Raw genomic sequence first — 72,089 nt, forward strand, 5'->3', positions numbered from 1 at the left:
GAGCATCTCTGTCTGATCCTCCATAACTTTTATCATCCGCTCTGTTGCTTGCCTAACAAAAGCAGCACTCTCTTTTCTGTCCTGCCTTTCAGCTTCCCAGCACTCTTTCCATTCCCTGGTCTGTCTCTCATTGTGCTATATAATCCCACGGAACATGTCTTCTTCGCTGCGCCAAGGGTTTTTTTCAATCGTTTGCTGGAATGTAACAATCCCTCTTCTGTTCAGCACAGACCTTGAAAAACACACGACGCACCCACCGCGGACCGGCAGCGGCAGATAAGAAACAAACCCTTGGTGCAGCGAAGAAGACCTGTTCCGCGAGGTTATACAGCACAATGGGAGACACAGCTCCACGAGCACCCCAATCATGGTGAGTTTTGGGAGTGCGGGGAAGGCGGTTGTGCATACGGACAAAAAGGTCACGGCTTGCAGGGGACTCATTCTAAAATTATCCTACAATTTTTCACAGGCGGCCAACCTGCTGGCTAACATCTCGCTGCTGAGGGTGACCAGGGAAACCAGGGCTCAGCTGCTGAATGCTTGCGGCTTTCACCCTGGTCTATATGCAGCTCAGTTATGTGCCGCTTTGGTCCCAGCTCCAGTGATTGCTAATGGCATGGTACAGTTTCCTACAATGGGGGAACTAACAAGGCTGCAATCCTTTGGAATCTGTGGCAGAGGATTAACAAGTACCTCTTGGAAACTTTCCAAAGCCTCTCTCTGGAGGATTCCCTGCAGGTCTTGATGTCCATCAACACCCTGCTTGGCCTGCAGATTAGCTACACAGGGCAATGTCCAGCTCACAGAAAACACTACCTGCCTTCCACTTTTCGATTCCCTACACAAGCCACAGCAACTTACCCAGAGTCACATGTGCTTCCTGCTCCCCGTTGAGCACTTCTGGAATGGAGAAAAGTCCCTGGCTGCCTGCTTCCACCGGGTGACCCGGCTGGGAGCACCACCTCCTCTTCTAGCTCGACTTCTTCATCCACAATTTCTGCCTCTGGGTTAACCCCTCTTTCAGTTGCATGTGAAGTATCCATGGGGCAATTGGCAATGGAGGTGGGGTCACCACCGAGGATAGCATCCAGCTCCTTATAGAAGCAGCAGGTCTTAGGTGCACCACCAGAGTGATGGTTCGCCTCCCGTGCCTTATGGTACGCCTGTCTCAGCTCCTTTATCTTCGCTCTGCACTGCTGCATGTCCCAAGCAGAGCCCCTTTCACACAAGCCCAGAGAAATTTGCCTATATGTGTCCCGATTCCTATGGGTCACTCGCAGCTGTGACTGAACAGACTCCTTTCCACATATACCGAGCAGATTCAACAACTCAGCGGTGGTCCAAGCAGGACTGCGTTTGGTGCGATAGCCAGCCGGGCGCACCTGGGAAACTCCTCTGGGAAGCCAAACAAACAGGAAATGAGATTTAAAATTCCTGGGGCTTGCAAGGGGGAGGGGTGGGTTGGCTGCAGGGCAGCAGAGTTCAAACCGCTGACCAGAGCGGTAGCATGGGAATTGTGGGATACTTTCTGGAGGCCAATAAAATCAGGGAAAAAACTGTGGTGTCTACACTGGCTGTTTGTCAACAATAAAGGGAGGGGAAAAGACACAAGTTTCTTGCAGGGGTGGAAGTTTCTTGTCGCCAAATCTAGGCGTTTTTTTTAAATTTTTAAAAGAAACCTTGCAGTGTGTACGCTTGGGGCCGGCGCAACCCATTAGGTGACCTAGGTGGTCGCCTAGGACGCTAACATTTTGGGGGCGGCGACCAGATCTTCGGCTGCCCCAGTCGTCGTCGGTATTTCGGGGGCGGGACCTTCCACCGCCTCTGTGGGGGGTGGCATTTCAGGGGCGGGACCTTCTGCTGACTCGGGTGGCAAAAAAGCTGGCAGCGCTCCGCTGTTTTGTCGCCAAAAGGCAGTTTTTGGCAACAAAACTTGCCAGTGTAGACAAGCCCTTAGATTATGTCACAGACCACAACAGATTTAAGCCTTGGAATTTTTAATAGTGATTGCATTGTCTTTGAAGTGCTGCTCCCATTTAAATAGAGGGTAAATTCCCATTTACTTTAATGAGATTAGATCAGCCTCCTTGTCGCTATATTTCTTTTTTGTCATAGATACTTTCTTTAATTAAAGTTTCTGCTCAGGGCAGAAAAAACTGCTGTGTAGCTGAATAAATTGTGAAATATTTGCATTTGTGACGCCAACTCCTCAATCATTGCTCCTCCTCTGACATTAAGATGACACTTTTTATAGTGCAGCAGCTGCTGTAGCTGGTATTACTCTTCTCAGCCACCCAAGAGATAACAATGCAGCAGCCTGCAGTGTGTCACCTGCCAGTAAGTTTTTAGAAGTTTTACAAATTTTCTCTCAGTGCAGTGAGAAGCAGTGATATTAAATGTTAAGCTATATTTTTGTGTTCACCTATTTATTTTAAAGCTGTCAAATCAGTTTAGCAACACAGTTCATTGGCAATTAAACTTGACCTATTTAGCATCTAAAATTGAGTGGAAAAGAATGTGTTAGGAGGATAAGATGAAATAAGGTAAAACTTTTAAACAGAAGTGTTTATAACCTGACTCTGATTTGTATCTGTAAGCTAAAAAGCCACCTGTTGTAAACAAAGGCATTTACTAACAACACCCAAATGAAAGAATGCAAAGAATCCAGTTTGCTTATCATTATTTGTGCTCTTTATTTAATGTGTGCATTTCTCTCAGCCGGGGCAGTAAAATGAATGAAGTTACTTTCATTTTCAGATTCTCTGCTGTAACGTTTGAGTTGCAAAACACTGCAGGGGAGTGCTTTATTTCTTTAAAACCAACTGCTGTCACTGGAATGTTTATAAAACTGCTCCGTTGGGTTTACGTTCATGCTAATTAAATGGTTTGTGTCACTATTTAAGTCATGGACTTTTCCCTCTTATTTTTAGCAAATTCAGTTATCTTTTAATTTCACTTTTCACTGGTGCTTGCAGATATAAAAAGAAGGATTTGGGGTTCTAGACAATTTTATCTATACCTCAATTGATTTTTTTCCTGTTTCTTGATGTCATTTCCCCCCCTAAATTTAGCTTTTTCTGATCTTATATTCTTTTCAGATGTTTATTTCTGTATTTATTTCTCCATGTGAAACCTTTTCTCTCTTTCTCCAAGATGTGTATGTGGAGAAGTCTGAGTTCTACCCCTGAATCTGTCACTGAGCAGCACAGGTTACTTTAGTTTATGTCTTTCATTGTAATCTCTTCTCTGCCTGAGCTTCTCCATCATTAAAATGGGGTGAATGATGCTTAACCATTTTTGTTAAGTGCAGTGAGTTAGATGGAAGGAAAGTGCGATAAACAGCAAGTGCTCCTTGTTTGTCCTTCTCCTGGTTCTTTGCTATCCTGCCCCCTAGCCTCTAACCTCTCCCATTCCCCTCCACCTTGGGGATTCTCTGTCCATCTCCTTCATTTTTCTTTTCTTCAGGTCTTCTGCTCTCCTTCTGAGTCTACTCTCCCTGGCCCCTAGAGCACTTTCTCTCCCCAGGTCCAGTTCCTTTCACTCCTTCCTTGGATTCTCTGTTCCTTTTTCCCCACCCTCCAGGGAGGCATCCCCTTTCCATCTTGTTCTCTTCCCCCCATCTTGGGTTTTCTATTCCCACATTGTCATTCTACCCTCTTTATCTGTCTCACCCTCATTCTCCACCTCCACTGCTATTGGCCCTTCACCTCTCCTGCCTCCTGCAACCTCACTCCCTTTCTCTTGTGTCTCTCTCTCTCCATCAGTTGTCTTCTCCTCTCTTGCTTTTGTTTCCCTGACTTGCTCTCTCCTCCTTCAGTTCTCATCTCCTGAGTTCTCCTCTTCATTCTACTCTCCTCTTCACTCTTAGTTCCCCAATCCCTTGCCTTCTTGTGTAACCCACACACCTCCTGGGTGTGGTTCTGTCCCATCTACTGCACTGAGACCACTTAAAGAGAGAGATAAATGAGTCTGCGCTACAGTTAGCTTTTAGCTCATGCAGTAGAGGCTCATGCACTAAGCTCCAGAGGTCCAGTTCAATCCTGCCTGCCGTTGACCGAGGTCTGTCAGTGTTATACTTGCACAGGTGACTGCAGAGCAGAAGGGGAGGCAGGGCCCTTGGGGAGCTGGGAACAATTGTAGTAACTGCTCTCCCCTGCACAGAGTGACCTCAGCAGAAGTTAGTGGTTTCCTGATCCCGATTCTGCCGTGCTACCCTTAAAAGCCAGAGAGGAAAGCAGGGAGAAGAAAATCCTTCCTGATTCAGGGCTGCTAAGTCAGTATCAAGAATGAGAATGACCTGCCTCCTTCAGAGATGGGGAGCAGATAATATTGCAGCACCAATGGAAGGGATATAATTCATTAAGTCTATATGTTTTATAGAACCCTATTACTTTTCTATAGAACCGTGCTGGTTTCATCTCTATTATATTCTATAGGACTGTTTTATAAGGGGGATGTTCTTAAGCTGATGCCCTTTGAGTTTTAGAGCACATCACAGGCAGTTCAGAGTATTCAACACCTCTCAGTCTCCAGAGCCCAGATCTGGGACACATTGCAGGACAATGACCCAAAACAAGGGATGTGAGAATCAAAAGAACACAAGAATCTTTAAACATTGAAGGACTTTTAAAAAAATATAAATAACATTGTCTATCACTCCAGTGTCATGAGTCAACTTTTCTGATGCCACCAAATTACAGAAAGCAAGTTTTCACAGTATCAGCTGGGATGGAGGCCAATCTGGGTTTTAAGAGAGGGGTGTCCTGTCTAATGAGTTGCATCACACTCCAGTGAAGTTTCAGTACTGTAAAATGTCTCCTACACGACTTAAAACACACCCCCCTTCACATCTCTGTTCACTTCTCCAATGCACAGCGGGTAGGAATCTGAATTACAGTTGCCTCCTTTCACACACAGCTTTGAATGGTCCTGGGTAGCAGTGAAGACAATATTCTACACTGTTTTAACTTTGTTCCACTGCAAACTGGCCAGTTGGATGGGAGCACATTCCTTACTTTTACTTATCTTCAAGAAACTCATAATTGGCCCCAAACATCTCATGTGCAAATCTAAGATCAGCAAAATTATAAAAACAATGAAGTAATACTAAAATCAACAGGCATCACTGACATCACTTACACTGTACATTAACCTTTTGTCAACAGCAAGCTGGATAATTTTTTCCCTGTGCTCATTTTTATTATTTTACAATTTCATTTAAAAAAAATAATTAACATCAAATATACCTTTTAAAACATATCTCGTATATATAATATAAATATAGAAGGTGCTTTACACTTAAGTAATTGGATTAAAAACCCTATGGAAAAATATATACTCAACAATTTAACCTACTTAAAATAGAAATATCAAATTTAGCTCATATTTAGATCCCAAGTCTTAAATGTCTTTGGTGGATCCCTGAGCTGATAAGTAGTAATCGCTTCCCGGCTCTTTGAGCTGTGGTCAAGTGAAAAATTCTCTAAGTTGTTCTATAGGATACAAGTATACATGCCCTCAGGCAAAGGCCAGAAAGGTTCTGAGGATTTCCTGCTCAGAGCCTGGAAGGACTGATCTTTTAATCCATTCTGACCTTGAAGATACAGGTTTCTTTGTCCAATAACTCAGTATAAAACGATCTAATCTAAACTGATATTTATAAAGTACCTAATCACTTCATACCTAATCAAGGTATGAAGTTCCAGTTTGGGATCATTGTATATTGAATGGTCTCTACTCTCTACTGCTAGATTTTTTCCCATACTTTTCCTTGTGTTTTTAATTTCTTTTTCCCTTCTCTCTGTCATTTTCTATCTGTATCTATGGAGTCTGGTCTTTCTTTAGCCTTGTCATTGCAGGAAGGATGTTGTGAAAAAGCAAGTGTTGCATCATGTGCTGTACACAGTTAGGTTTGGGCTGTTCTTGATCTCCTGTGGTGAGAAATCACAGAGACTAGGCATACTGCTGACAATGCTGTAGCACCAGCTCCTGGGCACTGATAGCTTCATGCCATTTAATAAAATTAGGGGCTGAGTAATCCAGTGAGGTATTTTTCTCAGAACCTAAAAAGGAAAGGTATAATCAGAGCCACACAACAGTTAATATAAATTCACATATGGGTGGAGTTGTTTCTGGGGATAATTATGGAGCATGGTAATATCTCTGGGAATGTGCTGCTAACATTCAAACAAGGGGCTCTTATTAAGTCGTTCTTCCTTCTCCCTGGCTAAATGGGAGCCATGGGTGTGTATGCTTGGAGAGAATAGACGGGCCAAGAATCCATTCATTGATCACTTCAGGAATAACCCTCTGTCATTATAACCACAGCCAGAGCAGAATCACTGCTTAGCAAACAAGCTTACATCACATGCTGTTCACTGGAAATGTTTCTGCTTTGGTCCTGAGAATTGCTCTAAGTGAACTGATAGTGAAGTGGAGTGTTCAGCTTGTGTAGTTTGAAATGGGGGAGGGAGCCTATAGGGGGATCCACACTGTCCTTCCCTGGATTTGTTGCTTTTTTAAATGCCTGAAAGTTGGTACAATCATCAGCGGAGCATGGTTGACCCCATCTAAAGCAGGGGAAATTTCCTCATAACTCCTTTCCATTTGGTGACAGAATTTTAGCAAGGAGCCCCTCTGAGCCCTCCAATTCTTTGCTGAACGCTTCCATTGTTAAAGCTGCAGTATAGTTTCTGTTATTCTGGAGGCACCTGGTAGCAACTCAGGAGTTAGGATTATGTTTTAAAATGGTCTTAAAAGGGGAAATAAATTCCTGCTTCTCTTTAAAAGTAGGTGGCCAATGGGTGTGAAATTTCACGCACTTTTAGTTTTTCTGTGCTTTGAATTTTCTTAACTCTCCCTTCCCCAGCAAAGGATGGCAACCGTCCATCACCCCTTTAACAGCCCTTTGCCAAACTACCCTCTCCCAACACAATTAACTACTACGCCAAACATCCACAACCATAGGGTTACCATACGTCTGGTTTTTCCCGGACATGTCCGGCTTTTTGGCAATCAAACCCCCATCCGGGGGGAATTGCCAAAAAGCCGAACATGTCCGGGAAAATGCCGGCCGGGCACTTCCCCTCCCGCGGCAGCTCTGTTCCTCCCCAGACTCTTCGGCTCTGTTTAAGAGCCGAGCTGCCCGAGCGCTATGGGCTTCAGGCAGCCCCCTTGCCTCCGGACCCCAGCCGGGCACTTCCGCTCCCGGGCTCCGGCAGCGCAGGGTCTGGAGGCATGGGGGCTGCCCAAAGCCGGTAGCGCTCGGGCAGCTCGGCTCTTAAACAGAGCCAAAGAGTCAGGGGAGGAGCAGAGCCTCCGGCCGCGGCGGCTCTGCTCCTCCCCTGACTTTTCAGCTCTGTTTAAGAGCCGAGTGCTACGGGCTTTGAACAAAAACACTTCAGAAACAGACTTCAAAGAGAAACAGCAGAACTAAAATTCATTTGCAAATTCAACACCATTAATCTGAGCTTGAATAGGGAATGGGAGTGGCTGGCTCATTACAGAAGCAGCTTTTCCTCTCCTGGAATTGACACCTCCTCATCTATTATTGGGAGTGGACTACATCCACCCTGATTGAATTGGCCCTGTCAACACTGGTTCTCCACTTGCGAAGTAACTCCCTGCTCTCCATGTGTCAGTATATAATGCCTGCATCTGTAACTTTCACTCTATGCATCCGAAGAAGTGAGGTTTTTACTCACGAAAGCTTATGCCCAAATAAATCTGTTAGTCTTTAAGGTGCCACCAGACTCCTCGTTGTTTTTGTAGACTAACACGGCTACCCCCTGATACTTGACAGCCTTCTTGAAGCAGCAGCCTCATCTCAACCGGCTCCTCTCAGAAGCAGCCGAAAGAGGATGCTACTGGGTTTCTCCTCCAGCAGCAGAACCTCATCCAGGGCAGAGGATGAGGTGGGCAGCAGCAGGGAGAACAAAAGTTGGGATATTTTTTAAATCACCAGAACAGAAGATATTGGTGTGTTCAGTGTTTAACTGCTTGACAACAGAGTGGCAGATTTAAAAAGAAAAATGTACACACATGTATTTTTAATAGTGTAGATATTTCAGTTCTAGATGACTGAATATAACATGTACTGGCTTTCTGAATCAATGAAGTACAATCTGAGCTTCACTCAGGTTGTCTGAGATCCTATCCCTTTAAAAGATCCATACAGTTTATCTCATTGATCCTAGAATTCTTCACAGAGTTCTGTTCTTTCTTAATATTTGTCTATGTTGATACTAGATACCTTTCATTTATCATGCAAATATACACAATGAAAGCAAAAATAGTCAAAGCTGTTTAAAATAAAAAAGAACCAGCATTGCAGCTACACCTGTTTCTAACCCCCCAAATGTGTGATTCATAAACCAAGCATCCACTTCTTCAGTGAAGCACTTTGAACACTTTTAAGTGCTGTGTAATAGTTTGGTTCTTATTTCTGAGGAGGAAAAGGGAATGAAATCTATACCTAGTTACAGTTGGTGGGCATTGGCTTTTGCAATATCAGCTTCCTTTGCAGACATTTTCATGGGGGAATCAGTGGTTCAGACCGAGTGGACCCATACGAAGGCACAGAAACATTAACAGTGGTGACAGCCCCTATGCCAGTAACTAACAGTGACAACTCAAATAGTGTATAGCCCTGCTACTGAGATATCAGCCTGCACCTATACCTAAGGTCTAAAGACTGCTGGATTTCTGAAATTGGAATCCAAATTTGTATCCAAATTTTGCAAATGATCCCAAAACTTCAGATCCAAATAACCTCTAAGTTTGAAGTGCTGAAAACCCAGATCCAAACTGTGTGGGCTAAGACAATCTCTACTGAAATTGCAAATGAACTGATACTTGCCTTTAAATAGATATCTATTTTTGCATTTCCCCATTTTTTTCTCTAGTATACAGAACATTTCTGCCTGCTGCTTGGCTACAGTGTGAGACTGTAAACAGCATCTTCCAGTTATAGAGCACAAGGATAATGCAAATAGAAGAGATGAGCAGATTGCCAGTATTTGATTGGTTTCTTGAAATCTCTCTTACACACATGTTCAAATACAGTAAACACATATGAAAAAAGTTACAGTTCTAACCTGAACCCACAGGAAAAATGCCAAGTCACAGCGTAAATTAACAGTCTCTAACTCACTTCTTTATGGTCAGAGATGGGGGGAGGGAAGGAAGTGACAGTACAGTCTGTAGATTATGGACAGTTTTGAAATTGCTTAGAAATGTAGGGGCTAAGAACAATTATGCTCAGAAGAATAAGGAGGAAGCCTTACATACTCGAATATATGGATGGCAAAAAACAGCTGTACACATAAGGCTCAATTGTGCCACTCATACTCAGGTTGGGTGTAGTGGGGGGGACTGTGCTGCTTGCCGGTAGCACTGTATCCTGTATTTATGTGTATTATTTAAAACACACACTAGAAGATGATACAGTGACGGTAATAAAATTTCTTAATAAAATAAAAGCCTTTACTTGTATTACAAAAACACTATCACAGCATTGCCAGGTAAACCAGCTTCCCTAGAGCACCAAAACAACAACAATAAACTACTACCACAACCAGTGATAAAGCAAACTGTATAAACCAAACATTGAACAGTGCAAACAGTGCCATAAAAAAAAGCCCCTAATTCTGTGTGTCCCCTAGTATGTTCTCCTTTACCTTTCTTGTATGTTTAGCATGCGCTTGCCACAACTGCACAGTTGTGGAGACCTGCAGGAGTGTGTGCATAGAGGGGGATGCATGCAGTGAGGAGGGGATCAGCACAAGGTTGGAAGTATGCTGGGCATAGATTTGCCCTGTCCAGCTGCTGCTAAGTACTGGTTGCATGGGCCACCCAACCACCGAATTGTCCATACTGTTCCTGGCATTCAGCGCATGGTAACATGGAGGGGACTCAGGCCCTGGGGAAGGTACAGCAGGAGCCTGCACTCTGCAGCCTGCCTGTGCCTTTCCACTTGCTCTGAATCCTTCTCTCTGTGGTATTGCACCTGCTTGTTGGCCCTGTCCAGAATGTCAACTGTAAGTTCTTCACAGAAACGATTCTTCTTGTATCAGTCCATGACAGTACAGAGACCCAGGCTTCTGCTGGAGAGCATGGGAACTGCCGAGGTACAATGGCCAGAAGAGGTAGAGGTAGGAGTGCTTGCAAGCAAACATGAAACAGAACTAAGCATGGTCTGAATGATTCACAAAAGGTTCAGTGCATGAGTAAAAAGAAAAAAAATCTTTGCTGAATCTCAAGGACAAAAAAAAAAAAAAAAAAAAAAAAAAAAAGGATACTTTGTAAAACTGAGCCTTCAGAGGAACTTTTCAGGTCCTAGAAGCTCTGTGGACATACAAAATTAATACTTTGTAAACCAATGATAATTTTGCAGTTAGTCATAATGCAATGATGGGTTATTTACAATGAAATTCAATCAGATTTCAGTAATCTACATTTCACTCTCCAGACATATAGCTCAAAGGTTACCTACAAAGTAGAAAAGATGAAAACACTGATTGATGTGCAGTACAGTTCTGTAATCCATCTATTTAATAATTTCACATTCCCAAACTTCTCTGCATATGTTCTTTACTTACCATCATCCTGGTCACCATCTTCACTTTTGCAGGAAATTTCAGCTGCCCCCGGGGACAATGGAGGAACTAAGTAACAGCAAAGCAAAGTGACTCTCTAAAGAGTCTCTCTGTCAGCTGCACAGAATGAGCAAATACCAGATTTTAAAGGAGTTGTTTTCTGAAGTGCATTTCTCTTATTTGATTCAGTTTCATCCCCCTGGAAGTTTGAACTTCATCTTCAAGTTCACATTAATCTTAGTAATTAATCTCAATAATAAAACAATTTGATTGATAGGTTTTAAAATATAAAATTAGTAGCAGCTGTGTTCTCAGCATTGCACTTAATGTAATGCATCTGTTGCAAAATCTATGGAAATAACCTATTTTCTCATTATCATATTGTATTCTATATTGAAGGAATAGGATTAATATACCATGTAAAGTATATCATATGAACAGCGTGTAGTACAGAAGAACAGTAGTACAGAAAAAATTGCAACCTTATATTGGAGCTCGCAAACTTTTTTGTCCGCATTGATGTACAGATAAAGCATTTACAGTCAAAACTGTTTTAAAGCAACCAACAAAAATTGGCTCATTATTAGAGGTTTTCCTTTTTATTAAAGGTGGGGCAGAATTGTACTACAAACAGTTGGTAGTATTTTAAGGGAATTTATTGAGGCATGACGTTGCCTGTTTGAGGTAGTCTCTTGTAGTGGTATCATTGTCCTATACCGTGCTACCTCAAGGACATTGAATATGTATCCTTAGCATTTCTTCATCATCTTCTACTTCTTATCGAATACATGACAATATAGCACTTGCATCTTATGCTATAGTACAAAGAAAGCAATGTAATACAGAGTGAACCTGCTGTAGACTTTTATAAATGGAGTATTTTCCTCCCACACTATTTCCACTACCTCTTCTCTCCATCATGACTGATACCACCACTAGCCTCCCTATCACTCAGTTGAAACCTCCTTCTCCTTCACTCCCCATATCCAGCGCCTCTGATCAACTACTGTTGCTTCTTTCTGGAGATTGAAAAAAACCATTTTTTGCTGTAACCACTCTCCCACATCCTTATCAACTCCCACCTGTTGACTACTGCAATCACCTCCTCCTAACCTCATCCCTTACAGATCCCCATTGTGCTGCTGACCATCAAGCTCAAACTTTTTGTCCTTACTTTCAAGATCGTACATCATATAGCCCCTTGTGACACCCCCAGGGTACAATCTGGACTGTTGAACCTCTGTGTCCCTTTAACCATCCAGCCCAGGGTGCCTTTCACAAGCAGCCTCTCCAAGCTCTACTCTCACACAGCCATTAGCATTTAAAGTCATTCCTAGCAAAGTTACATGAATGCTCTCCCAGCCATTCATGAACTACATACAGGGCAAAACTTGCAAATTCCCCAACCCCAGCTTTGCGTCCCAGGAATGTGCGACTTATACTTCTCAGTAGACCCTGTACAGCATAAGCTCATATTGGTCCGACATTGCAACAAAGGGTAATGTTTATATGCTCAAGCCTTGCTGGCTGACGTGGAGTTCCAAAGCACTTCAATCCAAATATACACTGGATTAGGTAAAAGAATAAAAAGTTTATGAACTAGAGAAAAATGTATTTGAAATTATTATAAGTGATAAAGGCATAAAAGTCAGAACTGGTTACACATGGGATAAAACTGCAAACTAATTCCTGAACTTTACCAAGCTAAATAAGATTTGAAATCAAAAAGGTTTCTCTCCCCCAGAAACTTTCAGCAGTCCATACTAACTGGAAAGATTACCAATTAGGACCACTCCCCCCAATCCAATGATGCTCCTATTGTCTTTCAAGTGGTCTCGCTGCCGTGAGTAGAGATGGGGGAGGAGAGGTAGTGAGGTGGTCACTGTCTCTTTTTTTTATACTCTGACCCTTTGTACTGGAAAAGTCTTTGTTGGGTCATGGGATCAGCAGTTCCATTGTGTATGTCCTTCAGATGAGTTGTAAATACTTGTTTACAATGTCGCTGCTGGGGAATCTCCAATTAAACAGGTAGTGACTAAGGCCCTACTTAATTTCCAATATTGCGGAAATTGCAGATCCTGCAATATTAGGCTTCCACCACAATTTTGATTGTAATTAGCTTACTTTTCACAGTCCACAATTTTGCATACATTTTGGCATTTGTAACACACACTTTTCCCCCCATTAGTGCAGAAGAACCTAATTTATCTGAGCTGCCAGCTGCTGGGGCTCAGGCTGCCAGCCCTGTGCATGCGGTGCTCAGGCTGTCAGCCCTGCACATTAATAACTACAATATAGTTGCAGCAAAATGTCTGGTTATCAAAAAAATTTGCAGGCATAACTTGAGTGTTTATATTGTTCCACAAAACTTTTTTTAAACAAGTAAGTCTTCTCTGGCTTTTCCAAATTATCGCAATTAATAAAGGTCCTTTATTACTTTTCTGCAATTTTCCATATCTTGTCCGCAACTCAGCTGCAATTATTTGACAATCATCCTGTGATTCAAGTAGGACCTTAGTAATGACTCTTTAGCATTCTGCTGACCTGCAAGTGTGTCTTTGTCTCCAAAAAACTAGTTTGAGCCTGCTTTTCTAACATTGTAACATGTTACCGTAAAATCATTGCAATACAGTAGTCTCATAACTTTACATACAAAGTTGCCACACACATTTTACCAAGATAATAATGGTCAGCAGATTATGAGTTTTCACATGATACCACACAAGGCATACTTTGTACAGGACATATCAAAACCATATAAAAGTGGTGAACATGCAGCACAGAGTGTCACATGGGGCACAGTGTCTCACAAACCTGCCTAAATATCTCACCTGATCTTCCTCTGCATTCTTGCCATACCCTCCGCTTTGCCAATCTGATACCCCTTTTGTCTCTTTTTTTCACAAGTGTTTCCACCCCTTCCTCCATCCTGCCCCATAGCTTGGCATACCTTTTTGAAATCCATTTGTCAAACCTCCATCCTTGATCCATTCAAATCACTACTTAGGACCCTACGATCTCCCAAAATCCCACCCACGCATTCCACCGTTTTTGGACCAGTACATATTTGTGTGCCTAATTGGAGTAACAATATCCTCATATATTGGTAACATGAGTCTTTTCTGACCACCTCTTTTCCTGGTGTATGTTATAGTCTCATTTGTGTAACAGATCCACCACTTACACAGCAAGGACTTTGGAGTAAAGACTTGTCATTTACACGTTTTCTGTGAAGTACTCAGCTCGCTGTGAATGCTTTGACATAATAACTAATAATAATTATAATATGTTCTTTTAAATACTTAGTTGGATTGTTACTAGAAACCTCAGCAGTAACTGAAAACCATAAATATATTTTTAAAGGTAATAGGGAAAAAATGCCAACCAGAAAAATAAACCAAGTTAATATGTAGAAAGAAAACCTTAGTCTGAGAAATAAGTGTGTTCCAGGGAGTTAGTAGCTTTGAAATAATGCAAGACCCTACTGCTTCTGCTTATATTTTGTTGCTGTTTAGGGTGACCAGATGTCCCAATTTTATAGGGACAGTCCCGATTTTTGTGTCTTTTTCTTATATAGGCTCCTATTACCCCCCATCCCCTGTCCCGATTTTTCACACTTGCTGTCTGGTCACCCTATTGCTGTTACAAATTTGGGGAGAGGTTTAAAAGGAGTTTGACACCTTTTGGCTGGTTGCATATATTATTTCCAGAAGCGAGACAGAAAATGAGTGTGTACATCTGAGGCAATGGCATGGCTTGATGCTCCAGAGTGAGGGATGATCTCAGCTACAGGAAGATAAATCCAGAGTCACTCCATCAAACACTTTATAGTCACTTAGATTTACAGCCTGGGGTGTTTGTTACTCAAATATCTGAGCAATGTGCTGAGAGAGACATAATATCTTGTCTCATTGTTTCCTTTTCCTCTCCTATTTGTTGTATTCATTGATTGTCTCTTTTCTTATATTCAGATTGTACGCTCCTTGGGGCAGAGACTGTCTGTTTTTATGTGTTTGCATAGTGTGTAGCACAATGGGGTCCTGTTTCATGATTAGGGTCCCTGGGTACTACCAGAATACAAACAACAAACAATAATAATAATGGGCCTCATTCAGCAGTGTATAATTTCTGTTTTAAGCTGGTGTAACTCCATTGATTTCAGTCTAACATGTGACACTCCATTGATAACAATGAATATAAACCAAAAGTAACCCAGTGGTGAATCAAGTCTAATAGCCATAGTGGCATATTATAACTCTCCTTGTTCCAGACAATAGACAGATTACATGGGGTATTTGTACAGTGCCCAGTGCAACAGGGCCTATAACAGTTGAGGCTTCTACAATAAAAACATTAAATACCACTACTACTATTAATAATAGTAACTCCTTAAAATGGTTTCTTTCTTCTTGCCAGAACGACACACCTTCCCCTGGGTGTGACCTTACTTATTGTAGTATTCCAGGATAAACACAAAAATAAAATGATCGCCATTGATAAAGAAACAAGTATTTAAACCAGCTGAGCCTGGCTCTGGCTTCCTTTATAACTGTGATCTCCATTGAGTAAGAAATGCCTGTGTTTTCACTGCAGAATGAAGATGTGGAAGTCCTGAATTCCGAGTATGGAAAGAACGTGATTAAACTCCTTCGCATTAGAAGAGATGACAAGAAACACTTCATTAAAGAAGTGGAAGCTTGTGTACATATTAGACTGGATTCTGTCAATGAGTACTTGCATGGAGAAAATTCTGCTGTTATCCCTACTGACACCATGAAGAACATCGTCTTATCTTTGGCAAAATGCAAAGGGGTATTTTTAAACTATTCTATTTAGTACTGTGCTGACTGGTATTTATGATCCTGCCCCAGATTTGTTTAGAAGTGATCATTGTACTTACTTTTCTATTGTCAACATATTTCAAAAGAGCCTCTCTGCTCTTTCATTGCCCTGTTCTATCCCCTTCCAAAGCTCACCCAGGTCGAGAAGCTCTTCTCCAGGCAAAAGCTGAAAAGAGTTTGGCTAATGCAAAATTCCTACTCTCTTTCATAGGTTTTTCTTGCTTCCTGCTTTCCAGTTTGGCACTGAAGCTCCCTTCGAGATTTTGAACTGGATCTTTCCTTTTTCCAGTACTAGTTCTTCATACACAACATTGACTTTCTCATCTGGTATTTGGTGCACAAGTGTGGATAAGCCTTATTTTATATGTGGAAGACATTTTTAGGTTTGGTTGACAACCCTGCCTCCCCATCATGAATCTTTTTTTGCATTTGGACCCCTTGGATCTGATACCCCTGAACTTTGAAAAAGTATGAATCCAATTCTGAATCTTAAACTTGGAATTTGGGCCTCCCTTCAGTTTTCTGGTGTAGTCTTTTGTCTGACAAAGCCAGCACTGTTCTCACACCTGTCTTCAGGTACCTTTTGTAGTAGGACAGCTGTGCACTCTTTCATAATAAATAATAATAATAATACCTACCTCTTATATAGTGTTTTCCATCAGCAGATCTCAAAAAGCTTTTTAAAGAAAATAAGTATCATTACCCCCAGTTCAGTGGCTTCAGCTGTTCTTTTAATCTGCTAATTCCATATATCTTAATTATACCACATTATGGACCAAATTCTCAGTCTCATTATGAAATCCCATCTTTACCCTTTAGCGTTCTGCAGGAGACCACCTACCTGGAATGTTCTGATATTACATTTTCTAAGGATCAGGTACCAGTGGTGGCTTCTCTCAATCCTGTTATTCTACCTGCCCTCTCCTTTCCTTTGTGTGGATAATACTATACCTAAGGAAAAAGGGATCGCTGATGAATGTGAATCTTTAGCTCCTATTGTAGTTTACAGTGCATGCTGACTAGGTGGGTAGAAAGACAGGTCTTTATAAACCCAGAATTGAATGGCATCCATATCATCCACAAAATCCATTTTCAATCAAAATATTTACAGTGATCCAGACAAACTGTGCATGTTGTATTCTGTATGCCAATATACGTTAGATCATTGGTGCTCTTTAATGTGTTATTTGTTTTCTTAGATCCAAACTATAGAACAATTTGCCCTGGATATCTGCAATCACTTCATTTCCTCATATTGTCATGTGGTGTACGTCAAGGCCTATGTTCAAGAGGTACCATGGCGGCGTCTAGAAAAGGTATATAAAAATACTAGGGCTGTCAAGCAATTAAAAAAATTAATCACAATTAATGGAGCGACTAAAAAAATAATCGTGATTAATTGCACTGTTAAACAATAATAGAATACCATTTATTTAAATATTTTTGGATGTTTTCTACATTTTCAAATATATTAACTTCAATTACAACACAGAATACAGAGTGTACAGTGCTCACTTTATATTTATTTTGATTACAAGTATTTGCACTGTAAAAAACCAAAATAGTATTTTTCAATTCACCTAATACAAGTACTGTAGTGCAATCTCTTTATAAAGAAAGTTGAACTTACAAACGTAGAATTATGTACAAAAAACAGCATTAAAAATAAAACAATGTAAAATTTTACAGCCTGCAAGTCCACTCAGTCTACTTCTTGTTCAGCCAGTCGCTCAGACAAACAAGTTTGTTTACATTTGGAGGAGATAATGCTGCCCGCTTCTTCTTTACAATGTCACCTGAAAGTGAGAACAGGCATTCTCATGGCACTGTTGTACTTCGTGTCACAAGATATTTACGTGTCAGATGCGCTAAAGATTCATATGTCCCTTCATGCTTCAACCACCATTCCAGGGGATATGCGTCCATGCTGATGACAGGTTCTGCTCAATAACAATCCAAAGCAGCGCAGACCGACATATGTTCATTTTCATAATCTGAGTCAGACGCCACCAGCAGAACGTTGATTTTCTTTTTTGGTTGTTCAGGTTCTGTAGTTTTCGCATCAGAGTGTTGCTCTTTTAAGACTTCTAAAACCATGCTCCCCACCTCGTCCCTCTCAGATTTTGGAAGGCACTTCAGATGCTTAAACCTTGGGTCAAGTGCTGTAGCTATCTTTAGAAATCTCATATTGGTACCTTCTTTGCGTTTTTGTCAAATCTGCAGTGAAAGTGTTCCTAAAATGAACAATATGTGCTGGGTCATTATCCAAGACTGCTATAACATGAAATATAGGACAGAATGCGGGTAAAACAGAACCGAGGACATGCAATTCTCCCCCAAGGAGTTCAGTCACAAATTTAATTAACACATTTTTTTTAATGAGCGTCATTAGCATGGAAGCATGTCCTCTGGAATGGTGACATGAAGGGGCAAACAAATGTTTAGCGCATCTGGCAAGTAAATACCTTGCAATGCCGGCTACAAAAGTGCCATGCAAATTCTCACTTTCAGGTGACATTGTAAAAAAGAAGCAGGCAGCATTATCTCCTGCAAATGTAAACAAACTTGTTTGGCTGAGCGATTGGCTGAACAAGAAGTATGACTGAGTGGACTTGCAGGTCTAAAATTTTACATTGTTTTGTTTTTGAGTGCAGTTATGTAACAAAAAAAAATCTACTTCGTAAGTTGCACTTTCATGACAAAGAGATTGCACTACAGTACTTGTATGAGATGCATTGAAAAATACTATTTCTTTTATCATTTTTACAGTGCAAATATTTGTAATAAAAAATATACACACTTTGATTTCAATTGCAACACAGAATACAATATATATAAAAATGTAGAAAAACATCCAAAATATTTAATAAATTTCAATTGGTATTCTATTGTTTAAAAGTGTGATTAAAACTGCGATTAATTGCAATTCATGTTTTTAATCGTGATTCATTTTTTGAGTTAATCATGTGATTTAACTGCAATTACGCGACAGTTCTAAAAAATACTAATGTGTTTTTCTGGATGTTTCTTTCAGTTCATTTTTTAAAAGTTATATTACAATGCATTACAGTTTTACTTACAAATATGTTTTACATCTGTAGAATGGAATTCCCCATGTCCATTCCTTTATCTGTGTTCCTGAAGGAATTCGCTTTTGTGAAGCCGAACAGTGTCAGAATGGTGAGAAAATAATTGCTAATTTTCCTTCAGAATCATTACTCCTTCCTTAATGTCTCTATTGATTAAAGACAAACACAGGTTTAGAGATGATTGCAGGAGTTAAAGGCTTAGAACATAATCAAAGATTCTCCACAGCGCTAAAACAAAGAAAGGGGCACCTCAAAGTTTTTAAGATAGGTTTGATCCTTTGTCCTTGCTCACTGAATCATGGGTGAGCAGAATCCAGCCTTATATTTATAGAGTTCTCCTAAACTCATAATAATTACAAATTGTTCACAAAGCTTTACTATTACATAAACTCACAGGCCTGAACTGGCTTCTGAAAATGACCAGCTTCCACTAATACATCATAGTATAGCCTATAGTCTGAATTTTAGTGTTCCTCTAACAGTCAGTACACTCCCAAACATGTAATATTTTAGTCCAACTGACTAATTTACAGTAACACTGTAAAACCCCATGAATATACGTTGGCTTTGCTTCTAAAAAGATTCAATTTCTGCATTACAAATTAGGTCCGGCTGCTAGAGGACCTCAGTATAACCTCTAACGTTGCACCCATATCTCTGTGCAAGCAATTTTTCATGTGTAAACACTAAAATGTGTGTGCACAAATTCTGAATTCCTTGCATCACCAAAACTCCCACTGAGTTCAATGAGAGTTTTGGAGTGCTCAAGTAATGTAGGATTTAAAGCTGCACCTACATATGTAAACTAACGTGTTAGATATCTAGCTACTATTTGAATCTAAAAATTCAATCTCATTGCTGTGACTGCCCTCAAGAATGCCAGTTAGATCCAAATTTTGTTTTATGTAACATGAGGCTGTAATGCCAGGAACTGGACTGAGATCACTACAGTGTTAAGCACAATGGGACTGGAGTTTCTAGGCACTGCTGAGATAGAAATAGTAACAATAGGCTCCTTAGTACTGAACAATCATCAGATAGTAACAACTTTTAATTGCTACTGACTGAGGCTGTATTCAAATTCATAATCTAGAGATGAAAGGCTCTGTAGCTCATTACCAGTCTTATGACCCATCAAGTCCCCTTCCTGGTTCACAGGGTTGTTAGAATTGGAAGGCCCCTCTATGAGTTATCTAGCATGTCTCCTTGTATCTTGGCACAACTCATTTCCTCTGTGAACAGCAAAGAGCTCTGAAAGGCTCATTCTGAGTGTTTTTTCTAGTATTTCTACCAGTAGAACAGGCAGCATCAGAGACAAATTTCCAGTGAATTTTGGCCTGAGTTTTCTATAGGAAGAGATGTTTTATGATCCGGAGGACATTTAACCAATGCCACATTTTTGGCAGCATGAGCAACTCTGACTTGGGTTTCCACATCCTTTCTTAACTTCTACAAGGAAATGAAAAAAGAAACCTGAATGAAATTAAAGAGTTTATATCATTTTCTGGAAAAGCTCCTGCTTTTAATACAGTGATAGTATTGCATATTTTTCAGTGTCTAAAGACTCATCATCAAACCTTGTACACCACATGCATAAAAGCTGTGAATGTTTGTGTGAGGGAGCAATCTGTCCCTTAAGGATCGAGGTGCCTACGGGGTCAGTCCATCCCTGTTACGTGGCATTGCCTTTTAAGATTTTGAACGGTCCAATGTATATACAAGGACCTAGGAGACATTGATAGAGCAGAAGCAGTGCCAGGAATAAATGGTGCTTGGGAGGAAATGCCATCACGCTGTTTTAAGGGCACAGGAGCCTGGCAGAGTGGGTGGGGCAAAGTTATAATTTCACAGAACCAATTGCGGATGAACTGGGAGAAGAGGACCAGCATAAATTCTGCCTCCTCCCTCATAGTAGGGCAGATAGCAGATGGAGAGGGCTGACCTGCTGAACACACTGAGCCCGAGGACTAATTGGGGGGAAAGAGGCCAGCTGATGGAGAACCTGGCTTAAGTACAACCCAGCTCCAAGGATGAGAGTGGGAACTCCTGTTTAAGGAGAGACGGAGAGACTGGCTACCTAATGTGAGCCAGGGCCTGAGTGAGCTCTCTCCACTGCCATCTATTGATGAACTGGGGGGAAAGTACTTCAGAAGCAGATGGCATTTGCATAGACACACCTATTGTGCCTAGGCAATCAGCAGACATACTGGCTTTGCCAAAGTGATCAATTCCAGCTGTTCTGGGTTAAAATGCACTGTAGTCTTGAGTGAAGGGGTAATGAAATGTAATCCTTATTGTACGACTAAAGGGCAGCAGAACTGAACCCAACATGCCTCAGCTGAGGGGACCACCCTTACTTGCACTTCACTCACAAGCAGGAGGTAGTGATGCCAAATCCACGTGAACGTGAGCGGGTGATGGGATAACCGGTGGTGGCGCAGACTTTGTTTAAAGAGTCCTAGATACCATTTGATCCTTTCCCTCTGGTGTTTAAAGACAGAGCTGATCAGATCAAATTAGAGACTGTGTTTCTGTTCAATGATCACAGGAGTTGAAATCATTGATGAGCAGTTTTGGGGGCTGAGCCTTAGACCTGGTGTGGGGATAGTGTTGTAATGAAAGATAACACAGAGGATGCAGCAGAACTGAGGTTTCCCACTATCCACTGATTTACCACTAAGAACTGGGCGAAGCAGTGTAACCTCAGAACACTACATCACAGCTAGAGGACGAGGGGACAGTGAGCAGCAGTAAATGTGGTGGCCATCATCATCAGCAATGGTGAGCAGTGGCAGCAGGAGAGGCATTGCTTGACACCCACACCCTTTCTGGGGTGGGAGGTGAATCTTTGTGAATGCACCCCTGAATTTGGGGATGTCACTGATTTTGGGTGACCAACCATGAGCAGGGTGCAGCAGAAGGAAAGGGGAGTAGTGTGTTAAAGGGACATTTGTCAGAATTTCACAAAGCAAGGTCAGAAACTGAGGCAAAGGATACTGCCCACAATACTGTGGGTTGGGTATTTAGATACGGCGTGCATACTTCTGAATCTTTGTTGCAGTTTTTTCCCAAATTAATACTAAGTTCCCTGTTCCTTTTAATAAAAGTTTCTTTTTGCTATAGACAGACTTAGTGCTTGCGAGTGGGGAAGTATTATCTCTTAGCAGAACCAGGTATGGCGTTTAGTTTTCCCAGATTTCTGGGTGAGGGCTCAAGACAGTTCTGTTTTGTAATGTTAACAGGAACCCCCAGATATTGAACCTGGCCCTTGTTGCTGTTGCCTGGCAGAAGGGTTACATTTACAACCCAGCTCCAAGGAAGAGAGCTGAGGATTCCTGTTTTGAGAAAGTGACCATCTGAAGCACAACCCCAGGTCCTTAAAGGGGGGATACGGGTGGAGGTTGGGTGGGAACTCTTGAACAAGAACAAGAGCTGACTAGGACTCTTGTATGAACCCAGAGTGGGGTGACTTATGGTCACCAGTGAAGTAAGTTACCGTCCATAAACAGACTTAATAAATTAGATCCCATGAAGGGGGTACATGTTTTGAACCAACCCAAGTCTGGATAATTGATTGAAAGAACCTGAGGGGGTGCTGAGTGTACTGCACCTACAGGGCCACAAAAGGTCATGCTGGAGGGAGCACCCTATGAGAGTTTGCAAACAAAAAGCACGTACCATAACTCACCAAAATGACTTACCTTCAATTTTCAGTCTCGCTATCATGCAGCCCTTTAATAGTTTTCTCTGGATTTCCTGCATAGATGAGGAGTAACACCAGAGATGGTTTTCAACTATTTCCTTTTTAATTTCTTGCAAGATAATTGTCTCTATCTTTAATGTTCCTCCTACACACCTATTAACTAGACTTTGAAATTTACTTCAGGCAACGCTTGCATTTCACCCTTTCACTCTGCTAGTAAAAAGAGCTCTGAGAATTAATATAATCATAAGCATATTTCATTATCAACATATTGAACGTTAACAAGCACAGAGCTATTGTGAGTCAATAAAGGTCTTGGTTAATTTAATTGATTCAATATCTGGCAACTGAAAAGAAAACATAAAACCTATATATACTGATAGCATAAAATAAGGTATTTTATCTTTCAATAAACATTGCACAGTGGGTGACTGAGCACCTATAATGAGCTTAAGACAGTGGTCCCCAAATTTTGAGGGTCGCACCCCTCTTACCCCATCAGTGCCCACCAGCCTGACCCCTCTGGAGTCAGGGCCGGGGGTGGGGGTGGGGTCATAGACAGGGATACGGGGTCCGAGGCTGGGGCCGTGGCGGGGGCAGGAGCGGAGCCGCAGCTGGGCTGTGGTGGGGTCCGGCATCTGGGCCCGTGGCCAGGTGCAGCTCCACTCCTGGTCTTGGTCCCAGGCCTGGAACAGAGCTGCGGCCAGCAGCTGAGGCTGGGAGCTGGCACAGGGCCGGGAGCGGAGCTGCACTGAGGCTGGGGCCAGGGCCAGGTGCAGGGCCAGGAGCTGGGGATGCAGCTGGGGCAGGACCAGAGCAGAGGTGGGGGTGGGGAGGGACTGGGTGGTGCTCCCTCCCCGCCCCTTGTGGGAGCTGGTCTGGGACCTGCCGGGTCCCCCACAATGTTCCTCCATGCCCCCTAGGGGGGCACGCGCCACAGTTTTGGGACCTCTGGCTTAAAACAATAGATATATAAAACATCTATATCCCAGGTTATAGGGGAGCTCCTTAAACTGAGGCAGTGATACTTGACAGTAAAATACATAAATTAGGAGTTTCGTTGCTCATGCACCTCCAGTGCATGATTACTTAACAGCACTGACTAAACTCCTCAAGTCCTGTCCCAGCATGCATAAGGCTCTGTATGAAACCTGGGAAGTATTACTGAGGGCAGTCTTTTCTTTAATTGCTCCAATGTTCTGGTATGAAATAGAGGGGAATCCCCTGGAAATTAGAGATACAACTCCTTAGACAAGTTTAAGACAACAACAAAAAGAATGCCAAGAATAAAAATGAGAGGAGATCTGTATCTGCAAAATAAAATGTGATTATTATTTCAGATGTGGCAATCCATTTTAAATATCTCCTGTATCAAGTGACCATTTTTTTTAAATTAAGAAATTCTATTACAGGCTATTCTTTAAATATTGTCTTATAAAGGAAAGAGCTAATACAAGTAAGGGAGAGTGAATTGGAGTCTATTCTGGCTTGCACATTATCATCAGAATTATTAACTAAAACCCAGCCGCAGAATCTATGTTATTAAAGAACTCACAGTCAGAAAGAACCCAGCTTGCCTTTCAGATTCTACACAAAGCTGGCAGCTAGGAAACGCTATCTTTTTCAACTGGCCAAACGTAGTGTGAAAATCACTGACACAGAATAAGTATGAAAATTCGTTATCAGAACTGGTCAGAAGATTTTTATTTTCCTAATAAAAATGTCAAATGTTAGTAAAAAAATATATATATTTTTTGGTTTTCAGCGAAAAGTTTTCAACAAAAGCAACATTTTGTATGGAAAGCAGATACTTTTCATGAAAAATTTTGTTTTGACAAAACCTCAATTTTCTGTCAAAAAAACAGTTTTGATGGAAAACTTTCAACCATCCCTACTCATGATGCCATTTTTATACAATCACTTTTCAGAGCATAAGCATCTTGAAAGACTACATCTCCCGGCCAATCTCCTGAGCCAGCAGAAGGAAATTTATCCTTACCAGGTGTAGAAAAGTAGACTCCCTTTTGGACCTGTAGCGTCTCAGTTTTGGAGACATCTGGGTGTAGTCACAAGGCTGGTTTCACATGCCATACAGACGTGATATTGCTATGTATGCGGGGCATGTGCTTTTCCAATGCTTAAAAAAATGAAATACCTCTCAACTGTCACTAGTGATAACTCTCAAGTATCTTAATAGAAAGATTTGTGACACAGCAACCATTCACACACACGAAACAGATTTGATTGTTACCTGGGGCCAAACAAAAAACTAGCTTCTCTTGCTCAGAAAATTTTTCTAGTGCCTAGGGAAACAAAAGTTAAATGTTCAGTTATCAGTGTAATCCAAAGGATTAGACACATGAAATTTTCCAGTGTGATCATCCAAAAGAGCTTCTCAAATAAAAAGTCAAGAAATCTTCTGGTTGGTATTCAGAAGAAAGCTGTAATCCTCACATCTGCGGTAATAAGTTTTAGATGTAGCGGTCAAAACTGAAAGTACCTACTGTCAACTTGAAGCTTTGGGTACAAAAACCAATGTCTGCAAGTTATCCAAACTGCAAGAGTTCACATTGGCTGCTTGTCTCCAAATATAACACATGCAGAACTCACACTGAGATAGATGTGAAAGAGGGACTTTCAGAAGGGTTCCAGTCTATATATAGTAGATTTCCTACAATACTCCCTGTTGTTACTTAGGAAAAAACTGACCTCATCATTCTCTTAGGCCACATCACTTATGGCTCAATTCAGTTCCCACTGAAGTCAATGGGAGTCCTTCCATTGCCTTCAATGAGAGCTGAAACAAGTCCTAGCTCTAAGACTTTGTTTACACTACAAAGTTAGCTCGACATAAGCCCCCTTGCATCAACCTATTTGTGCATGTGTCTCCCATTAACATAAGCACTCCATTACAGCGACGCAGTAAAACCATCTCCCTGAGCAGCATGAACCATGGTCATGCAGTGGGAGTGTAGACACTATGTGACTGGCTTGACCCTAAAATTCTCCAGCAGCTGTCCCACAACGCCTTATTCCCTACGACACAGATCACTTTGGTCACAATTGTGAACTCCGCTGCCTGTGGATCACAGAGACTGGAAGCTGTCCCCGCTTCACGAATTTTTGAAATGCCTTTTCCTTATTGCCCAGCTGACCATATTGGGTCTACACATTAGATATGCTCCTGCCTGGAGTAGACAGGAGATACTGGATCTCCTGGGTGTGGGGAGAAGAGGTTGTGCAAGCACAGCTACAGACCAGCCATAGAAACATGGACCCCTACCAGCAGGCTAAGAGGTATGATTGGCACCAGGAGCAGTGCTGCGTGAAAGCAAAGTAACAGCACCTGGTATACCACAAGGACAGGGAAGCGCAACAATTGATCTGGTGCTGAGCTGCTCCTTTTACAATGAGATGTATGGCATACTTGGCCAAGACTCTACCCGCACGCTGCAAACCACCATGGCTACTTTGGAGGAGCCTGAGACAGAGACCCCAGCCCTGAACAGTGAGCAGGTGGAGAAGAAGTGGGGAGGTGCAGAGGGGGCTCCAGCCATGCCCCAAGCCACGACCTGTTTGAGATTCTGCTGCAGTCTAGTCAGTCCCATCAGCTAAGCGCGGATGAACTGAAGAAGGGGAAGGGATCTTGGGTAAGTCTGTTCATGCATTTTCTTTACAATGTTTAAGTTTAAAGCTGATACCCAGCCCATCCCCAAGCTAATAAGACACAGGTATCATCTTTTCATTGGTTAACTTGTAGAAGAAAAGGCAAAAGGTAGAACTAACAACGGTAGGAGTTGTATATGCTTTCATTGGCAAGGAGGCAGGCAAAGCAATATTTTTTTTATGTACCCTCCTGAGAGACCTCTATGAAACTTTCATGGAGGTGCTCTACACTTCTCCCCTAAAGGTTTCTAGGGATGGCTGCCTTATCTTTTCCTCCTTTCCCCCACCACTCCATGACGAGTTTGGCTGGCACCATTGCAGTATATAGGCTAGCAGCATATGGGCTCGGGTGGCTTTGGGACACCAGTAGCAGCTGTGCTCTCTGTGCCTTTGTTAGCCCCAGGAGTGAGATATCAGCTAAAATTACGACCACTTGAGAAAAATAGTGCCAATAATCAGTGCCCTTGCCCTATGCTCATACCCATGGAATAGGGACAGAAAGTCTGTTGTTTCATGAAACCAAAATACCTTCCCACCCATCCCTCCTCGCCTCTGGCAGGCCATACTCACCATTACTGGGGCTGGAGAATGGTGCTGTGCAGAGGTGCTCCAAAGCTGAAGGGCCAGTAAGAATGTCTTATTAAAAATTTTTATTGGAATAAGGGAGGCAGTTTTGAAACTTATCTTTCCCTTTCCATTGTGACTGTAAATCCATGGTACATTTGTCTGTTTGTATCAGCAGTTGCTGCTGTTGCTACCTTGAGGGGCACACCTTTCTCACTCACAGAATGCCAGCTCCTGAGGAGGAGGAGAAAGAAGAGGAGTAGGAAGGACATGTTCAGCAAGTTCCTGCAAGCCAGTGCTGCATCAGACCATGAACAAAGGGTCTGGAGGACCATCATGGCAGACGGCATGAAGCAAGAGAGAGTGGACAGGAGAAAGGCCCAGGAAAAGGAGAGGGAGATGCACCAGGACATAATGGGTCTTCTTAGGCAGCAAATACAAATGCTTTTGCAGACCTGTCGATGTACAGATCCAAAAATCCTGGACTCCGCACCCTTTGCAGTCCTGAGAGAACTCCATTCTAGCAGCTCCATGCACCATCCTACATTCCATGTGGCATAACAGCCACATCTGTATTCCTACCACTCCATGCCAGGTGCCAGCAAGGAAAACCACAGCTTCACGTACACTGACCTCTGAGAGCCACAGCTGGCATATCTGTAGGCACAACGGATTATATTTGTACACTGAAATGGACAGAAATGTTAGCCGCCTTTCCAATTTCAAAGTCCCATTCTGTTAATATATGTTTAAAGTTTGTATTGCATAGCCTGCAGTTTTTTGCTCATGGTTTTTCTGTGCTGCTTTTGCCACTCAATTTTCTATTTTTGGAGAATAAAATTATCGTTAATAGTACACAACAAACATTGCAGAATGCATTACAGTACTCAAAGCCGCATAACTCAGAGGCTGAGGAAAACAGTCATAGCTGTAACTAGACAGCAAACACCAAACATGTCCTAACAGCAACCAAAGCTCAAGGCACAGAGAACAGTTCAGCACAGAACACACGTATGGCTGACTGCTAAAGTGTGGTACTTCTGTGCCTCTGCAAATACAGGAGAATCATGTGTCCTGTATTTGTGATGTTTATGAGAATAGTGCAGAGCTCTGTGGGCTCCATGCTTCTGTCAGAGATGGTGGAAACCGAAAAGTGCCATGCAGGATTGTGAGGTTTTAAAAATAAGGAGCAAAAATTATGGGATATGGCTGGCATTATGGGGTGGAGACACTTGCATGCTGGGAACTTGGCCCCTAGCTCTCAGTGATCCGTGGACAAGTCATTTCTGTCCCGCAACACACTGCAAAAATGTCCCAACAGGCATTGTGCCAGACAACGGTGTATGGCACACTGCACTTTGCATTGACACAAGCAGTCCTGGTGAGTATGTGCAGTGCTGCTGCAAGCAGCCAAGTATGCACGCACATGAGTGATATACTAAGTTTGACGTCTGTATACTGATGTACATTGTGTGAGAGAAAGCCTGTGGCACAGACATGGCCAAGGGGCTGATCAAAAAGGTAAGGTGTGGAATGCCTTTAATTCCCATTGATTTTAATGGGAATTGGATTGGGAGTGTGCCACTCCTTAGGAAAGGACCTACAGCACCTTTCAAGATCACACTAACTTCTAATGTATAGAAGTTGGCTCTCAGCTCCATATGTCTGTGTGCAGACAATAATGTTGAGCAATACCGAAGTATCACACAAATGCAAAAAATTACACCTCTGAGTGAATGCTGCATGGCAGGACATCACCCCAGCACAGAGTTCCCATCTCCCTGCATGAATAGGAGCTGATCTTTTCCCTCTAATATTTTTGGATCACAGGTTGTCCCCTTGTTATCTCTGGAATTAAAGAGCTGAAACTTAAGAAAACAACACAGTCTGGATTTCAAGGCTTTCACAGGGACAAATACACCACGATTCCTGACCGGACCGACAGGGTTTTAAGTGCAGAACTATTCTGCAAGTGGTCCTATGGCGAGTGTCAAGATATTGACTTTGACTGCGTATGGTATGTACTGAATTGAATCACGTCTGCTGGCAAATGTATTATGCTAGACTCCCTCAAAAACAAACCAACCAACCCTCCACATGCAGTAGGCACTGCACAGACTGTGCTCTAAAACCAACCCCAGCTTGCTTTTTGTTACCATTAAAACTGCCATATTTAAATTCCCTAGGCCTGATTTTCAGTTGCTGAGCACCCACAGCTCCCATTGACTTCAGCTGAAGTTACGAGTGTTCAGTACTTCTGAAAATAAGGCTCTGAGTGCTGGATTGTCAGCTGGTGTAAACTGGGGTAGCTCCAATTTAGAACTCTGCTGGTTTACACCAACTGATGATCTGGACTGGGTAGTTCATATTTGAACACAGTGCACCTCAGCAAAATAATCTAAATAGCTTAAATAAAATGCTGATTTGCAATATTACAGGGTATGGGGGATTGGAGTGGGAGGGGGAATTGGTTAGTTGAGGGCTTAGTACAAACCCTGTGTTATATTGTTGTTAGAAAGAGACAAAGGAAATGAAAATAAAATATTACAGATAAACAAGCATAACAGCAAGTAATAAAATGTTTCATCAGTAATTTTAGAGCTTTACTTTCACACAATATTTTGAAGGGACACTGTTCATGAGAGTGTCCTTGAGGCATTTTCTGGGCCACCTGACTGTGGGAAATACTCACCCTCTCACCAGAAGACTGTCAACAATATTCAGATGCTCACCCTGGCGAGAATTCCACAGGTATCTTTTTCACCATTTAATATTTAGCTCATAAAGCAAATACAGTCGTGGGACCCACTGAGAAGTTCAGGCTGAGCCCATTTGTCTAGATAACCTAAGTAAAATATGAACCTGCCTGAAGGGGCAGCTAGCTGTTTTGGGAAAATGAGAATGCAGAGAAAATGCAGAGCACTTCCTATGAGGATAATGGATGTGACGGGCACTCAGCACTTCACAGGAACAGACTCAGAAACAAAAGGGAAGAATGCTATAGATACGGTGACCAGATAAAAGGAAAAATATATCAGGACACATGGGGGTGGGAAGGGGGTCGCAGGCAGAGGAAGAAAAAAAAAAAGGGGAGTGCCACAAAATATCGGGACAAATTGCCTAAATATCAGGACAGTCCCAATTTTATCGGGACGTCTGGTCACCCTAGCTACAGAATAATGTTCAAGTGTTTCTAAAATGGGCCCCTTTTATCCTCTTTGCTCCCCTTCCTTTTGTGACCTTTCAATTGTTAAAATACTTTATCAGATTGTCACACAGGAAAGTCTGGTGACAAACTGACAGTTTCAGATTTTTATCATTTCAGATACAGGAGATTGAAGTCACCTTGAACAACATTTATTATGATGACATAGACCTGAAGAAATTTGGATTGACCAATGAGAAGGAGGTGAGGGAACTGTTAAAATATTAAATGCATGGGGTCCTTTAGAAAAGCCCAGCCCACTAGAAATATGTTTCCTTTGCACTGCTCTGGTGGTGCAAATTGGCCACAAAAGCTAGTTAACCGGGTTCCTATGGATTCCCTCTTGTGATGCAGGGCCAGTGTGTTGCGGGCGTGGTGAAGGAAAAGGGATGTGGTCAGAGCCTGGCTGTGCTCCAGAAATCCCCAGCTGCTAGAACAGCCTCTTGCTGTTTTGTTGCAGCTGGGTATCATTTAAACTTGGGCACAACTCTGGGATGGGAGCGGGACAAGGGTGGAAGCTGTGCAGCATTTGTCTCTCTCCCCCTCAGCTGCTCAGAGTGGTGCCCAGGTGTGGCTGAGGAGCTGGCCTGAGGAAGTTACACTAGTATAAACCTGGTATAAATGAGAGGAAAATCAGGGTATTTGATTTTACGATTGCCACTTTTGACAGATGAATTAGTCTTCCCTTATTCTCTGTTTTCCTTCCCCTGGATCTGGGTTCCCTTCCCTCACTACTCTTATCCTGGCCCCCTTTAAATAGCCAGTATAGGTCTGCTCCTGCTCCCATTTAAGTTCATAGCAAAAATCCCATTGACTTCAATAAGGGCAGGAATGGTACCTGGTGGCTTGATCTTTTGACGTGTTGAGTGCCCTCAGGTTCTACTGAATATTGATTTTAGTTCAATGATACCGCTGAGGTTGATGGGTACTCCAATTGGAGGTGAGCTACTCATGTATATGTCCTTTATATTCAGGTTCTGATCCCAGTGGAGATTCCCTATGCTTCTTATACATGCACTCTCGGTAGGAAGAAGTGCTTAAGAGAGCAAGCCTAAGATGCAAGAGATGAGCAGCAAGTCAATTGGATGGATGTTTTGACAAGGGACCAACTGAACATATGGGCTCTATTCACACATATAGGACACACTTACCATGTGGCTTTCTTTTCAGAATGTATCCATTCCATTCATTGACCTGACTTTTCCCTCTACAAATTACAGAGATTGGGATTTTGAAAAGAGCCTAAGGAATTCAGCTAACCAAAGCCCAATGAATCTCAATAGGATTTGTGCACCTAATTCCCTTGGGTTCTTTGGAAATCCCAGCCAGAAACATTAAAATCAGTTCATTAGAAGTCAATTATTTTTAGGCTTATTATGAAAGTTCCAGTTAATTAGTTAATGTCTGTAATGTATTTTGCACATTTAAAATCCTAATTAGGTTCTATACATTATTTATTAATGTTCATGCATTAATTCATTCTTCCTATTAACACTAAAGTTAATTTACTGGCATGAGACCAAATTTTTAGGTATGACTTCAATGGACTACACTGATTTACACAGCTTAGGATCTGGCCCAATATATTTAAATTAGAGAATTATTACTTATATTACCAATGTAAATTCAATTACATCCTGATTTCTTCATGAAGCAAACGAGGAAATAAAACCACATTCTACCTACTTATATATTACATCTTCTTTACAATATTAATAGTACAGATGTTGACTAATTTCCATTTAAGGGGTTCTAGTTAGATCGCTGCTGCATTATTGCTTATCAAACAACCAGCTATGAGGATTATGCAGCTATATAATTGCTTCTATGTTAATCATTGAAATGCTTAAGGGGTTAATGCTCTGTGGGGTTATTTAGGTCTTGTTCTTTAATTTAACAATACTATCATGACTTTCGAGCAGGCAGGAGTCAACCCAAGAAGTAAGCTATGGCTTTTTGGGGAGAAAAATGGGTAGGCAAATTCCACTTTATTTACAACTTGTTTAAAATGTTTAAGTACTCCAGGACACACCTTTGAGCACAGATATTAAATAGCAAAATCAGCACATCTTACACCTATGTGTTCACAACCTGTAGCTAACACATCCACAATATAAAACCTGCTTAAATCCCATCAGCTTGAAACTGCTGCCTTTAGTTTCCAAGGGCAGGATTTTGAAAACTACTAAATGACATAGGACCTTAAAGCCAATGTGACTTGTGCCCAGATCACTTAGGCACTTTTGAAAATCTCACCCCAAAAGTCTTTGAGCATTAAACTCCTTACTCAATACATTTAGACCAGGGGTTGGCAACGTTTGACACGTGGCTCGCCAGGGTAAGCACGCTGGCGGGCCGGGTCAGTTTATTTACCTGCTGATGTGGCAGGTTCGGCCGATCGCAGCCCCCACTGGCCGCGGTTTGCCGTCCCGGGCCAATGGGGGCGGCAGGAAGCTGCGGCCAGCACATCGCCCGTGCTGCTTCCCGCCGCCCTCATTGGCCCGGGACGGTGAACCGCGGCCAATGGGGGCCGCGATCGGCCGAACCTGCCGTGTCAGCAGGTAAATAAATTGGCCCGGCCTGCCAGGGTGCTTACCCTGGCGAGCCGCGTGCCAAACGTTGCCAACCCCCGATTTAGACTAATTTTGCCCTACTGGATCTGATCACGTGCTTTGGGTAGCACTAAAAATTAGGGCACACATCCTGAATGGGCATTTAGGAAACTGAGGTTGCTTGCAACATAGGAGTATCTCTCTCACTCTCTTTTGCACAAAAGGATTCATCTGCTTGTCTTAAACGCCACATAAAATTGGAAGGCAGCTATTGCTCATCAAAATGTGACATCTTCTTAAAGACAACAGGACAACTTATATCATGAGATGGATTTGTTCCAGATGTGCTTTTATTTGCCTGACCTGCTGACTAGTTGACCCAACTAATTGGTCTGTAGTTCTTTTAACTCTGTGTTGGACATTACTTCCTTTGTTGTGTGAAGTTTATTGAATTACATTTGAGGGTCTCACCTCTTTTCTATTTCTGCTACATTATTATTTAATGACTGCATGGTCTTGTAGATTACCTATGCATCTTTTAATGGAAAAATAAAAAGCGAAGTTTAAAAGAAAACTGCTTTTTGACTATTATATTGAATTAGGGACGAGCCCATATGGATTTCATTAAAATGAATACATACCAGATAACATTAGTAATATTAAATTCAGGTCAGTGCCCCCCAAAATGATCCATCCCTTCCATTTAAACTAAACAAAGGATTCCCCTGACCACTGCATTACCCACTTCTTCTTGGTTAAGCAGGTAGTTCATTGTGTGTGGACAGCCTGCTCATTGTGGTTTGACAAACTTAACAGAAGCAATAAGACAGAAAGAAGACAACAAAATCCCTGTTCAGACCTCCCATTGGTTCTGAGCACACATCATTGCTCATGCCATGCAGTCTCTCTAGAGCTCTGTAGTCGTGCAGGCATTTCAGCCCAGCTTTGAAAAGGTATTTGAACAGTGCTCTGCTTGCAATTGCAATGCCTAAGAGCTGGATTTTTAAAGGCATTTAGGTGCCTAACTTTCATGGATTTCAATGAAAGTTAGGCCCTTAAATATCTTTAAAAATCTGTGCCTAGGTGACTTAGATGGCGAAGTCCCGTTTTCAAAAGTGACTTGGGAGCATAAGTCTCATTAAAAGTCAAACTGGGATTTAGCCATCTAAATCACTTAGACTTTGCAACGCTGAGCAGACCAACACCTGAAAACTGTTACAAATCTGGCCTTTGTGTGTGACTCTTAGGCAGGCAATAGTCTGATGAGTAGAAAAGTGCCAAACGTCCAACAAGAACTCATGCGACAAGAGGTGTTATACCTGAGGTCCTGACCAAACTCCAATCTGGATCATTACTTTCTACCTACACAGACTCCCATTAAGTTTTATCTCGCAAAATAATTCTTCCTTCCTGGTCCTAAAGGGTTGCGGAGGTTGACTGCACAGGTTTCACTCAGAGTTGGCTGTATTTCTGGGGTGGGTGAAATGACCTCGATAAATATGTGGCCTGATGTCAACCCTGGCTTGAAGTGGTTTCCATCATATACAGTGGTTAGAGTTTGGTTCAATGGCTCTCAGTATCCCTACTGTACAAATTGTTCCAGCACCCCTGCAAGTTGGCTGGGGTTTTGACCTTGCATCTTTGGTCCATCCTCCCACATAGTTCACTAGTGGCCTATGGATAGGGCTCTACCAAAGTCACAGTCCATTTTGGTCAATTTCATAGTCACCGGATTTTAAAAATCATAAATGTCATGATTTCAGCTATTTAAATCTGAAATTTCATGGTGTTGTTATTTTAGGGGTCTTGACCCAAAAAAGTTACGGGGGAGTCACAAGGTTATTGTAGTGGGAGTTGCGGTACTGCTCCCCTTCCTTCTGCGCAGCTGTTGGCAGTAGTGTTGCCTTCAGAGCTGGGCAGCTGGAGAGAGGCAGCTGCTGGCCAGGAGCCCAGTTCTGAAGGCAGATCCGCTGCCGGCAGCAGCGCAGAAGGAAGGATGGCACGGTATGATATTGCCACCCTTACTTCTGCACTGCTGCCTGCAGAGTTGGGCCCTCAGTCAGCAACTGCCACTCTCTGGCCGCCCAGCTCTGAAGGCAGCAATGCAGAAGTAAGGGTGGCATGGTATGGTATGTTCACCCTTAATTCTGCGCTGCTGCTGGCAGGGCACAGCCTTCAGAGCTGGGCACCCAGCCAACAGCCATTGCTCTCTGGCCACCCAGCTCTGAAGGCAGCACAGAAGTAAGGGTGGCAATACTGTGACCCCCTCCCCCGCAGCTCCCTTTTGGATCAGGAACCCAATTTGAGAAATGTGGGTCTCCCCTATGAAATCTGTATAGTATAGGGTAAAAGCACACAAAAGACCAGATTTCACGGTCTGTGACACATTTTTCATGGCCGTGAATTTGGTAGGGACTTACCTATGGAGGCTTGCAGACTAGACTCCATAACTTACAAATAAAACTTAACTGGTAGTCTCAGGCCTGGTCCACACTAACCCCCCATTTTGGACTAAGGTACGCAAATTCAGCTACGTTAATAACGTAGCTGAATTCGAAGTACCTTAGTTTGAACTTACCACGGGTCCAGACGTGGCAGGCAGGCTCCCCCATCGATGCCGCGTACTCCTCTCACCGAGCTGGAGTATCGGCGTCGACGGCAAGCACTTCCGGGATCGATCCCAGAAGATCGATTGCTTACCACCGGACCCAGAGGTAAGTGTAGACCTACCCTCAGATATGCACATAAGTTCCTATCATTTTGATTTCCATTCCTACACCATCCAACATGTGGCCAAACCAGGAAGGTTTCACTACAATCCCCATCAACCATTGATTAAGCTCCAAATGCAATCAATTTTATATAAGATGTGTGTGCACAGACATTTTTTGTTAAATGGACTAAGAACATAGAGCTGAAATTCCATTTTCAAAGCCAGTACAATTACTCTCTATCAATTGACCATCTCACAGTGCAGAATTCTACATTGTGCATAGCTAAGTATGATATGAAGAAAATTTCTCCTTTCTAAAATAAAATATAATCTCTTAACTTTCTAATATCATTGAGCAAGTCTATTGCAGCTGCTTCAACCTTTAAAGAAAAAACCCAGTTCTCTTCCATCCTCCTTTTTATTTTTGGACATTAGAATATCACTTCCACATGAAGCCAAAAAAAAAAAAAAAGTAAAATCAAAGCAATATCGTGCCCTCATATTTTTTTCTAAATGCTAGAAGCACAATCCTAAAATGAAGTGAACTGCTCTGAGATTTCCAATAACCAATAAAACTGTTGCTGCAAATATCAATAGGAAAGCTTTGTTAAAATAAAACTATCTATCTGCTGTTTGGGGCACATCAAATAACCAGCCAGCTCTCTCATGGGAAGTAGATAGCTGTATAAAAGAGGAAAAACTGTTAGTTGTATCTAGCTATAGGAGTAAAAATATTACACAGAACTCAGTAATAATTAGAATGTGAACTGTACCTGTGCATCTCAGAATGAATACCTTGCAGTTCAAAACACACCTAGAAAGGAAGGAAGTTCATTCTCTCTCTCTCAGCTGGGCACTGACTTATGCGAAACAGGCAAGGTACAAATAGCAGCAGTGTTAGGAAGGACTTTTATGTGTAGGGTTCCCACAGCTTTGCAAAATTCCCTTTGCCTGCTCACACGGGGTGAGGTTTGCTGTTGTGTGTTTTTGTTTGTTTGGACAGGTGAGCAAAATCTCATTATTTTTACCTTTATTATCAATCATCATAGCAAAGGGTGAGTAAGTAGATTTTGAGACAGGGCTGGTAAATTTTTAAGACAATTTTGGGAGGCTGAGTTTATATTGGACAAGATTGTGGTTTGCCTTATGCACCTGTGTAAGGGAGGAGAAGAAAGGCCCTTTTATTCCCCTTTACAGGCTGCCTCCATCATGGGTCACAGCACAGAGAAGGGAGTAGACTCCATGAGGCCACTTCTTCCCATCCCCTGTAGGTGGGTGGTGAGTGGGCAGGCAGGGGTGGGCAAGGGGTGACATGTTAACTCCAACCACCCCCAAAGCATAGGCTGGAATGGAGGAGGTCATAATCTGGTACTAGTCTAGAGGCAAAGCCAGGGAAGGAACTGTGATGTCACAAACCCCATCTACTCCAGACCAGGGGCAGTGCAACTACATTGCAAGCGAAGATGAGCCTGCAGCTGGCCTGGAGGTTAACTAATCCAGGCTGTGGTGGACCATGGACAAGTTCCTAAGTCAAGGACCTCTCATGGAGAACACGCGGTCAGCAGCTTCCATTCTTTAATATTGAGAGTGCTCCAACTCAAATGCTTTTGTTGATCTCAAATGCAGGAGGATAGCACGGGGAGGGAGGTGATCTCTCACCAATTAACCAGCTCTCAAACCATTTAGGGCCTTATAGGTTAAAGTCAACAAGGATTCCATTTGGAAGCTCATTGGCAGCCAGAGCACTGGTATAATTCAATGGCAAAAAAATAGGTTAACAAGGTTAAGGTTGTTTGGTGTTATGTCATCCCATAAGTTGAGCAAAACTCAAATTTCTGAAAACCAGGAAATGCACAGTTCAGGTTGCTCATGTATCCTTAACTCTGCCCTATTTCAGCAATGCCTGAGTACACCCCATTCACACACACACACCTTTACTCTGCCAACCCAACAGCTGCTGATATGTACAAGCTCCTTTTACAACCCATTCACTCTCATCCACAGGAATCTATCTTACATTTTTAAGAGACAAAAAGCACGGGGGAAAGGTTTCCAACTTCCTTCTGCCACAATATGTTCTTAATGTAAAACACCACTTACTAAGATCATCATTGACAACCTCCAGAGATCAAAAATCATGAGTTGGACTCCCAAAATAACCAGATATTTTAAAAAAAAAGATATTCTGTGTTTTTTTGGTCTGTCCTTTGATTTTTGAAATCCGTGTCCATCCCCTGTGTGTGTGTGACAATGACTGTTGCCCACTGTCCCCAATTTATTGGGTAAGATGACCCCTGCTTCAGGAGCGCTCACCGCCACATCTCTTCATCCGCTGCCCCCACCCTCATAAATTCAGCTCCCCTCTGTTCTCCCTGGGGGTTCTTCCCCTCCCTCTCCCAGGCTGGAAGGAGCTGAGTGGGGTTCCCTCTCCCTTTTCCCAGCTGGGGGGGGTCAGCCCCAGGGGCTCTTCACCCTCTCTGGCCCATCCCAGGGCGGGCACTGCAGGAAGGAGGTGCAGGAGGAGCAGAGGCACCATCCCATTACCATTGCTCACAGGAGGAGAGGGGGTGGATGGAGTGGAGCCAAGCTGAGCCACCTGCTCTTTAGCTCCCTCCTCCCTTCCTGTGAGCGTCGCCTGGGGTTGCTGCAGGAGGGTTGCTGGGGGAGAGAGAGCTCTTCCTGTAGCTGCTCACCCCCCAGGGGCAGGCAGGCAATCAGAGGGTTCAAATTTACTAGAGGGCTGGAGCATCTGTCATCACCTGACTGGTTCCAGCCCCACCCGAAATCATGTCACAGGTGAAAAATCATGAGAGCTGGCAGTACTGTAAGCACGCAGCTGCTCTTGCTTCTGTTGCTGAGTCACTCCCCATGCAGCCCCTTGTAGAGCGCACTGCAGCAACATAATCACGTGAGGAAAGCATGGGAAACGATGGCAAGGTCAGTGAGAGAAGTTCACGTTTGCCCCACCAAGCACTGATGGAAAAAGGTGCTCTTGACTTCCTCTTCTACTTGGATGACCAGCCCCAGAGCTAATAAAACACCTTAGCAGCAAGAACCTTTGTCACATCCGGCAGTTCTACACCCTCCAATACGGGCATGGATACAAGTTCAGCCAACTCTTCCCCCAGTCCAAAGGGAAAAGTGAACGACTATGGAAGAAAGAGGCAGAGCGAGGGAAAGGAAAAAAGTGAAGAGAATTAGGAAAGGAAAGAGCAGGACAGAGAACCCAAGAGACACAGTGAGGGGAGAAAAGTTTTTGGTATGTAGAAGATCTGTTACCAAAGTAAATGCTGACATTTGATTTATATTTCAGGGACTCAAAAGGGCTTCAGAAAGCTGAGCGTGGGTGGCAGATGAGCCCAGTATTCTTACATATAGGGGAGGAGTTTTTCACATCAAAATACTGGCACTTAGCGTGGTTTTTAATGTTTTAATGTGCATGTCTCGTGGGAAATGTTAGAGAGTTTGGGCCTTAATTGCTTTGGTGCTTCTGCAATGTCTTAAAATCTTCTAAACGACAGGAAATTGTTTCAGATATTTCCAGAATGTCCAGATGAGGGAATCCCAGAGCCCCATTTCTATTGATTGTACATCAGTAGCAACTTTCAACCTTGGTCATGTTTAAATGGTAGCATATTTATGGAAATGGGGACCAGGAATAGCAGAGATGTGTCCCTGCGCAGCTCAGGCACTATGCACACATTCACCCCTGCACCCTTTGTTTTTGCCAAGTATGGCTCTGCTGGGAGATATTAACTCAGACACATTTCTCTCATCTCCATTCTCTTCCTCCTGCAGCAATCCATCACCATGAGAGGACACATCCCTGCATCAGCAGATGATTCTGAGACCTATCATGACAGTCACCAAATTGGTCAGCTCTCCCTTCTACTCTGATCCACTTTAGCCATTGCACAGATTCGGGCATCCTCCGCTTAGGGAATAGCACATAGGGTTAATATAGAAGAAAACCACATATAAATACTAGATGCAAGCCATTTGAAATGAGGGATGCAATTAAATGAATATAGGAATGCCCATGTCAGCATGTTTGCTGTTGCCTTGCTAGCAGGTAAAATTTTATAATATACCTGGACTTCAGCAAGGCTTTTGATACAGTCCCTACATGACATTTTGATAAATAAGCTGGAGAAATGTGGGCTCAACAGAACTATCATTAAGTGGATATGTAATTGGTTAAACAACCCCAAACAAAGAGTAACTATTAATGGAATGATGTCAGATTGGAAGGAGGTCTCAAGTGGGGTTACCTGGGGATCTGTTCTGGATCTGGTGTTGTTTAACATTGTTATGAATGACCTCGAGGGAGGAATAGAGAGTATACTGATCAAATCTGCAGATGACACAAAGCTGGGGGCTAGAAGGGGGTTGCCAACACTTTGGAGAATAGAGCTAAAATTCAGAGGGACCTTGAGTAGTGGGCTGTAGACAACAAAATAAATTCAACAAAGAGAAGAGTAAGATGGTACACTTCGGGAAGAAAAACCAAATGCACAAATACAGAATGGGGGATAACTGGCTTGGCAGCAGCACTGCTGAGAAGGATCTGGGAGTTGTGGTGGATCACAGTCTCAGCATGAGTCAGCAATGTGATGCTGTTGGGGGGGGGGCGGGAAGCAAATGCAAGTTTAGGTGGCATTAACAGAGGCATAGTATGCAAGTCACGGGAGGTGATAGCACCGCTCTACGCGGCGCTGGTTAGGCCTCAGCTGGAGTACTGTGTCCAATTTTGGTCACCAATGTATAGAAAGGATATAGAAAAACTGGAAAGGATCCAGAGGTGAGGGACAAAGATGATCAGAAGGATGGAATGCAGCCATATGAGCACAGACTGAAGGAACTGGGTATGTTTAGTTTGGAAAAGAGGAGATAAAGGGTACGTCTACACTTACCGGAGGGTCCGGCGGCAGGCAATCGATGTTCTGGGATCGATTTATCGCGTCTGGTTTAGACGCGATAAATCGATCCCGGAAGTGCTCGCCGTCGACACTGGTATTCCAGCTCGGCGAGAGAAGTACGCAGCATCGACGGGGGAGCCTCCCTGCCGCGTCTGGACCCGCGGTAAGTTTGGACTAAGGTACTTCGAATTCAGCTACGTTAATAACGTAGCTGAATTTGCGTACCTTAGTCTGAAGTGGGGGCTTAGTGGGGACCAGGCCTAAGGGAGGATATAATAGTGGTCTTCAAATACTTGAAAGGCTGCCATGAAAAGGATGGAGAAAAGTTGTTCTCTATTGCCACAGCAGGCAGGACAAGAGGCAATGGCTTCAAACAACAGCATAGCAGATTTAGATTAAATCTCAGGAAAAACTTCCTAACTGTAAGAACAGTAGGACAATGGAACAGATGCCTCGGGAGGGTGTGGAAGCTCCTTCACTGGAGCTTTTTTAAAGGAGGCCACATAGCCATCTGTCTTGGACTGTTTAGACACAACAAATCCTGCATCTTGGCTGGAGCTTAGACTAGATGACCCTTGCAGTCCCTTCTAACCCTATGATTCTATGATCTAACAGATGGTTCGTTCATATAACAACTATCCATATCAGCGCTACAATTCCGCTAAGCATTCCTACTGGTGCTCACAGGCAAACTCACTAGAGGTCATAGCCCCATTCTCCAGTAGCAATGAAAGTCACACACACAGATCACGGGCTGCTTAAGGCCTTAGTGGTGTTACCCTTGGGTTTTCCCGGTGCTTGGAGTTTACAGTCATGTCCATGTCCACAAGGTTTACTCTTTCTAGGAGGTACCATTATTTTGGGGATAAGTGGGAACATGCAGCTGGGAGCCTAAAGAACAGCACAAGGTTTCTCTCACATAATCTTCCTAATTATAAGGGTTTAAGCAAAACATTTTAAAATGACATTTTCCATTAGCATACTCAATAAAATGCAGCCATTCCCAACAGGAAAGAAAAGCAACTTACCAAATCAATCTGTCCCCATTATTCAGATGGATGACTCTTAACTTGTGCACTGCCCGAGGGCTCTCACAACTACATGGAATGACCCCAGGGTGGAGCTATTGTTTCATCAGAACGACTTGCTCGCAAACTTTCTTTTTAAAGTTACCAGCCTTTCATTAGGCTAGAGTGTTGGTGAAAGGTGCTGGACTGACCCTTGGCACCTGAACTTCTCAAGTCATCCACAGAACTGGGCAGTGGACAGCGAGAGGGCACAGTAGCTCACTCTCTATGCCCAGTCAGTCCTCGTGTCTCTGCTGAGGCAGCAACGTACAACACCATCAATGCTGTTGCATACACGAGTCTCCTCCTTACTCACATGGTGCTTTTGAACTAAAATCAGTTCATGGGAGCAGGAGCTGCTCTTCTGACGCGCACACCAATGAGCAGACTGGAATACTGACTAGAACAAAGTTTCTCTGTTTCAGCTCAGCCTCATACTTCAACATTTCAATTTAGATTTGAAACCGAAGGCAAAAGCTGGTTGACGCAATAAATATAAGGAATATGCACCTGTCAACAATTATTTTGAGCCATTTTAAATATTTCCCTAAAAATGAGAAATTGGTCTGAATCATGGTTTTCAACTAATACAATAACTGATATTTTACGTAACACCTGAGAGTGCCAGGGCCAACGGGCAGGGACAGAGTGAAAGCGGGAGATGTTGGGGTGGAATGTGAAGGGAGTGGGGGAAAAGACCAAGTTAAAGAAGCTGATAACAAAAAAAAACAAACAAAAAAAAAGAAAAATAAAGGGGATGGGACTGAATGGGGAACTGAAAATAGTCAAGGACGCAATGGAATGTGAGTTGTTCATTAAAAACTGATGATTCACTGCGAGGCCCCAGTTTTACATTTTGACCTGAGCCTTGAAATCCCTGTGTGACATGTAACTTACATTCCCCCCTTCCACATCACCTCTGAGGCTAGATCTACACTACCTGCCTGAATTGGCGGGTAGAAATCGATCTCTCGGGGATCGAATTATCGTGTCTCGTCGGGACGCGACAATCGATCCCCGAATTGATGCTCTTATTCCACCAGCAGAGGTGGGAGTAAGTGCCGTCGACGGGGAGCCGCGGAGGTCGATTTTGCTGCCATCCTCACAGCGGGGTAAGTCGGCTCCGATAGGTCGAATTCAGCTACACGAATTTGCGTATCTTAAATCAACCCCCCCTATAGTGAAGACCTGCCCTGAATGTCACCCTGTGAGTAAAAGGAGAGAACCATCTTCAAGATGGTAAGTCAAACTGCAGCTCATTAGGGCAATGAGCCTTTTAAAAAGGGAATAAAAAAATATGTGGGCTGGAGAATGTAATGTATAGAGAAAACATATGGGTTAATAGAGTGACCCCAAATGGGTTATTAGCTGGCAGCTTTTCACATAATATCCCACTGCTTGTTGCCTTTTTAAATCGTGGGGCCATAGTTTTCTACTGTGAATCTAAATTTCAGCCAATATTTGTGTGGTATGCAGTATTTATCTACATATACACACACAGAGTATGTATTGTACATGCACTCCCCTCCCCCCCCCCCAAGATTAAATGGTCTATGCCAGTCTATATGTGTCCATAACTACAGAGAGCTGAATAGTCCATTTGACAGAATCTTCCTCTACATTACCTCAGTTACATTTTTGGTGAGGGGAAAAGGAGGGGTGGTTAGCTGAAAAACATCTGGCCTTGGCTTCCTCTTTCAAAACACTCCCGATCTGTTGTTAAATAGATTTTTTTCTGAGGCACCAATAAGAATTTAACAAAACAAACACAGAATGAACTGTTGTGTAAAAACTGTGATAGCACAAAAAACTCCAATGCTAACAGGAAGAGACAGAAACATAGTTAAAAACCATGGACAGTAGCAAATTTCCTTCTATACTGTACATTCTCCCACCAAATCTTCTTCCATGCTTCCCATTAGGTCCCGGCTTGTATGAGACAGTTAGCAGCGCTTATTGAAAGAGGAACAGAAATTAAATGCATCTGGTTTTGAATCCAAGTAATTTCAGCTGGCCCTTGAAAAGCTTGCATGCTTTTTTATAAAGGCCTGACAAAGACAAAGGGTTATTGTCTCACTAAAACATGGCAAGGACAACTGCAAAGCAATTATGAACAGGCTAACATCATTGCATGTGGACATTTTCACTTCCCACTTTGGAGTGAATACTTAATTTTACTAACAAACCTGCATGATTCTTTTTATGTGTGTAGAACAGAATTATATTAATCATGGATTTATATAGATATAAAATCATGATTAGTGAAATTATATCATCATTGCTGGCTATCCCTTGACACAAGCATCATGTCTGCTGGGGGGAAAATGTCATTGATGAGACTTAAGATGGCTGAGGAGTCCAATCTGTGCTCTACAAGTTATTCCACATAAGTGAAAGATGGTTGCTTGGAGAGAACACAACTTCTGGCTGGGATGCTGTACACTTTCCTTCCTCCTCTGCCATTTCTCAGCCTCTTGAGAAAGGCGATTCTCTTCAAAATGGGCTGAGGCTTGATGTATGATGCAATGCTACTCTAGTTTATGGTCAGCCAGCTCTTCCCAATTTGTGGGGTCAATGCTTCCCTTCTTAAGATATACTTTCAGGGTGTCCTTGTAGCATCTTCTCTGTCCTCCGCGGGTCATCTTACCATGACTAAGTTGAGAAAAGAAGACTTGCTTCGGAAGACGAATATCAACCATCCGTACACAATGGCCAGTCCAGCAAAGTTGATATTTCATAATCTTTGCCTCAACACTGGTGATGTTAGCTGCAGAGAGAGTGCTGGCATTGGTGCAATGATCTTCCCATTTGATATGGAGAATCTTGCTGTGCGGTGCTGGTGGTACTGCTCCAGAAGGCTTTGATATGTCATCCATGTCTTGCACCCATAAAGAAGAGTGGGGATATCTACTGCATTATAGACCAAGATCTTAGTTTCCATCAGCAGATCTCTGTCAATAAAGGCACAACGAAGCAACTTTCTGAAGTATGTGGTGGCACAACGGATCCTATGTTTGATTTCCACATCAAGATTGGCTGTCTGGGAGAGGTGGCTATAAAGGCAAAGGAAATGCTCAGTGTTTTCCAGGAGTTTATCAACAATGATGATTTGTGGGAGAAGGGGGACAACTTGTGTCTGGGCAGTCTAGTGGAACACCCTACTCTTCCCAATGTTCCTAGGTGTTGCTAGGAAATCCTAGCATTTATTCATAAGAAGAGAAGCACATTTTGCACTTAGCAAAATGAACCCTCTAACAAGCAAAAATGAGAGACTTATTGGCTTAAAGCTGTAGTTCAAAAGAGGCTGCATGACATCAAGAATCAGCTAGGAACACCCTACTCTTCCCTGAAAGTCTCAGGCTATGATAGGTGCCTAAGAAAAGATCTAGGGTGGATTGCAAGTTATCCTCAGTGTGTGCGAGGATAGCACAGTCATCGGCATACTGAAGGTTGGTAGTAACAGTCTTGGTTACCTTAATTTTAGAATGAAGACGCTGCAGGTTGAAGAGCTGGCTGCAGTCATGAATAAGAATCAAGATCACGGCAAGATAGATGGAAAAAAGGGTTGGGGCAATAACACAGCCCTGCTTGACACCAGTACGGATGGTGAATGGGTCCATCTCCTACCCATTACAGAGGACAGTGGCAGCCATCCCATCATGAAATAGCTTTAGAATGCAAATGAACTTCAATGGACAACCAAACCTAGACAGCACCTTCCATAACTCTTCATGACTAATGGAATCAAAGGCCTTAGTTAGGTCAGTAAATGCCATAAACAATGGCTGGTGTTGTTCTCTTGCTCTGTGAGTAAGGATCTTCCTGCCAATGGAGAGGAGGACAATGTCTTGGTAATTCCCAAACATTGACTTGTCCCCTTTCTTAAAAATGGTCACAATATTGGCATTCTTTGGGTCGGGTAGAATTTCCTCATTAACCCAAATTCTAACAAGAAGTTGATGAAGTTTTGGCACAAGTGCTATTCCACCAGCTTTGAAGACCTCCACAGGGATGCCATCTGGGCCTGGCATCTTGTTGTTTCTAGTCTGAGTGATGACGCGCCAAACTTCCTCAGAAGATGGGGGGTCGGCAAGAGGTTCTATTACTGGGTGTTGAGGAATGGTCTCAATGGTGGCAGCGAAGACTTCATATTCACAGTTCAGTAGAGTCTCGAAGTGCTCCTTCCAATTCTCCTAGAAGACTACATTGTCCTTAAGAAGGGTGGAGCTGTCCTAAGATTGCAGAGGGGTTGTGTTGCTTGAGCTTGGCCCGTAGATGGCTTTCCTTGCTTGAAAAAAGCTTCTCATGTCATGTTGATCAGCAAAGCTCTGGATCTCCATGGCCTTTGCTTGCCAGCACTGATTCTTGATGTCATGCAGCCTCTTTTGAACTACAGCTTTAAGCCAATAAGTCTCTCGTTTTTGCTTGTTAGAGGGTTCATTTTGCTAAGTGCAAAATGTGCTTCTCTTCTGACGAATAAATGCTAGGATTTCCTTGTTGCTCTCATCAAACCAATCCTGATGGCGGTGAGTGGAGTATCCAATCAATTCAGCACATGTACAGTAATTATAATCAGTGATTAATTAATCCATTTAGGATACAGTATTACATTTGCTATTCTATTAATGATTCTCAACAGACAAATCTAGTTTACAACATCTAGTTTACAATACCAAACTGGGAGGGATTGCAACTGCTTTGGAGGACAGGGTCATAATTCAAAATGATCTGGACAAATTGGAGAAATGGTCTGAGTTAAACAGGATGAAGTTTAACAAAGACAAATGCAAAGTGCTCCACTTAGGAAAGAAAAATCAGTTTCACACATACAGAATGGGAAGAGACTGTCTAGGAAGGAGTACGGCAGAAAGGGATCTAGGGGTTATAGTGGACCACAAGCTAAATATGAGTCAACAGTGTGATGCTGTTGCAAAAAAAGCAAACATGATTCTGGGATGTATTAACAGGTGTGTTGTGAGCAAGACACGAGAAGTCATTCTTCCGCTCTACTCTGCTCTGGTTAGGCCTCAGCTGGAGTATTGTGTCCAGTTCTGGGCGCCGCATTTTAAAAAAGATGTGGAGAAATTGGAAAGGGTCCAGGGAAGAGCAACAAGAATGATTAAAGGTCTTGAGAACATGACCTATGAAGGAAGGCTGAAAGAATTGGGTTTGTTTAGTTTGGAGAAGAGAAGACTGAGAGGGGACATGATAGCAGTTTTCAGGTATCTAAAAGGGTGTCATAAGGAGGAGGGAGAAAACTTGTTCACCTTAGCCTCTAAGGATAGAACCAGAAGCAATGGGTTTAAACTGCAGCAAGGGAGGTCTAGGTTGGACATTAGGAAAAAGTTCCTAACTGTCAGGGTGGTTAAACACTGGAATAAATTGCCTAGGGAGGTTGTGGAATCTCCATCTCTGGAGATATTTAAGAGTAGGTTAGATAAATGTCTATCAGGGATGGTCTAGACAGTATTTGGTCCTGCCATGCGGGCAGGGGACTGGACTCGATGACCTCTCGAGGTCCCTTCCAGTCCTAGAATCTATGAATCTTAAGCACATTTTGTAAATTAGTAAATGATCCAAAAAGTAATATCACAAAACACAAATCAAAAAGACTTAGGGCCAGCCTCACATGAACTCATGGAAATGTTAGTGCACAATTGTCCATTATGGGAGTTTTTATCCTTTCTTCCAAAGCATCAGACAGTGGCTGCGGTCAGACACAGGATATTGGACAAGGTCAGTGGCTTTCAACCCTTTTTCATTTATGGACCCTTAAAAAATTTTCAAATGGAGGTGTGGACCCCTTTGGAAAATCTTAGACATAGTCTATGGTCCCCCAGGGGTCCGCGGACCACAGGTTGAAAACCACGGAACTAGATGGACTGCTGTTCTGATTCAGCATGCCAGTTCCTATATTCCGACCATCAGACATATACTCAAATATCTTATTGAGTTTGGGTGCATAGTCCATGGCAGGATTGGGCCCCCAGTGTATACTACTAAAGACAGTGTAGTTTTACACCATGCAAGGCTATCTCCACAGAATTAAGATATCTTGTTATCCTAACAACTTAATGTGTCATCCTTTCCCTCCTTCCTTCCTCCCTACAGTTTTTACCAAACTGATTCATATGTGCCTATAAACTCCTCAGAGCACGGGCTATGTTTTCTTATCTGTTTGTACCAAGCCTTCCAAAATGGGACCCTGATCCTGATTGGGGTCTCTGTGTGCTACCAGAATACAAATCATAATAATAATAATCAGAATATACATTGTGATGCACAAACAGGAGTAAGTACTTCCCTGCTCCCATACCCCAATCTCTGCAGTGAATACAGGATGAGGGATAGAAAGTGATCTGTTAGTTTAGAAGCTTGGTTCATACAACACATTCTCAGAGTCTCAAGATCCAAATATAAATGGAATACAGTCGGGTTGCAAGCCACACAGTTATGCACATCATCATATGAGTTTAGCCAACAGCCCAGATATAACTAAATATGCAGGGCCTGATTCCCCTTTCATTTTTACTGGTGTAAATGAGGAGTAACTCCTCTGGAGTCAAAGCGTTAACCATTCCACACCCCTTCGCAGCCTTACCAGTGGTCTAGGTCTGGGGCACCATCGTTGCTGGATTATAAGCATCTGTTTCCTGCTGTCTTCCACTGAATTCCATCTCTTCTCTCCTGTGCCTCAGCCTTCCTCCAACTTGGCTGACAGGTACCTCCTTCCTCCTCCACTCCCTCTCACCTTCTTCCCAGCCATGCAACATCTTCCTCACAATCTCCTCCCACCACATCACTCTCCTCCTACTTGTTTCCCACCAGACTGCCATTAGCGTCTTCTCCTTGGCTCTACCTCCTCTGCTTCACCTCGTCTGTGCTGTATCTCACATTGTGTTTAGGGAGTATCCTAGACTTTATGAGATGCTCAGAGAACTCTTTGTAGCAGGGATGGTAGCTGTCTTATGGTTTTGGAAGGAGTCTAGAATGGTCATGGGCGCTCAGGGTGAAATTCACCCTTCTGCGGAGGGCCAGCATGAAGTATCTGCACTGCATAAACTGGGTTTAAGAGAAGTTAAGTGGAACAAAGGACCTTTGTGGGAACTTTGAAATTGACCTCACTACACTGTTAATCAATAAATAATCATGTTTGTAAGAGGGAAGAGAATCAGATCCAGTAATACTTAGACAAGTGATTTAAAAAAAAACTGTGGTACATATGCATCATCTTCCCCCCTTAATCTCAGTTCACTACTTCTATAGTTTTCTTTCCTCTTAAAGAAATCCCAGTTAGGAAAGGCAAAAGATCCTAAGCGTCCCTTGTGTACTGAGCTCCACTTTTCCTAAATCCTCACTGGGAAGATCAAAACAGAAGGAAATAGTTACCTATGTAAGTATTTTATCCTCAGAGGGTAAGAAAAAATATCTCTGTGTCTGATTACTTAGATGTCAATGGAGCTATGCCAGCTGCACATCTGATCAAAAGTATGGATGGACTGATAAGAAAGCAGAAACATTAAATAAATACTACAACACTGAACAGTAAGAAGTCTCCTGACCCCCACTATTGGCTGGATGGAGAAAAAGAAATGGGATCCCTCTGATACCACAACTAAGAAATATAGAGAGAATAGATAGCTTTGAAGTAAACGGAATCAAAACCTAAGCAATGCTTTATTGCAGTAGCCAGTAGCCAATTAAACTGGGAACTAGTACAAACAGATTGAACGAGACTCTCTTTTAACAGAGATCTACGGTAACAAGACAACTTCTTTCACATTTTTGGAAACAAATATTTAAACCATAAATCAAGTAAAACATCAAAATTATTCATTGAAACATTATGAAATACAATAATATTTTTTTAAAAAACTGCAGAAATCTACTCTTTATACAATGTTCTGCAAAATTTGTAAGAAATTTTTATAAATTAAAATAATAAAATGAACTTTATTTTTGTTTTATAAAGCAACACACGCTATTTAAAAACAAGTATACCTTACTTAGAACTGCGAATAAAACTGGGTGAAAACAAGCTGAAAATATGACCACCACCAAAAACACACAACCAAGCTTCACCTCTTAGGAAGGCCTTCTGCTATAGAAGGTGCTATGTTAATTGTATGTACAGCTTTAAACATTGCAATATACCACAAATAAACCTTAATAAGGTCAAAAATAGGACCCTTTGCAAAAAGGGGTGAGTTGGCAAATCCCAATCCAGTCGCACAAGTTACAAGGAGCAGTAACTTCAGTAGATATTTGACATAAATCAGAATCTACTTTTGCTTCCTCTCCCCAAATATATGTAAACTTTTAAGAGTACTTTAAGTAATTCTTGAAAATTAACCTCTTGTTTGGCTTAGAAATGAAAAACTCCCTTTCTTCATTTTTTGTTCAGAATCTGACTTAATCATCTCAATGTATTCTGTTTAGGGAGCTGGAAGAGAAAATCATTATGTACCATGTGAAAATCCACACCATCCCTCAGTTCAGTCATAGTACAGTATATTGCCAAATCTATCCAATAGGATATATATCATTTCCATTTGGTTTAAATTCTTAAGACATATATTCTCTCTTTACAAAGTTCCATCACATGAAACCAAATTGCTTATTTATTGTTATTGGAGGCACAACAGGACCCCAATTAGACCATTTGCTATAAAGAATTGTTCTTTAGATGTTGTGTCTGTAGAGGCTTTACGTGATATTCATAGATTTTCAGAGCTGGCCCCAGTTTTAACGCAAGTCCAGTCAATACATCATTTCTTGTCATCAGTAGCAATGATTTGCCGTCAATTTCCTAGAAAAAGAATTAACAAGTAATTAAGGGTAACATACACATCTAAAAGATTACAAAACTATTCTCAACAGACAAGAGTATACTAAAGATGATCATTCATGAAAAACAGAAATACTATGCTCTATTTTTTCATAAACTGTAAACATCTGTAAACAAATGATGACATCTGCTGATGGGCCGATTTTCAAAAGTGCTCACCCCCTGCGGTATCTATTGACTTCAGCACCTCTAGAAATCACGCTATTTATTCAGGTGTCTAGCTAGAAGCATTCGCATTTGAAATTTTTCCCTGTTATTTGTTTCAAATTCACAGATGCTGGTAAATGTTTTAATTAGTAGGTACAGAAGGAAGGGTGGGCTTGTGGCTAATGCAGTGACCTGTGGTGCAGAAGATCTGAGTTCAAGTCTCAGCTCTACCATAGATTGTTTTGTATGACCTTTGGCAAGTCACTTGATGTTTCTGTGCCGCAGTTCCCTGCCTTTTAAAAGAAGGTAATAATATTTCCTTTCTCCCTTGCTTTGTCTGCCCTATTTAGAGTGTATGTCACTGTGGCGCTTTGGAAAATCCCACCCCAAAATCTGAGGCCACTTTTAAAAATTTGCCTCAGAGTGACTTCTCTAAGGTGTCAGAGCCAGAAACAGAATCCACATCCCTCGAGTCCCAGTGCTGTGCTTTCATCACAAGACCATCCTTCCCCTCACAATACTGCAGGCAGTGCTTAATTTGTACCAAGGCTTGCCAGGGCTGAGTGCCAGCACCTCTGGGCTTGCTGCATCAGTTATGAATGTAAATAAATTGCTGGAGCCCTGGCACCTCTTTCATTACAAATTAAGCACTGACTGCAATGATACTGTGTGGCACAATCCACAGAACGCAAGCTACACCTACAAGGCTCTATACATGCATCAAAGAAGTGTAATGAGCAATACCTTTCTGGCATTACATGGTGTAGCTGGAGTGCTTTCTGAGGTCAGCAAGTCCCAGTTTGCCTACACTGTTTTATGTTCTTTTTTCCACAAAAACAACAGCATTTAATGATTTAGAACTTGTTAGCAAATAACTTAGACCCAGTTCACTCCCTATACTCATTGCTATTTGCCTATACAGAAAACGACCCACCAGAAATGCAATGTTATTTTGTATTTACATCTTCCAGTACTACACATTTTTCCTTACTAATTGAAATGAACCAAGTTTGTCCTGAGAATGTTAACTTCAGAGCATATTAGCTATTGGGTTCACAATTCAAACAAAAGGAAAAACATAAGATTCATGCTAGTGTAAGTATTGATTGGCCTGAACTCTGATCGTTCTTCACTTTAGATAACTATTAATAAATGCAAAGTCCACAGAGAATTCACAACAATTTTATAGACAAAATATATGCATTAATGATAGCCCAAGAATTAATTGACAAGTCTATGGCACCCACACACAATAACTTTGGAAGAACTGTTTATAAATATTTTCAATTAGGCTGCAGCAAAAGAAAAGTAGATTTTGGTTGAAACTTCCCCCACAACCTCATTACTCTGGTTAATCCCTCAAATGAAGCTCATCATAATTTAATATTTCTGATAAATGTGTGTTTTCAATATCGCATTATCCAAGTATAGTAGCTGCCTCTTACCAATTGTTGAGAATTTTAATGGTCAATAATGGTGTCTACTCTTTCTTCTCCATTCATCACAATTCTCTTGGTAGTGATTTTGATGCCATTAACTATTTTGCTGGTCGTTATGACTGATTTGAAGTTGCCTTTCCCACTGTTGTTCAGTGACGTGATAGAGGATGAAGAGCAGCCCCCTACTCGCTGGGAACCAAATGAAGTAAATCCAGTCCCTGAAATAGGAGACACTCCAGCAATAGAGACAGAGTATCCTTCACCACTTCTGCTTCTTCTTCCATGGAGTCCTCGCCGAATGCCAGAAATTCCATCAAGTAGATCATCCCAGAGTTTCACTGTAAAGGAGTCCATTCCTCTCAACACATCTGTGTGGGGGCTACTGAATGGGAATTCAGTATCAAAGTGACTCCCACCCCTGCCTTTCTCTCTACCTTTCCCTCCACCTTCACCTCTACCTCTTCTGTCTTTTCCACTTATACCTCCTTCACTAGACATGTCATAGACATCTCGTTTTTTGGCATCAGATAAAACCTCATATGCCTTAGAGACTTGTATGAATTTCCTCTCTGCTGCCTCTCTGTTCTCTGGGTTTTTATCAGGGTGCACCTTCAATGCCAGTTTTCGGTATGCCTTTTTAATGTCATCTGCAGAGGCATTTCTTTGAAGACCTAGAATGTCATAATAATTCACCATCTTGTCAAGATGTTCTCAGCAGCAAAATTCAGTCTCTGTCCTCAGCAACCATTGGCAATCCAGTGAAACTCTAATTCCTCTTGGCACTCTCTCTGTCCCTCAAGTTTAATCTGGTTGAGTAATATCAGAAATTTTTTAAAAGGCAAACATGTTTATATTAAAGTGATTTACAAAATGTCTCTCTGTGCTCCTCCATGTTTTTGTTAAGGTATCTTCGTTAGAGAGAGACATGGAAAACTAGCTATTTTCCAACCAACAGTCTGCTTTCAGGATAGCTATGAAGAGGCCTTTGTTGGAGTGGGGATTGTGACATCAGAGATAAGTCAGCTAATAACCATGCTGAGGACTTTAGTTCATTTGCATACTGCAATCTCATTGCTTAAGGTGCTGTGACAGTGGTTATGAAGAGTCGAATTTAGCATTATTGAAATATAACCCTCTGGCTACATGACAGACATGAATATTATTATTGTTTTTGGTAGCTGGCACTGAAAGTTTTGCTTTCTCTGTTAAATATACAAAGTCGTAACATGTGGCAAAGGGTTACATGCATCAAGTCACCCACACACACCAGCTGCATTGTCAGGACTTGTGTTTTCATCTGCTGAAGCAACGCAGGCATACTAGCAAAGCTCTTCGAATTCAGCCTTGCAATGTGTTGCAGTCTATTTTAGTGTCTTGCTCTTTGAGCCAATTGTTCAGAATGTTTATGGCTCATATTTTCTGTCTCAGTATTTTGCATCTTCCGGCTTCTCTAATTCCCTTCTATCCTCAACTCTCTCACAGTTACAGCAACCCATTCCCTGATAATTTGCTATTTTCACTTTTTTATAGTAATTTCTTCCACTAAAATCGACTTACATCCACTGAAATGAGAGAAATATTAAGATTTAATAATACCAGCAGAAGTATAATCACCTTATAATTAACCACTTACACTAGTATTCACAATATACAGTTTTTTTAAAAAATGTCTTTTTCCTCATCTGAGAGAGACAAGGGGGGTGAAGTAATATCTTTTATTGGACCAACTTCTGTTGGTAGAAGAGATAGGCTTTTGAGCTTCACAGAGATCTTCCTCAGATCTTTTTCCTCATCTGTAAGACATGTTCAGGTTTTAAAGCAGCTTGGAGCCATTTATCAGTGTATTTTATGGCTGAGTATTCAGAGATGTATTATACATCCCTTACAAAAAAGTGTGGACTCAGTTACTATTATGCAAAAGGTGGGATTCGAGAACAAAGCAAGCAATCACATTTTCCAACAATTCCCTAATACATATGTTGTAGCCAACCACTATACAAAAGAATGGCCCATGTGTTCCCTCTACTTAATGGAAGCAGTACAGTGGAGAACAATTTTCCATGGCAAAGGTAAGGCAAGGGGTTATGTGGGACGCTTCCCTCCACACACACACAGTCACTTTCCCCCTGCAAGTGTGTGGGGAGAGAGCCACATTATATGCATGCCTGCCCGTTCTTGCCCTCAGGCGAGTACATAAGTAGGGTGGAAAGTCCTGAGATAGCATTAACTCCTGGTGCAATTTCACAGAGGATAGCCGGGGGCAGCAGCCAATGCCAGCACAGCTAGGGATCCCTCTGTGTTGCCACAGCTGGGTTCCTGATGATAAAGATCTGAGGACCCTTAGAGATCCCACAATTAACAGAAACACACAGAGATAAATGGAACCTGAACTAGCAGCTTTCCTCCCAAAACCACAGCTGCTGTCCTACTTTCATCATAATAAAAACAGCACTTAGCACTTCTATACTGCCTTCCATCAGGTGATCTCAGAAGCTCTGCAGATATTCTTGAGAGTCAGCCTCACAAGAGTGCAGTAAAGTTGGCAATTGTTCCTGCTGCATTACTGACAAGGCAACAGAGGTACACAGAGAGTAAGATTCTTGACTGAACTCACCCAGGCACGTCTGTCAGAGGAAGAAAAGCCAGAGCCCCTGACTAATCGGACTGTCTCTTTCTTAATCATAAATCCACCCTTCGTGGGGTGGTGGAAAGGAGTCACAGGTGATGTTCTTGATGGTGTTAGAGAAGTAACAGACTCAGTCAAATCTCATCTGTCCTATTACTCATCTTTAAATGTAAAATATGCTGAGCAGTTAGCAGCAGCTGTAGAAAGAGGCTCCTCAAACCCTTCCAGAGAATTACCCAAGGGTTTTTCCCACAAGAATGAAACTAAATTTAGTCCCCAGGCTGCACTGATAAATCATAATCAGCTGGGACTTCATTTCTCAGGCTTTAAGATCAGTTAGATTAATTCAGTAGCAAGAAGTTAATTTTATTTCTTTTTGAATGCCACTTTTTTTTTTTTTTTTTTTTGGAAAGCCTGCATTTCATTTTAGCACTGGACGGCTCTATGCCAAATAAAGAAGGCTAGAACGGAATTTTGACAGGCTTCTTGTCTGTGAGAGGAAAAGTTTAGAGCTGCAATGTTTGAAACGCGTTATGGAGGTGCTGAAAGGATGGATGGGTGGGGTGAGACAGAAGTTTTGTATCAAAGTTTAGAACCATCGCCATTAAATGACCAAAGTCTTTTAGTGCAAAGATTTCAGGTACATCAGAATGTAACAGGCAAAGAGGCAACCTACAGGTCCTGAAATCTGTTAAATATTTGCTAAAACATGCATGCTATAAATATATCTTTTAAGCCAAATTAAAAAGATGGTTGCTGAAATGTATGATTTTTAAAAAATATGGTTTATTTATATATATGTTACATATACATATGTTACATATATAAAAAGATTCCAGATCGCTGTCCTCTCCTTCAAAATTGTTCTTATCAGCTGCAAAAAACATTAATTTTGCAAAAATTGTAAAAATCAAGCAAAGAAAATAGAATGTCAGGAAGAGATTATTACTATGCGGTTTTTACAGCTGTAATTTCTATCTGGCCAATATTTTGTAATTTATCAAATCCTGAACTAAATGAAATAAGCAGCTTTTAAGAAAAACTTCCCCTCGAAGGATGCAGAGAATAAAAATAAAACTGTTTCCAAGTAGGTACATTCCCATATCTTCATTATGGAGAGAAGATTTTCACAGAAGAAGACATTGTTATTTATTTGTTCTTTTGTTAAAAGACATTTTGGCCCAGGTGTTCAAACTTTGGTGCACCAAGGCCTCATCTCCAGAAGTACTACACACCCACAGATGTCACTGACCCTGTGTTATGACTGCTCAGCATTCTGGAAAATCAGGGCAATTATCTAGGTGCCTAAATATGAATTTTGGTGCCAAACTTTGAGCACCCAAGTTTGAACATTTGGGTCTCAGTGATCAGGAACGGTGCCAGACTAACAGACCTGGAGATGTATGGTCTCTTGCTACAAAAGAGGCAGGCACATCATGGGCAGTTCTAGTGCAAATTTCCCTTCACTGCCCCACTGCTGCTCCTCAGCTGTGTGCAAGTAGCCCAGTTTCAGTGATGCATTCAGTCATTAACCTCACAGCTGACAGACTGCCAGCAAGTGTGTCAGTCAATATCAGTAATGATGATGATGGTTATGTGAATGCTTGTCCACTCGATACAAGATACACCAAACTCATTCCACATGGACTTTAGGTCCTTGTTGTGACTTTTGTCGGTACTGAACCATGAAACAGTGACCTGTAGGAGAAAGGATCCATATTGCATTAACAGCTTACTGAGTGATCAGTCCCTGGCTACCTTTTTCATTGATTCTTCTTCACTGATCCTTCCCTGTCACATCAAGACAGCTACTGTGGAACCTTTCATCTAAGGGGGAAGTGTCACCTTTGGCTTCACTGCTTCTACTCAAATGGCAGAAATGCTGTAGGAGTAGGCTGTTCCAGCCATCACCTTGTTTCCCCTGAGATAAAAAGCATACCAGTGTCTTATGCCTCCTCTCCAGCAGCCCAACTAGTGAAGATCCAACATCTTTCTCAAGGCAATTACAGGCCAGTAAGCCTGACTTCAGTACCAAGTAAACTGGTTGAAACTATAGTAAAGAACAGAATTGTCAGACACAGGGCTGACTCTGGCTTTTTTGCCGCCCTAGGCAAAAAAGCCACACACACACACACACACACACACACACACACAAAACCAGCGCGGCAGGGGAGGACACTGAGCCCGGCCATGGGCCCGCAATCCCCGACCGGCCAGAGCACCGGGAGCAGGGCGGAGAGCCCAGCCAGGGCTCTCCGCTCTCCCCAGCGGCCAGAGTGCCAGAAGCAGGGCGGAGAGCCCAGCTGGGGCTCTCCGCTCTCCCCGGTGGCCAGAGCGCTGGGGGGAGAACGGAGAGCGCCCGGCGGCCAGAGCGCCGGGAGAAAGGCGGCAAGCCCAGCCGGGGCTCTCCGCTCTCCCCGGCGGCCAGAGTGCTGGGGGGTGGGCGGAGAGCCCCCGGCGGCCAGAGCGCTGGAGGGAGGGCGGCAAGCCCGTCGCGGCTCTCCGCTCTCCCCGACCAGCCGGAGCGCCGGGGGGAGGGCGGCAAGCCCGGCCAGGGCCCCGCTCTCCCTGACCGGCCGGAGTGCCGGGGGGAGGGCGGCGAGCCCGCTGCGGCTCCGCTCTCCCCGGCGGCCGGAGTGCCGTGGAGAGGGCGGCGAGCCCAATCGCGGCCCCGCTCTCAGGCCGGAGCACCCCGCCGCACCGCCCCCCTCCAGGCGCCGCCCCAAGCACATGCTTTGTGGGCTGGTGCCTGGAGCCAGCCCTGGTCAGACACATAGATGAACATGATTTGTTGGGGAATAGTCAACATGGTTTTTGAAAAGGGAAATCATGCCTCACCAATCTACTAGAATTCTTTGAGGGGGTCAACAAGCATGTGGACAAGGGAGAATCCAGTGGATATTGTGTACTTAGATTTTCAGAAATCCTTTGACAAGGTCCTTCACCAAAGGCTCTAAAGCAAAGTAAGCTATCATGGGATAAGAGGGAAGATCCTCTCATGGATCAGTTAAAAGGTAGGAAACAAAGGGTAGGAATAAATGGTCAGTTTTCAGAATGGAGAGAGGTAAATAGTGGTGTCCTCCATGGGTTGGTACTGGGTCCAGTATTACTCAATATATTCATAAATGATGTGGACAAAAGGATAAAAAGTGAGGTGGAAAAATTTGTAGAAGATACAAAACTACTCAAGATAGTTCAGTCCAAAGCAGACTGCGAAGAGCTACAAAGGAATCTCACAAAACTGGATGATTGGGCAACAAAATGGCAGATGAAATTCAATGTTGATAAATGCAAAGTAATGCACAGTGGAAAGCATAATCCCAACTATACTTATAAAATGATGGGGTCTAAATTAGCTGTTACCACTCGAGAAAGAGATCTTGGAATCATTGTGGATAGTGATCCACTCAATGTGGATCACTCTATGTGCAGAGGCAGTCAAAAAAGCAAACAGAATGTTGGGAATCATTAAGAGATAAATAATAAGACAGAAAATATCATATTGCCTCTATATAAATCCATGGTACGCCCACATCTTGAATACTGCGTGCAGATATGGTCGAACCGTTGCAAAAAAGATATATTGGACTTGGAAAAGGTTCAGAAAAGGGCAAAGAAAATTATTAGGAGTATGGAACAGCTTCTGTATGAGGAGAGATTAATAAGATTGGGACTTTTCAGCTTAGAAAAGAGATAACGAATGGGTGATATGATAGAGGTCTATAAAATCATGACTGGTGTGGAGAAAGTAAATAAGGACGTATTATTTATTTCTTCTGATAACATAAGAACTAGGGGTCACCAAATGAATTAATAGGCAGCAGGTTTAAAACAAACAAAAAGAAGTATTTCTTCACACAACACACAGTCAATCTGCTAAACTCTTTGCCAGAGGATGTTGTGAAGGCCAAGACTATAACAGAGTTCAAAAAAGAACTAGACAAATTCATGGAGGATAGGTCCATCACTGGCTATTAACCAGGATGGGCAGGGATGGTTGTCCCTAGCCTCTGTTTGCCAGAAACTGGGAATGGGTGACAGTGGACGGATCACTTGATTACCTATTCTGTTCCCTCTGGGGCGCCTGGCATTGGCCAATGTGGAAGACAGAATACAGGGCTAGATGAACCTTTGGTCTGACCCAGTATGGCCGTTCTTATGTTCATGTAGCAGAGCAATGTGCTGTTGCTATGCAAGAAGGCTACTGCTTTTCCCCCACATTCAATTTCTCTGTTTCCTGATTACTTGTAATGACTTTAATCAAGGAACCTTTCCTCAAACCAAGAGAGCAAGACTCCCAGGCAACAAAGCAGCATGCAACTGAACTTAAGAGGTAGGGAAGTACTATTCCCATTTTACATGTGGTGAAACTTAGGCACAGAGCGTTTAAGTGACTTTCCTGAGATCACACAGAAAGGGCTGTGGCCAAGTGAGGAATAGAGCTCAGATTCTTCAGGTCCCAGTCTAATGCTTAGATCACAAGAGCAGCCTTCCTCCAGCTACAGTGCATGTCCTGTAAAATGAGGATATTGTTTAAAGATAATAATCCCAGTGGTTGCCACCCAGAATGTTCCCTTTCTAGGAGACTTACCATGCACTAACCTTTGTACAACCAGCCCGTATAATGAAAATGTGAGGAGTCAAAGGGCAGTGACAGTCAATCCAATCCGATTTACCTGTTCTTGAAAAGCATTGGCTTGTTCTTCAAATCCTGCTGTTCTGAAGTAATTTACGACATCAGTGACAGCCCAGTCAGCAGGGTCAGGAGGTCTCCCATTCTCTACTGAACTACAAAATGCAAATGTAGACAGGTAATCACTATGTGTGCAACCCACGTACTCTTTCCCCCAGAGGAAGGCATCCTCCAGGACGCTCTTAAAGAAATGTTTCAGAGTAGCAGCCGTGTTAGTCTGTTCTTCTTAAAGAAATGACAGTCACTCACATTCTTCCCCACTTCAAAGACCAAGGACACCAGAGAAAGGCGGGATACCTCTCCCTTGAGAATACATTACTGCTAGTCCTCCAATTGGCCAGACGGGGTCAATAGAGACTCCTCCTCATGTAAGGGCTGAACATGCTGCCTTCACAGCTCTCCCCAGTCCCCTACTGGCCTTGGAGCACAAGACGTACCAAGTTTGGGATTGAACACCAGTCTCCCAAGACTTTGTTTGCTATTTGTTTTCTCCTACCAAACTCTGTTCAGATGATTTCAGTATTTTGCCAATGTGTATATCCCCAGTGGAATATATACATAAACTCTCTTATGAATCAGGGATGCATCTGCACCGTTAAACACTCTACATGCTCCCATTATCCAAGTCTTTCAACATTGCGTTTAAGACTTAACAAATCTATGGATTTTCTAATCAGCTAAGAATCCTAGAAAACATCTGTTAAACACAGTCAGAATTGATTCCTTTCTGTGGCTGACCTCAGCCAATTGCTTTCAGCAGCATCAGAAACAACAAATCATTCAGAATGTTACCCATTAGTTATTAATTCAGAGTGATTCCAGACAGCATTGCTTATCCTTAACCTACCTTCTTATCTCAGATAACCTTTTTGGCTCTGCAAGTTGTTAATAAAACCTGCACATAACTAGCTTGACTCTGGCTTTCATCCAGTAATTTCAGGAGATGAACAGCAAGTAGTCACTCACAGGAAACACCTGCTTTTATAAAGTGCTTCTACAGCTACAGCTTTCAATGTACAAAAGAAGTTCAGCCACAGATATTCTCCATTTTAACTGTGCCATCCCTGTCAATGGCTCAGTTGTAGCATCAACGAGGAAATAACAAGAACTAATTTATATATATATTTCTGAAATCAGGCGAAACACTTCCACGGTCTCAAACGATTAAAGGGGTTCCCAAGAGAGAAACAGAGCCACAGCCAAAGGTCTTTATAATACATATTTTGAATATGAATATAAATAATTAGAAGCCAAAATTCAGCCTTTAGATACATGGCCCAAGATCTCATTGTAACCACTGGGATTTGCATGCATGTGTCCCAGGTCAGAAATCTGGCCCGGAGACTTACTGCTCTAGCTTCCTTTGTTTGAACATGAAAGACAAGGACATTTACAATATCTTTCATCTTTGGGCAGTCTTTAGCCCTGGAGTCTAATCCCAGGTGCACAGCACATATATGCATATCTATGTATTTATAATTCACTCGTCGCTATGGAATGCAAAGGCTATCAAAGCTTATGTGAGCATACAAGTATTCAAGAAGACTGTACTATCTATTGGAGTGGATTTAGAAATTTTAAAAATTTATTCTCTTGCTTCACTTTTCCTTCTCTCGTCTCTTCCTGCATCTGTCTATACTGAGCTATGTTTGGATTGCTAATGGGGAAAGCAATGCCCAGGTGGTGAATCTTGCATCTGACCTCAAAACTTGTGAGGTTCAGAATCACTGTGATGGAAGGGAGTTCCTGCTGCTGAGAAGGTCTAGTCCCTGCCCCGAAGGGTCTTAGCTTACCACAGCAAGAGTATCTGTCTAGATATCTATATGGCCCCCATCAGGGTAGTAGCAGCAGGGCTCCAACATTCCTGATGACTATAGTGGTTGCTTGTGGTCTTAGGGATCTATGTGATCCCTAAAATAGCAAAGGCCAAGTCCATTTTGGGCCTTGACAGTCAGGATTCAAGTTGCAGATTGTGGCCGGTATTGGACAGAGTCAAACAGCATGCTGAGCACCAGGTGATTGATTGCTCAGGAGATTGATTTTGGCCTATTCTTCCAAAGGTTCCTCTTCCCACTATCACCGTTTCCATCTCGCCCGGGCTTAGTCAGGCAGCAACGCTAGACCACTGTGCATTTCAGAGTGGCAGGAAGATCGATTTCACGGAAAGAGGCGGTGATTATCTCTGTCAGCACAGACTCCACAGTGTCCTAACTGCTTTTGACCAGCCACAAAGAACGGGGCAGAATTGCAGATGGCTCAAACTTCACTGAGCGCTTTGGGGGTCTCCCAGTTGTGTGATTGGCTGTTGCTTCTCCTCTGACTCCTGGGATCTATATTTGTATGTGACCACAGAATTCTGGATCTTTGAAGTTGCATGGTAACATTGCTTGTATATTAGCATTTTAGCCCCTTTAAAACATTTTCTGTCACTCATTAAATATAATACAAAAGCATTCCACAGCAATAGCCCAAAAACCACAGTAAGTTAAGGGCCAGGCTGAGAGCCCTTCACAAACAGACCCACTGATTTCAATGGGGCTAATTGTGGAGTAAGATACTATTCACTGCAAGCAAAGGATTTGCTAACTGGGATGAGTACTGCAGAATACTTGTAGTATTTCTCTTAAATACAGAATGCATTTTAGTTTACGATTTTTACATAAATCTCTGCATTTTCCCCAAGGTGCAGAATATGCCTCTCACATCACATTTACAATCTGCATCATCGCGCCACTTAAAATAAAAATTGAGCATTAAAAAAGTATTGTGAATTTTAAAAGTGCTTAATTTTCCATATTCTTTCGATATAGCAAACAAAAGATTTAATGTGCAAAAATGCCTACTAAAATTTAGTTTACAAACAAATACATTTTAATTTCAAGCTTATTGTGCTTCAAGGTGTGTTTTAAAACATTTTATTTTTAGGTTTTAGTTCTCCATGCTATTGCTCTTACAGTACAGGAAATATTTATGCACAATGGTCAAGACTCACGCCAGGTATAAATACATTAACTTCAATGGAGCTACACTGGTGATTAACTTGTCCCAATAAATGCCGGCTTCTGCCTCACAAGTAGCAGCATCTTGCTGGACCTCAAGTGAGAGGTGGTTTCAAAAACTACAGAACTTAAAGCTTGGAAGGAGTGTGGCAGAATCCAGTTGAGACTGGCTGGACTTGTAACCTTTCTTGGCTCCCAGACTGTGGATTGAACAGCTTCCTCATTGCTTAATTATTGTGCAAAGCTCAATTCTTTAGACAAGGAAAGGGAATGTGTGAGAATCATAGCTTAAGCCATAAATACGTGTTTATGTCCGGCAAACAGGGTGCCTTAAAACCTTAAAGGGGCTGGCGTTTTATGACCTGACAGGTTGAATTGCCTGGTACCAGATGCACTGATTACAAATAAAGTTGTGGCCTGTTTGCTTTTCACCACAGTCTGTGTGTTGTGCCTTTATTGCCATCATGTGGTGGAAGCAGAAAGGTCTGGAAAGATACAGCAGCATCTTGAAAAAACAGCTTTTACTAAAGCTATTTATAACCTCTAACATAGTGCCAAATGCTAAACTGCAACTTTAGATGCTTACTCTCAGCATTTGTACAAACATAAATTCATGAAAGCTCTATATGACTGGTCATGTGAACAGCAAACATAAATAAGAAAAGAAAAGTGCAATGAACTGCAAAGATTAAGGCCCAGAATTTAAAGGTAGGTAGGCATTGCTGTGCTCAGCAGTGCAACAACTAAATGATTTAGGAGCCTGAATTTCATTTTCAAAAGGGGATTTAGGAACATCTACTGTCAATAGGATTTATGCTCCTGAGGCAGCGGATTCACTACAGATTGGAGAACAGCCTGGCCAATGGCTGCATCTACCCTAGGAGCATACACAATAGCACAGTGCCAGGAAAAGGTGCACACAGGTGACCAGGTGGTGCCCTTGCAAATGTCTGTGATGGGTAAATTCTTAAGTAGGGCTATAGAGGTGGATTATGCCCTAGTGGAATAGGCAGTGACCCTAGGTGGGGATGCATTTCCAAAGCTTTGTAACATGCTCAAAAGCATCCTGAAACCTATTTAGATAGTGTTTGGGTGGAAATGGAACATCCTGTCACTCTCTCTGAGAAGGTGACAAAGTCTGGGAGAAGTTCTGTACAGGTTACTCCTATTCAGGATAAAAGGCAAGAGCTCCTCCCATGTCCAAAATGTGAAGACTGGTTTCCTCCCATGAGGCATGAAGTTTTGGTAGAAAAGTGGTAACTGAATGTCTTTGTTTATGTGAAAGTCTAATGAAACCTTAGGTAAGAAACAAGAATGGGGACATCAGGTTGCCTTGTCCTGGTAGAATACCGTGTATAGTGGATCAGCCACAAGTACACCTAGTTCCCCTACCCTTCTGGCCAGCTAATGACTGTGACACTCTATATCTCGGGGGAACACCCTACATCCATCCCCATGTTCATTCTTATAATAGGATTGTTGGTATCCAATGCAAAGTTTGTCATGTCGGGTGTCTTCAGAAGGCTCATGATACACTGAGCTTTGTTGTTATAGTAATGTTATAGGTTGTAATTTCATGTATATAGTTATGAGGCTAAAAATGTGTCCTCGTGGCTTAAAACAAACCCAGGCAAAACTCTCCAGGAGCAGAGAGGCAGTTCACACCTCATCAGGGCAAATATGGGCCAAACCCAGCCCAGCCTCACAGGAACAAAGGACACTGGCCTAGGCAGCAACAAAGGATCTGTTGGACTCTCGAGCGAGTCATCCCCCTTCCCTTGGTCAGTCAGGGACTACGATGAGGTAATGCTCACCTGACCCTGAAGGGGGGGGGGGGGCGCAAAGCCAAGAGGGAAGAAAGAACATGATAAAAGGGAGAGTCGTTTGCCATGCTCTTCCTCTCTCTTCCACCTCCATTTACAGACATCACCACCAAGCGATTGAAACGCTGATCAAAGGGGAGAGCCTGGCTGCAGGACAACCAGCCAGCATCTAAATTTGTAAGGGTAAGCGTTAAGATCAGCTTAGAATGCATTTTGCTTTTATTTCATTTGACCAAATCTGACTTGTTGTGCTTTGACTTATAATCACTTAAAATCTATCTTTGTAGTTAATAAATGTGTTTGTTTATTCTACCTGAAGCAGTGTGTTTGGTTTGAAGCGTGTCAGAGACTCTACTTGGGATAACAAGCCTGGTACATATCAATTTCTTTGTTAAATTGACAAACTCATATAAGCTTCCAGCATCCAGCAGGTATAACTGGACACTGCACGACAGAGGTTCCTAGGGTTGTGTCTGGGACTGGAGATATTGGCTAGTGTCATTTGGTTGCACAATCCAAGCAGCTTACATGCCAGAGGCTGTGTGTGAACAGGCCAGGAGTGGGGGTTCTCACAGCAGAGCAGGGTAAGGCTGGCTCCCAGAGTCGAGGACTGCAGTGACCTAGCAGATCACCGGTCCAGATAACACCAAGGGAACGTCACAATGACTATGAGGAATGAGGTAACTGAAACAAGGGAACAGCTTCACATGGATTCAAATGGGGTTTTTCTCAAGGCAGTGAGAAGTAGATTCAGATTCCAAGGTGTAGTAGGCTTTTGTATGTTATAAAAATGGCTAGAGAAGCCCTTAATAAACCTGGCAGCAGGAAGATGTGTGAATACTAGACACCCCTGGACTGGTGGGTAGAAAGTTGTAATGGCAGCTAGGTGGACCTTACTGGAGCTCAGAGACAGGCCCATAGTTTTTAAATTTAGCCAGTGATCAAGTATGTACATGTGGAGAGACTCAGAAGGGCAGAGTGGCTGCTCTGCGCACCAGGATTGGAAACGCTTCCACTTTTGCAGGTAAGGTTTCAGTGGTGGTTTTCTGACTAGAACATACTCCCAATTACCCAAATAGTGTAGGGGTGACCGAAGGCACCACTGTAGTCACACCCTACACACTACTGTAATAATCTGTGTACATAATATGCCTTGTGAGGTATCATTTGAAAACTAATAACTCACTGGTCAATAATATCATGGTGAAATGTTTGTAGTAACGTTCTATGTAAAGTCATAAACATAACCTGAAATGAGGTCTGAAGCGTGTTTAGCAGATAAGTCTGGGTAAACCAGTTTCTCAAAGACAAAGGACAAAATGACACCTCTAGCCAAATGTCATCAAAGCTGTTGGGCAAAAAGCTCTCAAGTGGCCATTTATTGGCAAGGAAGGGGGCAGGAACAAAAAGAACAAACAAACAAACAGCGTGAACAGCAAACAACAGTATGAAACCTCTTTCACCTAAACACTCCATGACTCCAGCCTCACAGCGGGAGTGAACTTTATCTAGTGGTAACCCTCAGGAAAATCCATTTCAAAAGGGAACTGAACAGTAAAGTGAGGGGCAAAACCACCCCAAGGTATCTCCTCCTATTTGACTTTCTCTCTTTCACCTAAGACAACAAAAGAAACAGCCTTTGGAGCAGATCTTGGCCTGAGAATTCGGTCAGCAACATTCCTGGGAACATGTGGTACGGATTTTACCTTGACCAAGTCTGGTTTGTTAAGTTTTAGCATCAGAAAGCGCTTTATCTTTATTTCTGTTGTAACCATTTCTGACTTTAATGTCTGGAACTTGTAGTCACTTAAAATACCTTTGTAGTTAAATAAACTTGTTTTATTGTTTAATCAAAACTAATCCAGTGTTGTGTTTAAACTGAATTGAGTGGGTAACTCTCCATTTAAAGTAACAAACGGTTGGATATTGATTCCCTTACAGGGGCAACAGACCTAAGATATCTGAACTTTCCAGGAGAGGGCTGGACAGTGCAGAACACACATTTTGGGTGAAAATTCAGGGCTGAATTCAGTTGGCCTGTCAGATAAATGGCTCTGATGTCTATGTGGTGGGCGATGCACCAGGCTCTGGATCTTGCTCCTTTTTGGCAATTTACATGGTAAATAGACTGCTCTGTAGACTGTCATTACTTTGACTCAGAGAATCTTTGATCTTGGGTAGGCAGCGTTAGCAAGCATATCAAACTGCTCAGAGTTCAAGGATGCTGATTGGAGCAAGAGTCCATTTGCCTTGAGCTGTGCAGTGCTGAAAGTGGGTACCCTAACTTAACATGGAGGCAAGTAGTGATGATCTTTGTGGGAGGTCAGAGCAAGAATGGAACTCCCACATAGAGCTTGTGGGGGGTCTCTCAACCAGTTGAGAGAGTTGAGGACTCTATGAGGAACAGACAGCTTGTGCTTGTTGGGAGTGTAGACAGATTTGAGCCAGGTTTGAAGACACCAAAAGTCCAATCTTGCATGGAGTGTCACAAGCTGCCCTCTGTCCCAAAAGTTGAAGGGCTTGCTGTGGTTTGGGGGCTCTGATGTAGTGTAGCAATGAGAGTGACTTTGTGGAGAACCTGTCTGGGGGGCAGGTATGCTCTGGCAACTGCAGTCTAGAGTGGCTCCAACGCAGTCTATGTGTGGACAGGTATCAAGGCAGACTTTTCAGAATTGAGATGAAGGCCCAGAGAGTGGAAGAAGGGTAGGTCCTTGTTGATTGCTGACTGTACCTTGAGGATGGAGCAACCCTTGAAGAGTGAGTCATCCAGATAGGGGAGGATGACGATTCCCATTTGTTGAAGATGGACTGTGGTGACCAAGAAGACTTTTGTGAAGACTCTCTTGCTGGCTAAAAGGCCAAAGGAAAGAGCCCAGTGCTGGCAATCGTTGTTGCCCACAACAAACCATAAGACTCATCAGTGAGCTGGATTATTAGCCTTATGGAAATACGCATCTTGGAAGTTGAGGGCAACAAACAATTCCTCTGGATCTAATGAAGATACAGTTGCTGCTAGCTGAGGAATATCTCTTGCGGCTGAGAAGGTGAGGGGTTTGAGCTCTTTATCGTGAAGGGTCCATCTGGACCAGTACTATTTTTTTTTTTTTTGTTAACAGTGTTGACCACTAGAGAGTTTGGGATGGGATGGGAGAAAAAGATACTCTGAACGCTTGGCTGGTACTTGGTAGTTTTTGTTAGCCCTCTTGCAGGTAGGCAGGATGATCACTAGAGTTTGTCATATTGGACAGGCTGGCAACAGTAGAGCATCATTGCTAGGCAAGGCAATCTTTCCTCGAGGGGAGGTATGCAAACCAGGGGATGCTGAGGTTCCTATATCTATTCCAAGGGGATCTGCAGGGCCTCTGATATTTTCTTCATTAGCTCTTGGAAGATCTTGAAGTCATCTGCATAGGATGATGGAGGGGGCATAACAGTCCTATCTGTTGAGGAGGAGGACTTCACTGATGGAGATACCTCCTCCTCTGACCTTAATTCTTGTGCCCCAGGAGGGTCTGGCTGGGGAAGAGGGTCCCTAGGTACCAGTGGCTGTTGTTCTGGTGAGTCCCATTGTGTGACAGCAGTCTGTACTGCTGATCACGATAAGGGGTCTGCCACGGTGTGCTCTACTCACCGCTTGAGGTGCCTCCTCCTGGCTGCTCTGGGGATTAGCTCTTTTCAGGTCCAAGGCCCCCTTCTGCTGCTCGCTGAACACCCTGCTGCCACTCTCTCTTCCAGGTGCTACTCAGGGTGCTCTGCCTTCATGGCTTGGCCCACCAGCCTGGTCACTATAGTCCTCCCGTTCCAGGGTATCAAAGTTTTTCCTTACATTCTCAGGAAGTCTTCTCATTCACTGCCCCAATGGTGTCACTCCCTTAGTGGCTGGTAGGGGAACCCAGGCCTGCCTCTATTCCAGATTCCAGCTCAGGGACTCTATAATCAGCAGCCAAGGTCTGCAACATCCTGAACCTTGCTGTCTTTTCCCTGTGCCTTTCTTACTCCTTCTGGCTCTTCTGCTCTGGCTTTGCCACCCAAATTCCTTCCTCCCAGGGAGTAACTGCAAACTAAATTCTATAGCTCCAAACATGCCTCCCTTTCCAACGGAAGTGACTGCAGACTACTTCTTGCAGCCCCTATCTTATCAGCTCCCTGGCTTCATAGAAGCCCCACCTGTTCCTGCATAGGTGAGCTTACTGTAATTAAGGCTTTCCTTTCAGCCTAACTATCCCCCCAGCTTGCAGACTAATAGGTTAATTGGCCCCTCTGGACTACATTAACCCCCTTCAGGACGAGTATGGGAAACATGCCCCATCACAGGGCCCCAGGGTCACAAGCTCACTATGGTGAGGTCCTGCCAAGATTGATGGGACAACCACCAACTGGTTCCTGGGGTCTCGTCCTTGGGATATACCTAGGGGAGAGGGAAGCTGGAATGGGAAGATAATCGAGTCTTGGATGGGCAGTCTTTAGGACCTAAGGAAGACAGTACCAGAGCAGGGACCAAGAGGAATCTGTGTTTGGAGGGCTCCAATCCAGGTACCCATGATGGTGCTGCACTAGGATGCTTGCCGATAGACTCCTCGGTATGTCTGCTGGAAGTCTTTTCGGTGGTACTGGCATGTTGATACTGGAAGAGGTGGAAGCCTTGGCAGTACCCATACTGGGATGCGGGGTTTCCCTGTTCTCTGGACTTTGGGGTGACTTTGCCTTTCTTTCAGGTTCCCTGTCAGGAGAATGGTAGCTTTCATTTTTAGAAGGCTTTGAAGCCTCTGAAGCTGCCCCTTGGTCTGTGTTTATCAGAGCCAGAACCAAAGACGCTAGAGCACCCTGAGAGGCTGATGCTGATGTACTGGAGGGGGAGGGGGGGTTTCAAAGCCCAAAGCTCAAGGAGCCCTCCTTAAGAAGTAGCTTCAATCTGTTCTCCCTTAGCTTCTTGGATCTGCTCTTGAAGCTGAAGAAGACCTTATCCTTTGATGGGATGCAAGATGCACCGAGGCAGCTGGAATGCCCATCGCTGAGGGGAAAAGACCTGTGGCAGGTCTGGCAGGGTTTGTAGCTTGGGATTTTGGGTATAACCTACATAGGAATAAGGGCCACAAACCAGCAGAGGCCAAGGGTGATGGAGGCCCTGACCACAAACAAAAGAAGTGTGGGATGATCCCCCACCCCAGAAAGCAGAATTTTGTGCTAGAAATTAAAATAAGAAAACAGCAAAGTAAATAAAGAAAATATTAAAAAATAAAAGAAGAAAACAAGCAAGCCGGATTAAGGCTAGCAAGCGAACACTGTGATATTCTGACTCAAGCAGCAATGGGCTGAGAAGGAACTGGAGCAGTGACAGGTCAGCCCCTCCCTATACACCTCTGGACCAGAGCATCGGGATGGGGAGGGGACAGGTGCAGATCCATGGGCACTGCTGATGAAAAATTTCCAATCGAAAGTGCACGGGCACACACGCACCTGGAGTGGAGTACCCATAGGGACAGTTACTCAAAGAAGAACAAAGCATTTTCCCCCACAGACCATTATGAACTTGACATAATCAGGTACACGGTGCATATTTGCTTTATGTTTGTTTTCCACATGCAGAGTGCAGAAAGGAATTCCATAACAGCCATGGTTGAAAAGACGACAGCAGGATGCCCCCTTTAACCAATGTAATGTCTGTGATCTCTGTTTCCCAGCTGGAATGCAATAAAGACAACTGCAAATGGGGAAAGCTTGCAAACCAATAAATACACCAGTTCCCTCCACCCTCAACCATTAAAACTAATGGAAGAATTTAAAGAAATTTTGGTTTTTGTCTACATATAACATTCCCCAGGAATTCACTTACTTTTTGACATCCAGCGAGCCATTCTCCTTGTTTTCCATGTCAACAGACAGCATGGAGAGGGTAGAGGTTTCTTTAAGTTCAGCAACTAATCAATAAGGAGGGGGAAAAAAACTGTGTTTAATAATCAGTAAATACAAAAGAGAAATATAATGTAACAGAAATGAGTGTTCTCCTGCACAAAACCACCTTCCCTTTGGAGAGAGAAGTGCAGTCAGGACCCTGATTTCCTCAGAAGCTGGTAACATCTTATAAACTAGGAAAAGCTGATGAGCAAACTCCAGAGGTGCTCTCTGCTCTACAAACAGGAACTGAACATTCGATTTGACCCTTTTCCAAAATAAGTGCTTTCTAATACTTATTTATAGGGTTTTTTATGCCCCCCTCCCATTACTCTAGCATCTCACCTATGTGTATAGAATTTATTCTCACAACATCCTTGTGAGGAAGGAAGTATTGGTGCCCCATTTTACAGGTGGGGAAACTTCGGCACAGATGAGCTGGGTTATTTACCCAAGGTTACCCAGGAGGTTTGTGGCAGAACCAGGAATTAAATCCATGTCTGCTGAGGCCTACTTCTGTGCTTTTCCCACACGACTATCCTTCCTCAGCTAGTGAAGTGTCTTCAGTAGCTGTAGTGAGTGCAGAGGAGAGAAGTGGGGACTCATAGTTCGAGTGAAATTGAAGAAAATCCAATTTATTCTCCCTTTTTCCCCCGCCCTGCAGTGTGCAGGGATATTTTCGCAGTACATATTTTTGCACCACTATTATGTTCATGGGAGAAGTGCAGAGGTGACCCAAGACTCCCCCACCCCCCCCGCAATTCACTCCTGTTTCACAGAGCACTGGGTAACTAACTAACTATTCAAGACGTTCTTGCTGTGGCATTAATGGATGCCTATGACATGTCACAGAGCCCTTTGAAGGAGAAAAGAATGGGAAACCATTACATCTATGTAAAGTTTACAAAAATCTAGAATATAAATTAACGTTTAAAAATGTTTGAAAAACCATTACTATATTTAATATATAATTAACAGGATGCAGAACACCAAATACAACTATTACAAACTAATCAAAAAGGTGTTTCTTTCTGTACTGTAGATCAGATCATTTAATACAATTCCCCCCAATCACGTCTCACTCCATCTAAGGAGATTACTGCAAAATGACAAGTGCAACAATTATTCTGTTCGCAAAATGTTCTCCCTGATACTGTGAAACAAGATTAAAAGAAGAAATAAAGCTGCAGGTGTGTGGTATTTTCATTTACAGCACACATAAACAGACAAAAACTTGCAGTTCTTAATTACTGAGATGATCTGTTGAGAGTTGCTTTCTTTTTTTGCAGTATACAAGGAAAGATTTTGGAAACTGAGTTACACACATTCACCATTTTATAAGCATCTCAGAAATCATTCACTAGGCAACATTACACCACATTGTCATTTTTCTAGGAAAAAAGTAAAAAAGAAAAACCTACCTACAAGCAACTAAAACAAATCATTTTTACAAGCTTATCAAGAACAGCAAAAGAACCCCCAAGGATTTCTTTCATAAAGTAGGCTGGCAAAGGAATTCAATAAGGAGGTACAATTTGACACAGTGAAATAAGATCAGGCTGGCTCAGAGCCAGCATGACGTTAGGAACCACATACAAGCTGCACCAACTGCCTTCTGTTTCATGGCTGACTTTTTAAAGACACAGTGCTCTGCCTGCTCACTTTAGCTAAATACCTTCAGCATAATTATTTAATGCTATAAATCACACGTCTCCTGCTGCAGAATCCACTTAACAACTGCCTTGTAAAAGAGCCACAACTCTTTTGAAATTAATGAGTCTTTCCCCTTACCCTCTTTTATCAAACAACTGCTTCCTCACAACTGCTTACACTGTTAAATATTCATGAGCAGTTTCCAACTAGTTTAACCTGAGTAAAAATAAGGAGAAAGCACATTTCAGATATTGCAGGAACAAATATGCTGCCGAGGCTCTAACAATACTTGCCCTTGGAAAGAATCTCAAAGGGTCCAGTTTTAGCAATTTCTTTTTCAGGAAAGAGTTCCTGCAAGGAGAGCAGAAAATCCTCCCAAATCATTATACAGGGGAGTAATACACTTAACATTCAGTGTAAGATTCGTGATTTGCTTCTTGGGACCTCGACAGTGTAAACCTTTCCCACCCACCCCTACGACCAAATGCAATGTATTTAGTAACAGTAAATTCTGTTAGGAGCAACTTTGCTCAAACTGTAAAGTAGCTGATCCAAAAAAGAGGTCAAGACTATCAAGAACCTCTGCTCAATTCCCACTCCAAAGATGGTCTCTCCAGAGCAGTCCTGATGCCCTCTGGCTGGGTGGTAAGGGGGAAATTTTGCACTACTGTTATCTGTGCCATAAATATTGTGTGAATGGCATACTTTGGTCTCCAGGCTATTAATCTGATATCTTCATGAACATTCCAGTCACTGAAAACGTGGTATTAGTGGTTTTGGCCAAAGTATTATACGGAAGGGTTAAAGTCCATTTCCCTGGCAATTTCACTTTGCCTGCATTATGCAATGACAGGTAAATAAAAAAAGCACACACAAACCATTCAAACAGTACAATTTTGTGTTAAGACACTGCAAGTGGTGGTGGTACATACTTTTTTGTTTTTTTTAGAATTTATTTAGAATAAATAAATACACACAGATAAATCAAATGGAGTAATAGACACTTATGGGGCAGTGTTACACAGCAAAGGAACCCACCACCATTTCACATCTCA

At 42.7% G+C, this 72,089-nt stretch overlaps 2 protein-coding genes across 7 annotated transcripts in view; one reads left to right on the plus strand and one right to left on the minus strand.

The window, feature by feature from the left end:
* The first annotated feature begins 295 nt into the window (after positions 1–295).
* Positions 296–32,219, plus strand: LOC128841436 (uricase-like). 4 transcript variants are annotated; one of them, XM_054036443.1, is made up of 8 exons: positions 296–370; positions 15,189–15,407; positions 16,636–16,752; positions 18,538–18,616; positions 28,289–28,475; positions 29,086–29,209; positions 29,784–29,867; positions 30,638–32,219. In XM_054036443.1, exons 1-8 carry the CDS (start codon positions 368–370, stop codon positions 30,716–30,718), a joined length of 894 nt encoding a protein of 297 aa, XP_053892418.1. In that variant the 5' UTR covers positions 296–367; the 3' UTR covers positions 30,719–32,219. The 4 variants fall into 4 exon arrangements, with proteins under 4 accessions (XP_053892418.1, XP_053892417.1, XP_053892416.1 ...); XM_054036442.1 differs by lacking the exon at positions 296–370 and adding an exon at positions 2,213–2,337; XM_054036441.1 differs by lacking the exon at positions 296–370 and adding an exon at positions 7,858–7,913.
* Positions 32,220–48,572: 16,353 nt separating this feature from the next.
* The window catches only part of SAMD13 (sterile alpha motif domain containing 13), a 24,818-nt gene continuing 1,301 nt past the window's right edge, over positions 48,573–72,089 (minus strand). Inside the window, exons 1-4 of one of the 3 annotated variants that reach the window (XM_054037753.1) lie at positions 70,803–70,924; positions 69,323–69,407; positions 58,651–58,762; positions 48,573–49,723 (exon numbers count right to left, since the gene is read on the minus strand). In XM_054037753.1, coding sequence (XP_053893728.1) covers positions 49,580–49,723; positions 58,651–58,762; positions 69,323–69,375 — 309 coding nt within the window. In that variant the 5' untranslated portion in view covers positions 69,376–69,407; positions 70,803–70,924 and the 3' untranslated portion in view covers positions 48,573–49,579. Of the gene's footprint in view, positions 49,724–51,354; positions 52,486–58,650; positions 58,763–69,322; positions 69,408–70,802; positions 70,925–72,089 lie in introns of those variants that run through there. The other 2 variants (XM_054037752.1, XM_054037751.1) reach the window with 2 other exon arrangements.

The sequence above is a fragment of the Malaclemys terrapin genome, chromosome 8 (genome assembly GCF_027887155.1).
Source record: "Malaclemys terrapin pileata isolate rMalTer1 chromosome 8, rMalTer1.hap1, whole genome shotgun sequence".
Classification (NCBI taxonomy): domain Eukaryota; kingdom Metazoa; phylum Chordata; order Testudines; family Emydidae; genus Malaclemys; species Malaclemys terrapin.

Excerpts from the sequence above, each read along its gene's own strand:
- LOC128841436 (XM_054036441.1), top strand. The coding sequence starts at position 7,860 with ATGCTACTGGGTTTCTCCTCCAGCAGCAGAACCTCATCCAGGGCAGAG. Across the intron at positions 7,914-15,188 it reads CATCCAGGGCAGAGGATGAG|AATGAAGATGTGGAAGTCCT; the intron begins GTGGGCAGCAGC and ends TTTTCACTGCAG. Across the intron at positions 28,476-29,085 it reads ATTGACTTTGACTGCGTATG|GGACACTGTTCATGAGAGTG; the intron begins GTATGTACTGAA and ends AATATTTTGAAG.